This window comes from Thalia democratica, chromosome 4, assembly GCF_965202585.1.
Source record: "Thalia democratica chromosome 4, ktThaDemo2.hap1.1, whole genome shotgun sequence".
NCBI classification, from domain to species: Eukaryota; Metazoa; Chordata; class Thaliacea; order Salpida; family Salpidae; genus Thalia; species Thalia democratica.
The window spans coordinates 7,647,554-7,719,642 of NC_139168.1; the positions used below are offsets into that span (position 1 = coordinate 7,647,554).

The 72,089-nt window shown below is 26.4% G+C and overlaps 7 protein-coding genes across 7 annotated transcripts; 4 read left to right on the forward strand and 3 right to left on the reverse strand.

Annotated features, from left to right (window-relative positions):
- The first annotated feature begins 14,680 nt into the window (after window positions 1-14,680).
- On the forward strand, window positions 14,681-15,903 carry LOC145832976 (uncharacterized). Its single transcript, XM_082940180.1, has 2 exons — window positions 14,681-15,156; window positions 15,375-15,903. The coding sequence occupies exons 1-2, from the start codon at window positions 14,681-14,683 to the stop codon at window positions 15,901-15,903; spliced, it is 1,005 nt and encodes a 334-aa protein (XP_082796306.1).
- A 4,953-nt stretch (window positions 15,904-20,856) lies between these two features.
- LOC145832977 (dual specificity protein kinase CLK1-like) lies at window positions 20,857-24,973 on the forward strand. Its single transcript, XM_082940181.1, has 5 exons — window positions 20,857-21,305; window positions 21,501-21,651; window positions 21,841-22,029; window positions 24,037-24,088; window positions 24,819-24,973. The coding sequence occupies exons 1-5, from the start codon at window positions 20,857-20,859 to the stop codon at window positions 24,971-24,973; spliced, it is 996 nt and encodes a 331-aa protein (XP_082796307.1).
- A 2,171-nt stretch (window positions 24,974-27,144) lies between these two features.
- On the reverse strand, window positions 27,145-27,834 carry LOC145832978 (dual specificity protein kinase CLK4-like). Its single transcript, XM_082940182.1, has 2 exons — window positions 27,718-27,834; window positions 27,145-27,534 (listed from the first exon to the last, which is right to left on the reverse strand). The coding sequence occupies exons 1-2, from the start codon at window positions 27,832-27,834 to the stop codon at window positions 27,145-27,147; spliced, it is 507 nt and encodes a 168-aa protein (XP_082796308.1).
- Window positions 27,835-48,952: 21,118 nt separating this feature from the next.
- LOC145832980 (dual specificity protein kinase CLK4-like) lies at window positions 48,953-52,633 on the reverse strand. Its single transcript, XM_082940183.1, has 3 exons — window positions 52,548-52,633; window positions 49,532-49,682; window positions 48,953-49,342 (listed from the first exon to the last, which is right to left on the reverse strand). The coding sequence occupies exons 1-3, from the start codon at window positions 52,631-52,633 to the stop codon at window positions 48,953-48,955; spliced, it is 627 nt and encodes a 208-aa protein (XP_082796309.1).
- A 5,496-nt stretch (window positions 52,634-58,129) lies between these two features.
- Window positions 58,130-59,351, forward strand: LOC145832981 (uncharacterized). The gene is made up of 2 exons (XM_082940184.1): window positions 58,130-58,605; window positions 58,823-59,351. Exons 1-2 carry the CDS (start codon window positions 58,130-58,132, stop codon window positions 59,349-59,351), a joined length of 1,005 nt encoding a protein of 334 aa, XP_082796310.1.
- A 4,946-nt stretch (window positions 59,352-64,297) lies between these two features.
- Window positions 64,298-68,457, forward strand: LOC145832982 (dual specificity protein kinase CLK1-like). Its single transcript, XM_082940185.1, has 5 exons — window positions 64,298-64,746; window positions 64,940-65,090; window positions 65,291-65,671; window positions 67,529-67,580; window positions 68,303-68,457. Exons 1-5 carry the CDS (start codon window positions 64,298-64,300, stop codon window positions 68,455-68,457), a joined length of 1,188 nt encoding a protein of 395 aa, XP_082796311.1.
- A 2,175-nt stretch (window positions 68,458-70,632) lies between these two features.
- On the reverse strand, window positions 70,633-71,972 carry LOC145832983 (dual specificity protein kinase CLK4-like). Its single transcript, XM_082940187.1, has 3 exons — window positions 71,524-71,972; window positions 71,179-71,329; window positions 70,633-71,022 (listed from the first exon to the last, which is right to left on the reverse strand). Exons 1-3 carry the CDS (start codon window positions 71,970-71,972, stop codon window positions 70,633-70,635), a joined length of 990 nt encoding a protein of 329 aa, XP_082796313.1.
- Window positions 71,973-72,089: the final 117 nt, after the last annotated feature.

A 72,089-nucleotide genomic window follows, 5' to 3' on the forward strand; every position in this document is an offset into this window, starting at 1 on the left:
TTTGTATACGTTCTACAAACAAACAAAATGTTTCAAGAATAACATTTATATCTTAAACACTACACTCTAAATTGCTGGGGACATATGGCACTAACTAAGTCTAATTAATAAACATTGAAAAAGGACCGTTCGAAGCCCTTTGTTCATCAGAAGGTGTTATACTGTAGGTTGATCCGGGAAACTTGGTCAGTGTCGAATAGTTGGCACTATGGATTTCAGGATTTTGATTAGTTGTAGAACTGTTAGATACTGGAACATACTGGTAAATGGATTGAAATACTTTCTCACTGTTTTTCTTCGGCTCTGAATGCATGACAGGTGTTTGTTTTTCAATCATGTACAAAAGCTGTAGAAATAATCATCGTTATAAAATAATTAAAAAAAATGTTCTTACAATTGTTATAATTCTTTATTATGTTTTTTATCTTCTCATCACCACAGTATATACTCAATGTACCGCTTAAAAAAACCAGACATTAAAAAGTATACAGTAATATCTTTGAATAATTTACAACCTTAAAACAGTTTTAAAAAGTATGGCGTGGTTATCAAGAAAAACAAAACTACTTATTGAGATTTAATACAAAATAGTACTGTAGAACAAATTAAAAATATCTGAATTAATATTTGAATATTGACTACTTATTTAACAAATGTCTTTCAGAAAAAATTATAAAGCTGTGTTACTTAGATTTGTTTTGTATATGTTACGTTAATACTAAATTTGGAAAAAAAAACTTTTATTTACTTTATATCCAAGCTTCATTTATTTATATATTTAATAATTTTTATTACACTTACAGTTAAAAAAAATTATACGTAAATTTTATCTTAAAAACTATAATAATTAAGTTGTCAGTATTTTCAGTATGGTAATAATAAACACCTTTATTTAAATTGAGTTTTTTATTTTTGATTTATGCTAGTATTTATGTCTACTGGTGATATCTACAGCTTTTAACTGTCTTACTACTGATTACATAATACAATTCAAAATAACTTAATCATTGATTAAAATTACAACTTAGCAGTATATTTTTTATTTAAGAGACCATTAATACCATTAATGTAATTCTGTTATTACTTTTCTAAACTTAACTTAAAAACTTTAAAGATGCTCATAAATATTAGAAAATAAAACTAAATTTTTCATTAAATTATTAAAACCACCGTTGATAAAGAAACTAAAGTTTTAGCTAAATTTAAACTAAACCAGAAAATATTCTTAACATTTAAACTAGTTTGTAATTTTTTTTAAATTTAAACCGAACTTATGCCTTTAAAACTTAGTTCTGTTTCGTAAAGCAGCAATGGAACCAGTTTATAATTAGAAATCTTTTACGTACAACGATTAATTACAATTTAATAACCTCTACAACAACATGTTTAAACAATTTTATTTCAAAGTTAAAAATTACGTAAAGTGTGTAATGAATTAAAACTCAAAAACGGAAGCAATTTACACACAGGCAAAAAGATAATAAGTTGAAATTTTTGTAAACAGAAAACAGTTTTTATCTTGCTCCTACTGCGTTAGCTGTTTTTTTAATTAATAAAAACCAGTCTAACCATAAACGCTTCTTTGAGTTGAAGTTTGCCGACTTCAAGGTAGTATATATAATTTATTGTTAGTCAAAGTTAATATAACTTTGAAAAATTTTTGTATTAGAAAAAAAAATACTGTTAGTCTGTGATAATTTTTTTTAGCTTATTTTTTGATTTAATCTTGATTAAAAAAATTAAAAATAAATATTTTAGTACAAAAATGAATTGAATTAATTAAATGATAATAGAATGTATGGAAAAACATGCCTGTATATTTTTTTTTGGTGAAAATACTGAATACAGCGAATTTATAAATTAAAGTTGTTTGTATAATCGGTTTTTTAATACTATTGCTTAATGTGCCTACAATGTTGTACTTACTTTATCACTTGTGTTTAGCTGGGGATTTTCATATAAACAAATAAAAAAATTGGTTTAAATTATTCTTTTTAAATTAAAATAATTCGTTTAAACCCTAATTAAAGGTTATTAAATTGTAGACTTTGTTTACATCAAGTTATAACTAGTGATGTACCGGACCAACAATTTCGGGTCCGGCCGGACCCGGATCCGGACTTTTTTTTCAAATTAGAATCCGGCCGGAACCGGATCCGGACTTTTTTTTCAAATTAAAATCCGGCCGGAACCGGACCCGGACTTTTTTTTCAAATTAGAGTCCGGCCGGAACCGGATCCGGACTTTTTTTTCAAATTAGAATCCGGCCGGATCCGGTTATCAGACAAAAATTGCAATATCCGGCCGGACCCGGATAGTGAGTCCGGTACATCACTAGAATAAACTAGCCTAAGTCAGAATGAGGTTTTTAAAAACTGAAAAAAAAAGAACTTTAATATAATAACAAGTAGAACAGCTAGCCACAAGGTTTACAAATTTAGGTGTTATTTACAATAAAAAATCTGAAATCAAGTTCTTGAACAAAATACACTAGAAAATTACAAAATATTGAAAACTGGATGAGCTCAAACTCATTCAAAATCTAAAAGAAAACTAGCCTGAGTTTTTATAAAAAACTAAACTAGCCTGAGGCAGTCCAAGATTTTCTAAAATTCCCAAAATTTTTTAAACTAGCAGGGTTGCCACTGTTTAAGTCAATAAAACTAGCTAGAGTGAGTATAAACAAGCCTGAGTCAGAATGAGGTTTTTAAAAACTGAAAAATTACTTTAATCTAATCAGTAGAACAGCTAGCAAAGGTTGACAATTTGGTAGTAAAGTTGTGGACTGATTGTGGTACACTTAACTTATTAGTACTACCCATCATAATTAAATCCTACCTTATTTAATTAATATCTTACAAATACTAAAATCTAACTGAGACTACTTTCTATAATCAGACACGACAGTTTTGAGTGATGAATCTTTTACATAAAACACAACAAGATATACTAGCATATACAAAATTATTAATTACTTTGGTAACACTTTTAAAACTGGAAGCTATTTAAATCTATACCAAAGACTTAAAACAGAAACTAAAAATTAAATAAAACTTTAAGTAAACAAAAAACTGTAAAATTTTTAATAAACTATTAACCTGGCTTAAATATTTAAACAATTAAACACCAGTTGAAATATTCACTTTTAAGACAAAACACTACTTACAATAAGCATTCACAAAAACGTTCAAGATAATTTGTTGCTTCAAGCTTAACACCAAACTAACTAACTGCTTACATATAAACTGCCTGTCATGTTCTGATGTTTTGTTGCATCAGCATTTAGTTTGAAACATTTCGTCATATGATTCTCATTGGCTCGTACATTAAACCGTATTAACTCTAAATATTCTCTGAGCTCAACTTTAAACAATAAATAATGCAAGTATTCATTCCAAAGTTTTCAATTTTACAACATATGTAAAGAGTTGCATTTCATGAAATGTTTATTTATAGTTTAAATGTAAACAAATGTAAATTAGTCACGTGTACAAAATGAGCCAATCGGGATAGGGGTTTAATTTTAACTGACGAAAATGACTCTTATTAATATTCACAGGGTTTGTTTTTGAAAAAATACTTTTCAGTATGCTCTTTTTTACTAACTAGATCCGGGTCCGGCCGGATCTCTGTTAGGATCCGGCCGGACCCGGATCCGGACTTTTTTTTGAAATTAGAATCCGGCCGGAACCGGACCCGGACTTTTTTTTCAAATTAGAATCCGGCCGGAACCGGATCCGGACTTTTTTTTCAAATTAGAGTCCGGCCGGATCCGGATATCAGACAAAAATGGCAATATCCGGCCGGACCCGGATAGTGAGTCCGGTACATCACTAGTTATAACATAACTTGTTTTATATTCTTTTTTTTGTTAATTGAAACTTTATTTAACAATATATTATGAAGTTATGTAAATATTTTATGCATCACTTATTCTATGAATAGTAATCATCGCTATTAAAAACTAATAAATTTTAAGCTTCTTCACACGATTATTTTGGACATCATTAGTTATTATTGTTTGCAAAAAACCTAGTTGATTACATTAACAATTAATATTACTTAGTTTAAACTACGAAAAGTTTTGTTAGATTAAAGTTTTAGTGAAAATGAATAGGAATTTTTTTGTAATACTTTTATTTTATTTACTTTTATATGACTTTTATAGTTATTACGGATCTTACAGATATTGTGAACTATAATTTAAGTTTAATGTATAAGTTCATAATAACTTAAAGTTGAAACACATCATAAAATGCAAAACTGTTGTCGTTTATTACTTCTGTAAAGACAATAGCTTAATTTTTATATGTTAAATACATAACTACTTTTATGCAAATATCTCTAATTCAAGTAATACAGTATAATTTTTTATATTTTTTTTACTTTTTACTAACACAATAAATTTTTATTCGTTTTCTTATTAGTCATAGACATACTACTCGTTTTTTTTTATATTTTATATTTTTATTTTTTTTTATACTCTTGTGATTTATTGTTAATTTTTACCGCCTTAGCTGTTAATTCAGTTATTCGTTTTTAATAAATATTTATAAAATTAACTTTGTTATATTATTTAATGTTATTAGTTTAAAAGATAAATAGTATCAGCATTACATATACTAACTATAAAACAAGAAAATAATTCACAAAAAAAATAGAAATGAAGAAAAGTAACCTACCTTTTATGAGCTGTAACATAGATGCTAATTAAAGTAAAAATTCTTAGTTATTGAAAATAGTTAAACTAAAAAAATAAGATTAAAAAAGTCAACGAAATTTTGTTAGTTAAAAAGTTTTGCAGTGCGGACTCGAACTCGGGTCTCTGGATTGGAAGGCACCGGTGGTGACCTCTCCGCCATGATTCCACTTGGATACTATTACATTTTCGAGTATACATAACAAAATTATTTTCATAATCGATGTTTTGGCAACTATCAATGAAACTCGAACCCAAAATATTTTATTGGAATAAGCACAATGGAGTTAATTTGAAGCTGTATCAAAAAGTAGTGTATAAATACAACATTAAACAATTTTTGATGATTTTTATACCTTTCAAAGACAGTTCACTTGTTAACACACTATTGCACAGTCAGTTAGTTTTACTATTAATCTAATCGCAACCCTTACCGTTGGTCAGTAATTTTTTTTCTTAACATATTCAAAGAAAGCTTTTTGGTATCATTGCTCATTTTCCGAAAAAAAACTGGAAAACTTACAAAAAGTCATAAAAATAACATAAAATCAAAAATTCCTCAACAAAACTTCATTTGAGTCGTTTCAAAATGTTCACAATCGGTTTGTGTGTAGCCACATTTAAAATAAATCAGCTTAAAACTCCAAGGTCGCTTTTTTTTGATCCCATTTTGCATTGGCGTGGAAATTAGAAAATCGGTTAGAGGTAAGGTGAAAGTTTCTTCAAATCATTTAAGTCAACACAGAAAAATTAACACCAAAGCATAACTTTTTTAACAACTTTTCTAACCATATTTTAGTTCTTTGTGTTTGTTTTTAATGAAATTAGAACTATTCTATTCAGTTTATGTTTTTTGAACTAAGTTTATTCTATTCGTTGATATTTGTAAATACCTTCTGTTACGGAATTATTGTTTTGAAAACGGAATACTTTTGTACATAGTAAAGTTAAAGAATAATTTAAGATGCTGACTAATTAAACCTAAAATATTGATAAAATTTTATCAACAAAACTGATTACCACCGGACTCGATCTCGCAACCTTCTGCTCACGCATCGGGTCGGCGATCGCTGAACCACACAACCACTTGCTTGTTGACTTCAATGCTGGTATATAAAGTTTAAAAACTTTAGATTTAAATAAGTTCATTTAGTACTTATTAGTTTACCTTTCTGTAAATTGCTATTATTTTTTTATTTTAAACATATTTACAAAGATAAGACTGTTTTTTTTTACACATAACGTTTACGTGAATTTAATACTTGAAAGTTTTCCATTCAAAAGCTGCATAAGCAGAGCAAGTGTACTTATTAAAGGCAGTTTTGATTTTTGTTGCTTAAATCTAATTTAAAAGAACAAAACTGATTAAATGCTTTGATAATAAGAAAACAGCGTGCAAAAACTTTTTTTTGTACATTTAAAGTATTAAAACTTTATAAATTAAACAAACTTATCCAGCTTTAATTAGCTATTATGGCAAAACAGATGCAAATATAACCTAACAGTTTATATATTATCGAAAATCAGAACTAAAGCAAAGGAGATATATTTCAAAATTAAAATCAACATTATAACAGCATTTATATCACAAAGCAAAGTTTTAGAAACATCACAAGCATTTACGTTGTCGTTTTGATATTTTGTTGAACCAGCCAGTAATGAAAATTATATGGGTATGAATAAAATGTGGTAGAATATCTAAATTTTTAAATCATCAATGCCAGGAATTCTAATTTACCTGCCTGGACTTTTATGTCAAATAAATTCACGTGGTTGCTTATAATGCTGATAAATTTAAGATTATTGATTGTAATGTCTAATTAAGCAGAAGTATAATAAAGAATGTAAGGCTGAACTACATTAATCCCAGGCGTTTCTACAGTTAAAAGACCAAGTTTACCCTTCATTTTACACAGACGAAATGATTTGATTTTTTAAAATAATGAAAAGTGTTAAGGTTAACCGAGAAAAAAAAGATACTTTAAAAAACTTAAACTTAGTAGATGTACTTCAAAACATAGGTAAGTAAGGATATTAATGTCTTTCAAACTAATTAACAGCAAATTTATGCTTAGATATAAGACATTAGAAAGCATTGTATATGATACACATAAAAAACCCTGTAGACCGAAACCTTGGCTTAGATGGCACTAAATAATTGTTATTAAAATATAACTAAAAATAAAAACTTAAAATTATAAAGGTACTTAGTCGGTGTAACGGTATTTGATTTATTTTATTTTACCTACCATTGTTTATTTATTTTAACACATACGGTGGTAAATAAAGTTATATATAATGGTTAAATCTAATAGAGACCTTTAAACTCATAAAGGCTCTAAATGGAATTTTATTTGAACTGTAATTATTACTTAAAAGAAACAGTTTAATGTTTTAAATTTATAGCTAAATAAATATGTTGTTTGTGATATAAAACTAGAAACGATCATGTAAATCATATAAAAATTAGATTCATTTATATACAGCAGTAAAATATTTAAGAGCTAATTGCCATATATATTTGTATCTGTTAGTTTAATTAAGATGCACATTATCCAATACATGGACATATAGTTAGTGTTATTCATTACTATATAAGTTGCTTTATTCAACTTAAAAATATAGAGCAATTAAATAATTTATAAAACATACCATACACATACAACTAAAGTGTAAGTGAAATTTATGCTAAACTAAGTTTAAACTGTATAAGACTACAAAGTGATGACGTAATAATAGTAAAAAGGTAAAAATGAAAAATATCACATAATTACTTGAAAAATCGTGGACAAAAACAGTCTGATTTATTAGAGTCTAATTTAAAAAATGCCTAAACTGTTTTATACAAGTTAAGACGTAAATACTTACTTGTGTAAATGGAAAACTTTAGCGTAGATTTTCCAAAATTTAAGTTGTTGTGGAGTGACAACGATACTAATTAAAACGAGAAGTTAATGTACTCACTTACTTTGTATAGTTTATCAAGTAACCAACAAAAGATGTTATCAGACCTGCTGATCAACAAAGTAATAATAAATATAATCAAAACAGTGGTCAAACTTGAAATAGACATATACCAAATGTTAAATGTAATATAAATTAATTCAATGTACCTACTACAGAATGTTACTTAACATATAAGTTTTAGTAGATAATTATAAATGCCATAACAACTAAACAAATGATTAGCTTTGATGTATTACAAACTTGCCATAACTAACTTTCAATTGACCTTTATAATTAAACAAACTAAGATGTAATTTATTTACTAGACATACTAGGTATTTAATACTGTGTAACAATGTAATTAGCTAAATGACGACAATAAAATGATCCTGATAAATAAAATTACAAAGTAAGTTGAAGTGTTTATTATAGAATAATACCAGGCTGTCTACTACAAATCTGTAGCGTTTGTAGTACGACACCAAAGATACATACTATAAAACATAAAACTTTACTTGTAATTTATATGTGTTAATATTGAGTTTAAAAGAAAAATAACATACCAAAAAATTGTGCGTAACTACTCGTACATCAAACAAAAAACTAATTAGGTGCCGACCAGCATAAGGACGCGGCCTAAAGGACGGCTTTCGTTATTTGTGCAAAAGTCCCGGGAGCAAGAGCTGCTCCGATAGGAGCAGCTCGCAGCGGGAAGGACTTTTGCACAAATAACGAAAGCTGTCCGCTACCACTTTAACCCAAAACCGAACTACTTCTTAGAGCTCAGTACCACACTTTTATCTGGTTTGGCTGTCAGGCTTACTAACTGGGCTCAAAGCGTAATTAGGTTTTTAAGAAAAAATGGTTGGGAGAAAAAGTGAAAAATTTTTCGCCGGCAGAGCCGGCGAAATGACTAAAAAATGATTTTTTAAATAATCTACCCAAAAATTTTCCAAAAAAAGTTTTGATTTGGGGAAATCCCCATTTTGAAAAAATTTGTGCGGCTTGGCTTAAAAATTAAGTGACTACCTTATAGCGTACTCCTTAAACATAACCCTAACTTACTACCATATAGTTGTTAACTAAAAAATGAATGTCTTTCTAGGTGGTAATAGTAGGATTAATCTTAATTTGGAATATTATTAATTTTTCGAAGGTGTTATCATTGTAATAATAAATACCTATAACCATAAAATTCGTGTGAGACATGTTAAATAGTCTTTTCTTTTTGGAATGTTTGTTGTGACACAGTCTAATAACAGTATCCAAAACTTATAACTTAAATTTGAGTACTGCTAACATTTTGATTTGATGTTATGTTAACACAATATCAATCGAAAACTTTAATAAAACAAATGCTTACTGTTGTTATTAGGCTGATTTACAACAAATATTCAAAAAAAAAAGCCATTTTCACATGTCATTCTATAAAGCCACTGCAAATCATACTTGATCTAGTCAGATAAGAGTCTGGCTTTTGTCAGCTAGTCACAGTTGCTTATAATAACTCTATAAAACATTAAATGGTTATCAAAGATTTGCTAGCTTTTAAATACACTTCATAAACACTACAAGTAACAAACAACCAGACTCTTATCTAATTTAGTTATATTAGCATTATCAATTATTACACTATGCTACATAATTCTAAAATATTTAACAGGAAAAACAGTGGTTAATCATTTCTTGTTATGTTTTGAACAGTTCAGAGACATAGACATGCTTGTATATTTTTTCAAAGACTAACTATTACTAAATGTTCAAATACTCTTTGATAAGAATTTCTATGGTGACACTGTCTAATAGTATATCTTAAGTTTTTGTTCTACATCATCAAACAGCATTGGTATAATGAAACCAACAAAATAATATCTGATTTAATGCTACACATAGTATCAAGCTGAAGATTAAACAAATACTTATTTTATAATATCACTATTAAAATTCCAAACAAAGACTGTTTTTTAGTACTATTAATACTCCAAAAATTAAGTTTAACACATCAGTACAACATAGTCTTTTTATAAAGATCATACATAGTCAGATAAAGGTCTGGTTTTTGTCAGCTAGTTACATTTAACTTATCATAACTCCATCAACTATAATAACCACTAAATGGTAATCAAAGTAATAATACACTTAAACTTTGAATTTTACTGTTAACTATAAACACTAAAAGTGACTGAAACAAACCAGACTCTTATCTAAATTAGTAATATGAACATACAAAAACACTCAACATAAGTCAGTTGATCAAGCTGCCTTAATGTTGCTTGTGTTCCTACATGTTCACATGTAATAAAGTATATCACTTATACACAAACATTTTACACTATAGTTTTAATTGCTTAGTGGATAAAAATATAATAATAAAACATTTACTTTAACCGTTAATAACAATGTGTCTCTAAAAGTGTGCAAAGATTTAAAATTAACTGCTTAATTTTAAAGCTTGTAGCATTCAGAGTTACAACAAACAAAAGAACAGCTTGATTTTTAGCTCTAAAATTGTAATTGAACATTTTACATTGTAATCTTATTACAGAGATTCATAACACATAAGTTTTGACATATAGAAAAGCTAATGAAGTTTAATAGTAACAGCTTTTAGTTAATTTTGCACACTTTAGAAACTCTGTAGGATATTTTATAATCTAAAATTTTCATTGTAATTAATTCATAATTTTATGACTAGCATTTATGAATACCAGGGCTGCCACTCTTCAATTCGAAAACTGTACTCTTTTAACCAAATTTCAGCTTAACTTGAATAAAATTAGAAACTAAGCAGCAAAAGCTGTTAATGTACTTTACTTGATATCAATTGAGTTTGAGCACTAATTTACACTAATGATATTCTATATTTACAAATAAATGACAATATTTAATGAAACAATTAATTTTCAAGTATTTAAAATTGAGAAAGCACTACTAAAAAAATAAGTTTTGGCAGCCCTGAAAAATAATCATTTATTATCTCAACATTAACTATTTTGTATATAAAGCACTTACCTCAGTAAGAGCAGTAAACCAAGAACAGACCTGATATTCAAATTGCCACAAGAAGGGTTGATATAGATGACTGCTGTAGAAAAAGAGATGCCCAATTTGTTTGTGCTTAATAAAAACTTTTCAGTGCAACTATGATTAAATAGAAACACATGATAACTCATGTAGCAGACTGCTGATTTGAGACACTTTTTCACCATAAAGGTAAAGAATTTTCTCTGAAACCATGAAATAAAAAGATAATCAATCATATGGTTAGAGTAGAAGACTGTTGGTTGAGATACTTTTTCAACATAAAGAAAAAGACTTTCCTCTGAAATCATGAAAAAATAGATAATTAATCATATGGTTAGAGTAAAAGACTGTTGATTCAAGATACTTTCAAAACATACAGACATTATGTTTATTTACATTTTTTACTTGCATAAACAGTTTAAGTTTCAACTGTTAAAGACAATGCTGATTTTTTTTTCAAACCAAGTAATTGATTTTATGTGTCTGCTTTTAGTACCTTTTATTACTTACAAAAACATACAACAAGGTAAACTCTAAAATGATTTATGAAAGTAAAGTTAAAAATGACAAGAGCTGCTACCAGTAACAAAACATTTTACTAATGAATGCAATTTCATAAAAATTTCTGCAAACAGAATTGAACATGATTATCACAATAAAGTAGAAGTCTGTTGATTTAAGACAATTTTTCAACATACAGGTAACGACTTTTCTGTGAAGTTGTCAACAAAAAGAAAGTAAAACACAAGGTTATCACAACAAAGTAGAAGTCTGCTGATTTAAGACAGTTTTTCAACATACAGGTAAAGACTTTTCTGTGAAATTGTCAACAAAAAGAAAGTAAAACACAAGATCATCACTATAAAGTAGAAATCTGTTAACTTAAGACAATTTTTTAACATACAGGTAAAGACTTTTCTTTGAAGTTGTAAACAAAAAGATAATTAAACACAAGATCATCACTATAAAGTAGAAGTCTGTTGATTTAAATCACTTTGGCAACATGCAGATGATGTAGATTTGTTTTGTGTTCTTTTTTTTCAACCATAAACAGTTCAAGTTTCAACTTTTTAAGACAACTTTGATTTTTTTCATACTAAGTGATTCATACTAAGTGATTGGTTTTGAATTGTATGTGCTTGTAATTAAGTACCTTTTATTACTTATAAAAACTTATAAAAGGAAAACTCTAAAAATACTTATGTAAAGAAAGTTTAAGTAAAAATTTGATGACCTACCACTCCTATGAAAACTTTCCTAATATGAATTGCAATTTCTTAAAAAATTTCTGCAAACAGAATTTTTGTATAATTACGTAACAAATAAAACTTGTGCAAAAAATTCACTTGGTGACATTCACGAGTTCTCTCTTCTCTCGCTTTGATAATTTTAAGCTAATTTTAAACTTATAGCTATACTTTTTTTAAACCTTGGTTTTTTCAAAAATAAATTTTACCATCATGTCGAGCACCGAATTCTGCTTCAAAAAACACCAAACACTTTATAAAAAAGATGAAAAATAAGCAAAATAGAACTTAAAAACTTCAAAGCTTTAAATTTAAATTTAAAGTTTTGTCAAACTTGTATCTCTTGTATGAAAAGATTTAGAAACAATTAGCAGATACTAGTATTCAAACTATGTTCGTAACAAATATCTCTTCTATGTTTTTAAAATTCATTTTTAAACTTTTGTTTTACTTAAAGATTTACACTTGTATGTATTCATTAACTGCTTAAACAAAACATTACTTACATGTGTAAATATAAATGATTAAAATAGAGGTGCGATTTTAATACAGTTACAGTAAACTTTTGATTGATTAGTAAATTTTTTTCTAAACTACTTTTTATAGAAACTTGTTGGTTTTTGTACTTATTTATCAACGTTTACTTCAATCTAGTAGATACTCTCAGTTGTGATAAGTATGTGGTTAAAAATTTATGCACACATTAAAGCTTAGCTTAATCTCAAAAACTCTGTACTTTTAATTTTGTCGTTTTTATTTGTACAACAGTTTATTTTTACATGACTTAAGTTTAGCATTATTTCTTAATTAAAATGTAAATGTAATGTTAGTATAATGTAAGTTACAATAAAAAAAATTTCATCAAGTTTATAGACAACTGTTGAGTCTTTATTTGATGTGTACACTGACAAACTTATCTATATGATTTGACTGTATTTCTATGTATAGTCAAATAAATTGATAATGTAAACTTTTGGTACTTGTAAATATTGTTGTTTACTTAATTGACCTTTTCAAAATATTATTACATTCAAGTTGTTTGAATAAATACTTGTGAGCTGCAGAACAGTTGAACTAATTTAGCTCCAATAGAATCTTAAAATTGTAACACAAGTATTCACAGTATTGTGTTTTTAAACTACATACTGTTCCTGATGGAAAAACCAGCAAATTTTACCTATCATGTAACTTACATATAAACTGAGCTAAAACTTATCATGATACTTGAACAGGTATCATTCAAAAGTAAATACATGTGCACTTATTGCTAAATATAGTTTTTAACAAAAGGTGTTTCACTTTATCATAAATATTTCAGTATTATCAAGTTTCACTAAAGTAAAGATTTAACTTTTTTTATACTAAAACTATTTTATGTTTTTCATTTAAAACATAGTGATAAAAATGACCAATAATCTAACACTTAAACTAACAGCTACCACTTACATTGAAAGTTACTGAAATGTAGTTGATGAAACTTATTATAAAAACTTATTGATTAGTGTAATGCTTATTTATAAATTAATGCTTAACTCTAGAATTAAAGAGAACATTTAGTTGCAATAAGTATGAGAATTAACACTTATACAAACACCAATGTTTAGCTTAACTTTACAAACTATATTAATACGTATCAAAACACTAACAATACTGTTAAGCGAAGTAAAAAATCTTTAATAAACTGTTAAAGAACAAATTACATTAATTAACTCTATAAAAAAGTGATACAAACAAGCTAAAGTACTTTTTTATCTGAAAACTAGACAGAACTGTAAATATGAAAATTTATGCAAATTTTTGAGCAACAAAATTCAATGAAAATGAACAAGTAAGTTTTATTTTTGAAATTTTATTTAATTTTTTTTTAAACCTTGTTTTTCTCAAAAATAAACTTTACCATCATGTCGAGCACCAAATTCTGCTTAAAAAAACACCAAACACTTTACAAAAAAGATGAAAAATAAGCATAATAGAGCTAAAAAACTTCAAAGCTTTGAATTTAGACTATTTTGTAGCTTTGAGTATCTTTCAAACTTGCATGATATGAGTTAGAAACAATTAGCAGGTGTTAGTACTCGAACTATGTTCATAGCCAATACCTCTGCTATGTTTTTAATTTCAGCTTTGAATATTTGTTATATTTGTAATTTTTCATTAACTGCTTAAAAAATCGTTATAAGTAAATTTAAATGTTTCAATTCAAACTTTAATTTAATATTATAACCATAAATTTGAGATTAATAGTTTAGTTGGTGTAACTTACTATACAAACTTATTGATTAGTTTATTTATTTTTAAAGAGTGCTTCACTCTTATTTTTATGAGTTCATTAGTATTAAACACCTTAATAAAGACGTTGAGGCTTAGCTTAACTTTACAAACTATGTTTAACACATAACAAATAACTAATGGATATATTAGATTAAAAAAACTGTTAAAGAACAAATTATATCAATATACTCACACAAACTAAAGTAGCTTTTATCTAAAATCAATCCAATAACATTAGATGAGTTTATAAAACAAACTAAATTTTAATAACAAAACGTTAAAAAGAACTTTTATAAAATAGCAATTACAATTTAACAGCTAAATTAAACTTTAAATATTTTTAAGCTGCTTCAGACTTTTTAATTAGTAAAATGATGTCTTTATAATATTACCTAACTTTTTTTAATTAATAAGATCCTTTTATTTTGAAAAATAAGTAACTAACAAAAAAAAACATGTACACAGCAATACTACTATTTAAAATACAATTATAATGTCCAATTCAAGTCCAGTGAACTCACTGAAAAAATTGAAAGACATACTTACTGTCGTTGGAAACTTGCATGGAAATGGTTTTACGTACGAAGTTCTCAAGGAAATCGGCAGGGGAGCCTACGGTGTCGTCTATGAATGCCGGGACGTTTCAACGAACCGGAACGTTGCTATTAAAGCCGTCGAACACAAGTATGGAAATAATGAGCGGGAAGCTTTCGACAGTCTGCACGACGCTGATGGGAAGTGTAACCACTTAGTCGAGGTTCTCAATGGTTTTACTAATCACACTTTGGCTTGCCTGGTGTACCCGGTTTACGGCCCCAATCTGAGCAAGGCAATGGAGATTAATAAACATCCGTTTAAAGCGCAAGAGGTTAGAATAATGGCGAAACAGCTGATTGAAGCGGTGAACTTTCTTCATAAAAACGGAATGTTGCATTGCGATATTAACCAAGAAAATATTTTATTAAACAGGTTAATAGGACATAAAGACTTTACTTAATTATAATTTTTACTAATTAGGTGCATTTTTTACTGATCTTTATGATGTTTGTTTAAAACAACTTATAGCCGAGTTAAATGACTTTTTTTTCTTTTTTTTAACAATTTATTATACTAAAAATTTATATATATAATAATAAATTTTAAAATAATATCTAAAGTGTAACATTAAAAAAACTTTTACTAAACAGTTTCTACTACGACCAGACTAAAATGTTTTCTTACTTTATGCCCGATATCAAACTCTGCGACCTTGGTTCTGTACGTTGGGAAAGAGATTTCAACTATGACGTCATAACAACACTTCAGTACCGCGCTCCTGACGTCATAATGGGCCATAAAATTGGGTATCCATGTGACGTTTGGTCGATCGGCTGCACTTTATACGAACTCTTCATAGGAGAAGTTCTCTTCGATGCATCGACGGTTCAGGAACTGCTCCGGATGATCCATTTTATGATAGAGAATTTTACTGGCGATGAAGTTGAAACGATAAACAGAAAACTCTCTGAAGACGGTGAAATTGTTGATGTTTTGAATGAGCAAGAGTTGGGACCCATAAAGGGCAAAACCTTGCTTTACGAATCAAAGAAGATGCGTTCTTACACTAATAACCAAAATAGAGTTAAGTTATTGTGGAAACTAATAAATAGGATGATTGACCGAAATCCAGTATCAAGAGTTAAACTGAAAAACTTAAATGAAGAAGAAGAAAATTAAATGGTATTTTTTCTGTGTGACCGTAATATCAACAAAAGAAACTTAACTTTTTGTGTTTGTTTTATGGACTACTTTTTTTTTTACTTTGTTGCACTTATTTTGACTTTAACTCAGTAGCTTTTTGTTTTCGTTACTGAGATGGAAAACCTTGTGTTATTTATAAAATAAAAAAAGTGGTTTTGTACGACTTGAAAACAAACTTTAGAAAGTTTATGTTTTTATCCTGCTTTTATATTTTTGTTTTCAGTAGTTTAACCCTTATAGACAAAATTTGGTAATTAAATTTGCTCGATTTGTAAAAATGTGTAGCCTACATTTATAAATCGTGTTCTTTAGATATTAAACGTAAATTTTTAACTTCTTAAAAATTGATAAATAATTTTATATAGGACCTCAAAACAAAACAAAGCTACAAAACAGTGGAATTAAATTATAAATAAATTTTGTTTAAACCGTTTTCCGGAGTTTAATGAAGTAAGACAAAAATTATTTTAAATATTAGTATTTTAAAGTATGTCGCATCATAACTTTTTTGAAGGTCTTTTTGTTTTTAAATGTGCATTTATGGCAACTTCTAAAATTACTTGTAGACCATAAGTTGCAAACTTGTTTTTCCTAGACGCTAAAATGTAAATGTTTTTCATAACTTCGAACAAGAAATAAAAACAGACAATTATCTGATATAAATTTAAAAAAGAGATATAGTATTAGAGCTAACGTTTAAAAAAAGTAAAATTCAGTAGTACACTGGTGAGTTAAAAATAGAAACATATGCTATATATAATATAAAGTATATATATAAACATATTAACATATTTTTAACGGTCTATATTTCTTTTACTCCTTGGTTTCAGACGAGCGGTCGTTTATCAAAACAAAGTTATACAAACAAAGTTAAAAAAAAACAAGTTAGTGAAGAATAAAATAAATTGGCAATTGGTGTTTTTATAGCTAAAAAAACTAATTAGAGCTTTTGTTTTACTTTGTACAATTTTTGTATACGTTCTACAAACAAACAAAATGTTTCAAGAATAACATTTATATCTTAAACACTACACTCTAAATTGCTGGGGACATATGGCACTAACTAAGTCTAATTAATAAACATTGAAAAAGGACCGTTCGAAGCCCTTTGTTCATCAGAAGGTGTTATACTGTAGGTTGATCCGGGAAACTTGGTCAGTGTCGAATAGTTGGCACTATGGATTTCAGGATTTTGATTAGTTGTAGAACTGGTAGATACTGGAACATACTGGTAAATGGATTGAAAACCTTTCTCACTGTTTTTCTTCGGCTCTGAATGCATGACAGGTGTTTGTTTTTCAATCAAGTACAAAAGCTGTAGAAATAATCATCGTTATAAAATAATTAAAAAAAATGTTCTTACAATTGTTATAATTCTTTATTATGTTTTTTATCTTCTCATCACCACAGTATATACTCAATGTACCGCTTAAAAAAACCAGACATTAAAAAGTATACAGTAATATCTTTGAATAATTTACAACCTTAAAACAGTTTTAAAAAGTATGGCGTGGTTATCAAGAAAAACAAAACTACTTATTGAGATTTAATACAAAATAGTACTGTAGAACAAATTAAAAATATCTGAATTAATATTTGAATATTGACTACTTATTTAACAAATGTCTTTCAGAAAAAATTATAAAGCTGTGTTACTTAGATTTGTTTTGTATATGTTACGTTAATACTAAATTTGGAAAAAAAAATTTTATTTACTTTATATCCAAGCTTCATTTAATAATATATTTAATAATTTTCATTACACTTACAGTTAAACAAATAAATTATACGTAAATTTTATCTTAAAAACTATAATAATTAAGATGTCAGTATTTTCAGTATTGTAATAATAAACACCTTTATTTAAATTGAGTATTTTATTTTTGATTTATGCTAGTATTTATGTCTACTGGTGATATCTACAGCTTTTAACTGTCTTACAACTGATTACATAATACAATTCAAAATAACTTAATCATTGATTAAAAATACAACTTAGCAGTATATTTTTTATTTAAAAGACCATTAATACCATTAATGTAATTCTGTTATTACTTTTCTAAACTTAACTTAAAAACTTTAAAGATGCTCATAAATATTAGAAAATAAAACTAAATTTTTCATTAAATTATTAAAACCACCGCTGATAAAGAAACTAAAGTTTTAGCTAAACTTAAACTAAACCAGAAAATATTCTTAACATTTAAACTAGTTTGTAATTTTTTTTAAATTTAAACCGAACTTATGCCTTTAAAACTTAGTTCTGTTTCGTAAAGCAGCAATGGAACCAGTTTATAATTAGAAATCTTTTACGTACAACGATTAATTACAATTTAATAACCTCTACAACAACATGTTTAAACAATTTTATTTCAAAGTTAAAAATTACGTAAAGTGTGTAATGAATTAAAACTCAAAAACGGAAGCAATTTACACACAGGCAAAAAGATAATAAGTTGAAATTTTTGTAAACAGAAAACAGTTTTTATCTTGCTCCTACTGCGTTAGCTGTTTTTTTAATTAATAAAAACCAGTCTAACCATAAACGCTTCTTTGAGTTGAAGTTTGCCGACTTCAAGGTAGTATATATAATTTATTGTTAGTCAAAGTTAATATAACTTTGAAAAATTTTTGTATTAGAAAAAAAAATACTGTTAGTCTGTGATAATTTTTTTAGCTTATTTTTTGATTTAATCTTGATTAAAAAAATTAAAAATAAATATTTTAGTACAAAAATGAATTGAATTAATTAAATGATAATAGAATGTATGGAAAAAACATGCCTGTATTTTTTTTTGGTGAAAATACTGAATACAGCGAATTTATAAATTAAAGTTGTTTGTATAATCGGTTTTTTAATACTATTGCTTAATGTGCCTACAATGTTGTACTTACTTTATCACTTGTGTTTAGCTGGGGATTTTCATATAAATAAATAAAATAATTGGTATAAATTATTCTTTTTAAATTAAAATAATTCGTTTAAACCCTAACTAAAGGTTATTAAATTTTAGACTTTGTTTATATCAAGTTATAACATAACTTGTTTTATATTCTTTTTTTTGTTAATTTAAACTTTATTTAACAATATATTATGAAGTTATGTAAATATTTTATGCATCACTTATTCTATGAGTAGTAATCATCGCTATTAAAAACTAATAAATTTTAAATTTCTTCAAACGATTATTTTGGACATCATTAGTTATTATTGTTGGCAGAAAACCTAGTTAATTATATTAACAATTAATATTACTTAGTTTAAACTACGAAAAGTTTTGTTAGTTTAAAGTTTTAGTGAAAATGAATAGGAATTTTTTTGTAATACTATTATTATATTTACTTTTATAGTACTTTTATAGTTATTACGGATCTTACAGATATTGTGAACTATAATTTAAGTTTAATGTATAAGTTAATAATAACTACAAGTTGAAACACATCATAAAATGCAAAACTGTTGTCTTTTATTACTTCTGTAAAGACAATAGCTTAATTTTTATATGTTAAATACATAACTACTTTTATGCAAATATATCTAATCCAAGTAATACAGTATAATTTTATATTTTTTTTTTTACTTTTTACTAACACAATAAATTTTTATTCGTTTTCTCATTTGTTATAGACATACTACTCGTTTTTAACAAAAATTAAACAACCAATTTATTCTAAATATTTAAACAAATTTCTTAGTTATACAATCATTGTATAATTATGATATAGATAGGAAGAACAAAAGTTTTATTCTTCAACCATATTTGAACAAACTTAAAAATAATTGCATTACCTTATATTGCTTAGTTCAAATTAAATTATTTATTCACTACATGATAAAATGGCAAAAGAATTAAAATTAATTTGAAAATTTTTAAACTACTCTGTCAATTATACTTTTTTAGGATTTTCTAAAGTTAACCAAACTTTTTTTAAATGAATAAAACTAACTAAGTATTTGTTTTTTTTAAAAGTTTTATGATAAATCAAGCTGTGCGTATTAAATACTAATAGCGTAACCAATTAAACATTTTACTACTACATACTTTGACATTAACACTCGTAAAAATGTTGTGTTTAGTTTTTATTACAGTGTTTTCTTAGGTTTCATTGACAATTATTTTTTTAACAAAATTTGAAATTCCTTTTTAACTCTTGTTATTAAACATAATTATCTTTTTTTTTCTGTTTAATGACTACTATAAATTTGTCTACAAAAATACATAATGCTATTGTAAAAAGAAACATTATCTAGCTTCATTTTGTAATTGATTTGAAAACTTTTTTACTTTCAAGTACGGCTTTTGTAATTAACAAGTTTTGAAAAGAAAAAAGTGATTAAATCAAAGGCTTTAAACGCTTTCAGGAAACATATTTAAAAAAAAAATTAAAAACGACTATTGTATATCAGTATATTTCTATATTTTATGCCAACAAATTATATGAGAAAAAAGTTTTAGAGGCTAATGAATGTTAAGTGTGGAACAAATTTATTTGTAGCATTATCTAAGGAAGCTTGAAAATGTATCTGCAGTTGTATCTTGTAAGCAACTAAATGCCAAAGTATGTTAACAAGCATGTCAAAAAAAAAAAAACATTTTAAGACAGCCTATTGTTTTAATTTTATTACTTTCGTTAGTCAAAAACAAATTTTTAGCATAAAATCTGTAATATAACTTAATTGAAATACTTTTTAGTACTACGTATAACTGTTATACACAGCAATGCTACAACACTTCGTTATTTTATAACAAGTAAATTAAATTCTAATAAGTTGCAGTAATTATGGAATTTTTTATTACCAACAGTTATTAATTTTCACTACTAAACATTGGCTATATTATAACTTAAAACTTTTCAAAAATACTTATTAGCTTGTATGAAGTGGGTGTAACATAATAATAAAAAATTAGAACTTTACATAAAAAAAAGATGTCTAAATCAAGTCAAGTAAATAAAAACAATTTAATTGGAAACTATCTGGGATCCCAATACAATGTTCTCAGCAAACTTGGAAAGGGAACTTTTGGAACTGTATATAAGTGCCTTAATATCACAACAAATCAATACATTGCTATCAAGGCAATGAATCCAAAACATGCAAAAGACGAGTTGGATGCTTTAAAGAGTCTGAAAGACGCTGATGGAAAGTGTAACTACTTGATTGAATTACTTGAATGGTTTAAGGAAGACAGTTTAGCTTTCCTCGTTTACCAAGTCTACGGACCTAATACAGAAGTAGCAATAAGAATGCATAATCAACCGTTTAAATTGCAAGATGTACAAATCATGGCTAAACAGCTGATTGAAGCAACTAATTTTCTTCACAAAAATAAAATGTTGCATACCGATATCAAGACAGCAAATAGTTTACTAAACAGGTTAATTGTTTTATGCAGTTTTTTTACTATTAAAATTACCTTTGTATAACACAGATAACAACTTATTTTTTTTTTGCAATTATACGTCTTACTAAAAAATATTTCTTTTTCTTTTATACATTATACAGTTATTTATTAATAATTAAATATTATTAATTAAAAGATATGTGACTAATTTATGTTTTTATTAAACAGATATTACTACGAAAAGTCGAAAAATGATTTTTACATGAAGCCTGACATCATATTGTGCGACCTTGGCTCTGTTTACTTTGAGGAAGAATTCGACTATGACGTCATAACAACATTTCAGTACCACGCTCCTGACGTCATAATGGATCACAAGGTTGTTTGAGTATATTACTAAGTAAGTAAACCACTTTATTTTAATAGGGAAATAATTATAACTAAATATCTTTAACAGAGTAAACCATTATCTTAAAAAGAATTATAATTTTAAAAACAAAGTACTTGTATATTTTGCCTTGTAATTAAACTATACTTTACACACTTAACATAAATTTTATTTCAACAGATCGGGTATCCATGCGACGTTTGGTCGATCGGTTGCACTTTGTTCGAAATTTTCACAGGAGAAACGCTTTTCAAGGTGGATACTGTTCAGGAACTTTTCAGGATGATCCACTTGATGATTGATCCTTTTACTGAACAAGAAGTTCAAAGGATTAACTTGAAATTGACCGAAGATGATAAAAAGAAGAGGGTTAGTCTGTTGTCAAAGGACGAGAAAATGTAGATTTTTTGAAAGAGCCAGAGTTTGTATACATAAAAGGCGAAGTTAAGAAAATGGAGTCTTATTTTGATAAGAACAACAGTGGAGAAAAGAAATTGTTGGAATTGATTTCGCATGCTAAATACGGATCCAGTAACAAGAATAAAACTGTAAGACATTGTCTAAACAATTGTTAATTAATTAATCTATTTTAGATATTAAATATGGTAAAATAGTAGAATGTTTAGAATTTTTATTAGTTTAAAAACTACTTTAAAAAAAAACTAACTTGTATGTTTTATTTTTCAATATCATAACAGTACGATTTATTTTCAATTAAACATCTTATAATTTTTTAATTTATACTTAGATATAAAACATTTAAGTGATAATAATAAGTACAATTTAGTGAGTTGAAGTATTTTGCGGTAAACTTCAAATTGTCAACTAATAAACCAGGTGTTTAGTTGTAACAAGTTATGACTTTCGATATAAGTCATGATTTTTGCTGATATTGTAATAAAGTCCAAGTTTTTAAAAATTCTAAATTTGTTTTATTTCATTTCTATCTTGTAACATTTTGTTGATCATAAAAGTTTTAAAATAATCATTTTAATAAAATTGTTGCTTCAGCAATTTCATTAATAAATTAATAAATTTTGTAATAGAAATACTATCTGTTGTTTAAAGCTTGTAAGCAATTTATTTCATTGCAAAAACATTTTGTTGTTTATACATTTGATTTGCTAATACAAGATTAATACTTTAAAATACTAACCTTCTAAAGTTTATACTTTCCTTATTTTAATTTTATATTTTTTTTTTCACAGTTCCAAACACTTCATCGAAATTACAATAAATCTTCCATAGAAAGTAGTTTTTAGAGTTTAATTACACTTATAAATAATTACAACTATTACTTTTTTTTTACTTTATTCTCAGTAAAATCTATCAATAACTTTGGGTATAATGAAACACTCTTTTCAAAGATGCTGTGAAAAAGTGACTAATTACGCAAAATGTACCCTGGACAAAAGTTACCTGTTCTTGTTTAAGAAATAATTAAAAATGTCACCATGAAAAGCAAAAAGTATTTTCTATATAAAAAACTATTTGTATTATAAGTTTTAGCATATACAAATACAACCAACACTATGTAACTAACGCTATAATGTACTATCTTTACTACTGTATATAAAAATATTCATAATAGTAAAACGGTTGACTTACTTTTTACTGATCATAGACTTAAGATTTTCTAAATATATTTCCTATTGTTATAAGTATCTAAAATATACATATTTTTTGGAAGCGATTTTTTAATTTATAACCTGTCTATTTTCAAAGCTACTTTATAAACTTCAATCAATAATAAATATTACAACTTTAATCATTTTTACAACTTAGCTTAAGTTTTTATAAAATTCAAAATATATACTTAATAAACAGATTATTCTACCTTTAATTACGTATTAAAGTTGTATAAAGTATGTAAGAATACCCTTTTGCTTTACAATTAAGAATAACTTTTTAATCTAAAAGAGTTAATATTATTTCAATGATTTCTAACTATATAAGAAGTTAGTTTTGATAGCTCTATCTACATATATTGAATGATAATAAAGACTAATATTCTTTTGCTAATACATTTATTAATTTAACTGCTGATAACAGCAAACAGACCGAAAATCAGCTACTTCAACACCCGTACTTAACCCTAAATTATTAAATTAACTTTAATAAAAACATAAATTTATTGTGGTTTATAGTCTTAGAAGGATTTTAAAATTTTAAGTTTGAATCAACTCAAAAACTAACGCTGTCGAATGCTATATAAACAAAGTTTTAATGCTAATCTATCAAAACCATCTTTAACTATCTGTTTGTTTTCCAATTATTTTTTAACTCTATAGTGTACACAATTTCGTTAAACAAAACTGTAAATAAAAAATGAAAACAAATTTTATTTTAAAAACCATTTATCCGTTTTAAATACAGTGTCACAGCCAGTTGACGAAGTTGATCTACTTGCCCAGGAGACTTGGTGAGAGTTGGTAAAGGAGAATTGTCTTGTTTGACTTGAAAAATCACTAAAATTGACGTCACAATGCTGCAAAGTCACCTAGAGTTTAAGGTTAGCCAACATTAGCTTGTAAACTCAAAAAAATATTAAAATAAAGTATATTTCGTCAAACTTTCATAAGTTAAGAGAAAATTTTAAGTTCATTAACTTTATCAAACAATAAGTTTTATATATAGTAATTGTAAACTAAGCTAACTAGTTGAAAACTGAAATAAGATTTGTTTTTGTCCGAGGAGTCTCTGGAATTTTAAGCGCAACGAGGTCAGGAAACAATTTAATGTTGGTAACCATGTTAAATTTATCAATGGAAAGCATATGGTTCATACAGGTAACAATAAACGCTAATGTAAACTTTCAGCGATTATTATTATGTACTTGTTCAGCTAAAGTTTTAGATAATGTTCAAGCTAATATGGATTTTACCTCGTTATAGTTTTAAGTTAATTATATAAGTAGCTTCAAAGTTATATTTTTATAAAATTATTTTGAACTTTTGTTATACTTTTCTGTGTTTTAGAATTAGTGAATGTTGTTATTATAATAACTTAAACTTTTTAATCAACTTTACGGTTACTGTGTATATAAAAATAGTAGTAAAAAAATACAATACGTTTTTTTCGTACTATGAATAATAAATACAAATATTTTTTTTATCTTAAAGCTGAAACACATATACTTATTATATTTATTTAAACAGGTCTAGTATTGACAGTTAAACCGAATAATGTTGTCATCATAGCACACCTGACACTAGGAAAGCTGGAAGTCTTGCCTCGAGACCTGCACCTATTCGATGGGAGGTTTCAAATACAGCAACTGTTAGAATGTTGTCTAATGCAAAGTGATGCATGATTGAATAAAAAAAAATCAATTATAAAAATATGTTGTAGTGCGAAGTAGATATAAACAAGTCTAGCGAAAATTAAATGTTATATTGATTGTTTGTATTGACAATCAGTTGTTAAAATTTTAATTTTATCATCAATTAATTTTCAATTTTTAAGTGACAAAATAAGTCTTTACCACTTTGTTTACAAAATGTCTAGAAATCAGCACTATTGACTTTAAATGATTAGGCCTTTCTTGAAATAACATTGAGAAAAACTACATATAAATTAAAATGAAATAACATCAAGTATATTTGTGAAGACTTTAAACTTATTTATAAAGGGCTGCCAACCTCTACCGTAGATTTTTGAAAAACTTTTATGTAGTTATAAAATAATTTCAAGTATAAAACAATCGAAAGTTACTTTATTTAATATAGCAATTTACTTTATTTTTAAGTATTTTTAATAATTTAAGTAAACTTAGCAGGGTTATATTTTTCTGGGCAGTTATATTACCTCTATTATGTACAGTTTGGTTTGACAGGTGCTAAAGCAGAATGCGTGTTTTAAATACAAGTGTTTTGTATCTTACATGAATTATTGAACTAAGTAATTTGTACTGAAAACAATAGTATAAAGCTTGTTTAAAAGTTAAACAAGTACAGCTGGTTTTCGCTTAAGTACGTATTTAATACGTAACTAATTACAAGTAATTTTGAATACAGACCTTAACGTTAACTCTACCAATATGATGTTAGAAATTTGCAGTTTTTTATGTTTGCTTTTTTTGAAATAGAATATCTTAAATAAAAATTCTTTAGAGCAAGTCTTCTACTTTATTGGGTGTTGTGAATATAAAACTAGTGCACTGCTGAGGTTTAAAACTTTTGTACGCTAGCTATTACATTATACATATAATTTATATTTTTGTTGAAGAGTATTAATAAATTGTCTAATATTGTTTCATTACGTAAATTAAGAGAAAACATTTAAGAATTGATGTTAATGAAAAATACGCAAGAAATAAACAATTTAACAGCGGTCATAAAGTTTTCGGAAAAATTTATTACGGCACAGAATCTGAAGTAATACGAGATAGATTTTGTATTACTTCTTTCAGATTATAAAACATTACTAAACTTAGTTCAAAATATTTATTATTATATGATAATATATCATAAAGAACTTATTATTTATTTTTGAGTGAATAATAAAACATGTTAGCAAAAGGTGTTTTATTAACTGATAAGCTTTAAAAGCTAACAATACAATGAACCTTTTCATATTAAAAGCAAATAAAAAAATAAATGATAACTATTGAAAAGTATATTTTTTAATATGTTTCTGACTAATATGACATTATACTAATTCAATAATGCTGTGAATTCGGACTGTTGACGTGTTTTGAACTAAACTCTTTTGAAAACCTTTATGTGAGTTGACGTTTGTTTATCAGGTTCACAAATAGTATGTATCGGGTATGATGATGCAATTTCTTATAATTAAAGTTTTGACATTTATTCTCGTAATATAAACAAACTACTGAGTTAATTTTTTTAGTTTGTTATAGAGTTGTTTTTTATTAAAGATAGTTTATTGAAATAGATTAACAATATTATAATGCTACTAGCTGTTAAAAACTATTTATTTATAAAATAAGTTTAACTTTATTTTTAACATTCTGTTAAGTTAACAATATTTTTATAAAAAGATTTTTTTAATAGACAATTTATGTTTCAATCCTTTTTGACAAGTATCATAAAAAGGAAATAACTAGGATACTTTTTTTTAAATATGATTTTATACTGTTTGTCAGTTCAGACCCTTCAATTAATTTTTGAATAACTTGAACTTTATTACAATATCAGCAAAAGTTATGACTTTTTTAAAAGTCTTAATTAGTTACTACAAACCATCTGTTTTATTAGTTAAAAAATTGAAGTTTACCGTAAAATATTACAACTAACTTTATTGTTCTTATTATTATTATGTCAAGGTTTTATATATAAGTAAATGATAAAAATTTTAGGAATTCAAAGTGCAAAAGAAATAGTGGTGTTAAGATATTGAAAAAAAAAATGCAAATGAATTACTATTTTTATTGAGGTTATTTTTGAAGTAATAAAAAATTTAAACATTCTACTTTTTTAACAGCTTTAAAAATTTAGATCAGATAAAATAACTAATAATTATTTAAATAAGTTCTTCCAGTTTCACTCTTGTTACTGGATCCGGATTTAGCATGCGAACAATCAATTCAAACAAATCCTTTTCTCCAGCGTCGTTCTTATCAAAATAAGACTCCATCTTCTTAACTTCGCCTTTTATGTATACAAACTCTGGCTCTTTCAAAAAATCTACATTTTTCTCATCCTTTGACAGCTTTTGCACAACGGTCTTCTTTTTATCACCTTCGGACAATTTCAAGTTTATCCTCTTAATTTCATGTTGAGTAAATGGACCAATCATCAAGTGGATCATCCTGAAAAGTTCCTGAACAGTATCCACCTTGAAAAGCGTTTCTCCTGTGAAAAGTTCGAACAAAGTGCAGCCGATCGACCAAACATCGAATGGATACCCGATCTGTTTAAATAAAACTAATGTTAAATTTATAAGTTTAATTACAAGGCAAAACATACAAGTACTTGGTTTATAAGAATATACTTCTTTTGAAGATAATGGCTTACTCTTTTAAAGATATTTACTTATACTAAGTTGCTTGTTTAAGTAAAGTAGTTTACTTACTGAGTAATCTACTTAAACAACCTTGTGGCCCATTATGACGTCAGGAGCGCGGTACTGAAGTGTTGTTATGACGTCAAAGTTGAATTCTTCCTCCCAGTACACAGAGCCAAGGTCGCACAATTTGATGTCAGGCTTCATGTAAAAATCATTTTTCCACTGGTGGTAGTAATACCTGTTTAACAAAAATGTAAATAAACTACATATTATTTAATCATTAACATTTGAATATTAATAAATATCTGTATAGTTTAAAATAGAATAACAAATATTTCTTTAGTAAGACGTATAATGGCATTGAAATTTAAGTTAAATTACAAACGATATTAATTAAAACTGCTTAAAGCACGTTTTTTAATAAAATTATACTGTTCATTATAAATATAAAGTTTAATTTAGACCTTAAGTTAAACGAACTATGAGTTACCCCATAATTGAGTATCACAAAATATACTTGAAATTTAAGTTAAATGACAAACGATATTAATTAAAACTGCTTAAAGCACGTTTTTTAATAAAAATATATTATTCATTAAAAATATAAAGTTTCATTTAGACCTCAAGTTAAACGAACTATGAGTTACCCCATAACCGAGTATCACAAAATATACTTGAAATTTAAATTAAATTACAAACGATATTAATTAAAACTGCTTAAAGCACGTTTTTTAATAAAAATATACTATTCGTTATAAATATAAAGTTTCATTTAGACCTCAAATTAAACGAACTATGAGTTACCCCATAATCGAGTATCACAAAATATACTTGAAATTTAAGTTAAACTACAAACGATATTAATTAAAACTGCTTAAAGCACGTTTTTTAATAAAATTATACTGTTCATTATAAATATAAAGTTTAATTTAGACCTAAAGTTAAACGAACTATGAGTTACCCCATAATCGAGTATCAGAAAATATACTTGAAATTTGAGTTAAATTACAAACGATATTAATTAAAACTGCTTAAAGCACGTTTTTTAATAAAATTATACTGTTCATTATAAATATAAAGTTTAATTTAGACCTTAAGTTAAACGAACTATGAGTTACCCCATAATCGAGTATCACAAAATATACTTGAAATTTAAGTTAAATTACAAACGAGATTAATTAAAACTGCTTAAAGCACGTTTTTTAATAAAATTATACTGTTCATTATAAATATAAAGTTTCATTTAGACCTCAAGTTAAACGAACTATGAGTTACCCCATAATTGAGTTTCACAAAATATACTTGAAACTTAAGTTAAATGACAAACGATATTAATTAAAACTGCTTAAAGCACGTTTTTTAATAAAATTATACTGTTCATTATAAATATAAAGTTTAATTTAGACCTTAAGTTAAACGAACTATGAGTTACCCCATAATCGAGTATCACAAAATATACTTGAAATTTAAGTTAAATTACAAACGAGATTAATTAAAACTGCTTAAAGCACGTTTTTTAATAAAATTATACTGTTCATTATAAATATAAAGTTTCATTTAGACCTCAAGTTAAACGAACTATGAGTTACCCCATAATTGAGTTTCACAAAATATACTTGAAACTTAAGTTAAATGACAAACGATGTTAATTAAAACTGCTTAAAGCACGTTTTTTAATAAAATTATACTGTTCATTATAAATATAAAGTTTAATTTAGACCTTAAGTTAAACGAACTATGAGTTACCCCATAATCGAGTATCACAAAATATACTTGAAATTTAAGTTAAATTACAAACGATATTAATTAAAACTGCTTAAAGCACGTTTTTTAATAAAATTATACTGTTCATTATAAATATAAAGTTTCATTTAGACCTCAAGTTAAACGAACTATGAGTTACCCCATAATTGAGTTTCACAAAATATACTTGAAACTTAAGTTAAATGACAAACGATATTAATTAAAACTGCTTAAAGCACGTTTTTTAATAAAATTATACTGTTCATTATAAATATAAAGTTTAATTTAGACCTTAAGTTAAACGAACTATGAGTTTCCCCATAATCGAGTATCACAAAATATACTTGAAATTTAAGTTAAATTACAAACGAGATTAATTAAAACTGCTTAAAGCACGTTTTTTAATAAAATACAAATAGAGACCTTATAAGACCAACCAAGCACCTTCTACGACAAATATCGCTCTTACAAAGTACTTGGCTAGTACTGATTTAACTGCTTCTAGAAAAAATAGTACTTCAAACGTTTTTGGTCCTACACGCAGTTATGATCCACCTGTATCGAGATTTTTCGGAAGTTACCTTCAAAAAGAACCTAACACCAGTAATTTCAACTTGCTTATGCTCGATTTCAATCGTGTAAACTCCACATTAAGCAGGGTCATAAGAAACCAGCAGTCAGATCACACGCTGTTGGAAGGACTCGAGCAGCAAGTAGACGGTAACCACAAAACGTATGAAAGTCGCTTCGATTCGCTTGATCATATTGCAGCTGATAGTCAAAACCGTTTTGATAAAATTGTAAAGCGCTTTGACTATTTTGATAAACTTCATGATGACGCAAAAGGCGAAAGAACGCAAAGGTGCGCAACCATTGCAAATGTGTTACAAGTCGTTTTTCTAATTGCAATAATTGTGTTATTGTCTGTACAGTTGTACTACATTAATCAGCTCTTCTCAAGCTTCTCTGAATAACTTCTACAAATTAATTTCAGACTTCAGACTTGTGATCCCCCTCTTTTTCAGTGTCACTTTTATCAGATCTTTTTTTTTATACTCTTGTGATTTATTGTTAATTTTTACCGCCTTAGCTGTTAATTCAGTTATTCGTTTTTAATATATATTTATGAAATTAACTTTGTTACATTATTTAATATTATTAGTTAAAAAGATAAATAGTATCAGCATTATATATACTAACTATAAAACAAGAAAATAATTCACAAAAAAAATAGAAATGAAGAAAAGCAACCTACCTTTAAGGAGCTGTAACATAGATGCTAATTAAAGTAAAAATTCTTAGTTATTGAAAATAGTTAAACTAAAAAAATAAGATTAAAAAAGTCAACGAAATTTTGTTAGTTAAAAAGATTTGCAGTGCGGACTCGAACTCGGGTCTCTAGATTGGAAGGCACCGGTGGTGACCTCTCCGCCATGATTCCACTTGGATGCTATTACATTTTCGAGTATACATAACAAAATTATTTTCATAATCGATCTTTTGGCAACTATCAATGAAACTCGAACCCAAAATATTTTATTGGAATAAGCACAATGGAGTTAATTTGAAGCTGTATCAAAAAGTAGTGTATAAATACAACATTAAACAATTTTTGATGATTTTTATACCTTTCAAAGACAGTTCACTTGTTAACACACTATTGCACAGTCAGTTTTACTATTAATCTAATCGCAACCCTTACCGTTGGTCAGTAATTTTTTTTTCTTAACATATTCAAAGAAAGCTTTTTGGTATCATTGCTCATTTTTCGAAAAAAAAACTGGAAAACTTACAAAAAGTCATAAAAATAACATAAAATCAAAAATTCCACAACAAAACTTCATTTGAGTCGTTTCAACATGTTCACAATCTGTTTGTGTGTAGCCACATTTAAAATAAATCAGCTTAAAACTCCAAGGTCGCTTTTTTTTTGATCCCATTTTGCATTGGCGTGGAAATTAGAAAATCGGTTAGAGGTAAGGTGAAAGTTTCTTCAAATCATTTAAGTCAACACAGAAAAATTAACACCAAAGCATAACTTTTTTAACAACTTTTCTAACCATATTTTAGTTCTTTGTGTTTGTTTTTAATGAAATTAGAACTATTCTATTCAATTTATGTTTTTTGAATTAAGTTTATTCTATTCGTTGATATTTGTAAATACCTTCTGTTACGGAATTATTGTTTTGAAAACGAAATACTTTTGTACATAGTAAAGTTAAAGAATAATTTAAGATGCTGACTAGTTAAACCTAAAATATAGATAAAATTTTATCAATAAAAGTGTGTACCACCGGACTCGATCTCGCGACCTTCTACTCACGCATCGGGTGGGCGATCGCTGAACCACACAACCACTTGCTTGTTGGCTTCAATGCTGGTATATAAAGTTTAAAAACTTTAGATTTAAATAAGTTCATTTAGTACTTATTAGTTTACCTTTCTGTAAATTGCTATTATTTTTTTATTTGAAACATATTTACAAAGATAAGACTGTTTTTTTTTTACACATAACGTTTACGTGAATTTTAATACTTGAAAGTTTTCCATTCAAAAGCTGCATAAGCAGAGCAAGTGTACTTATTAAAGGCAGTTTTGATTTTTGTTGCTTAAATCTAATTTAAAAGAACAAAACTGATTAAATGCTTTGATAATAAGAAAAATTCAGCGTGCAAAAACTTTTTTTTGTACATTTAAAGTATTAAAACTTTATAAATTAAACAAACTTATCCAGCTTTAATTAGCTATTATGGCAAAACAGATGCAAATATAACCTAACAGTTTATATATTATCGAAAATCAGAACTAAAGCAAAGGAGATATATTTCAAAATTAAAATCAACATTATAACAGCATTTATATCACAAAGCAAAGTTTTAGAAACATCACAAGCATTTACGTTGTCGTTTTGATATTTTGTTGAACCAGCCAGTAATGAAAATTATATGGGTATGAATAAAATGTGGTAGAATATCTAAACTTTTAAATCATCAATGCCAGGAATTCTAATTTACCTGCCTGGACTTTTATGTCAAATAAATTCACGTGGTTGCTTATAATGCTGATAAATTTAAGATTATTGATTGTAATGTCTAATTAAGCAGAAGTATAATAAAGAATGTAAGGCTGAACTACATTAATCCCAGGCGTTTCTACAATTAAAAGACCAAGTTTACCCTTCATTTTACATATGATTTGATTTTTTAAAATAATGAAAAGTGTTAAGGTTAACCGAGAAAAAAAAGATACTTTAAAAAACTTAAACTTAGTAGATGTACTTCAAAACATAGGTAAGTAAGGATATCAATGTCTTTCAAACTAATTAACAGCAAATTTATGCTTAGATATAAGACATTAGAAAGCATTGTATATGATACACATAAAAAACCCTGTAGACCAAAACCTTGGCTTAGATGGCACTAAATAATTGTTATTAAAAAATAACTAAAAATAAAAACTTAAAGTTATAATGGTACTTAGTCGGTGTAACGGTATTTGATTTATTTTATCAAAAGTACAGAGCTTGTACCTACCATTGTTTATTTATTTTAACACATACGGTGGTAAATAAAGTTATATATAATGGTTAAATCTAATAGAGACCTTTAAACTCATAAAGGCTCTAAATGGAATTTTATTTGAACTGTAATTATTACTTAAAAGAAACAGTTTAATGTTTTAAATTTATAGCTAAATACATATGTTGTTTGTGATATAAAACTAGAAACGATCATGTAAATCATATAAAAATTAGATTCATTTATATACAGCAGTAAAATATTTAAGAGCTAATTGCCATATATATTTGTATCTGTTAGTTTAATTAAGATGCACATTATCCAATACATGGACATATAGTTAGTGTTATTCATTACTATATAAGTTGCTTTATTCAACTTAAAAATATAGAGCAATTAAATAATTTATAAAACATACCATACACATACAACTTAAGTGTAAGTGAAATTTATGCTAAACTAAGTTTAAACTGTATAAGACTACAAAGTGATGACGTAATAATAGTAAAAAGGTAAAAATGAAAAATATTACATAATTACTTGAAAAATCGTGGACAAAAACAGTCTGATTTATTAAAGTCTAACTTAAAAGACGCCCAAACTGTTTTATACAAGTTAAGACGTAAATACTTACTTGTGTAAATGGAAAACTTTAGCGTAGATTTTCCAAAATTTAAGTTGTTGTGGAGTGACAACGATACTAATTAAAACGAGAAGTTAATGTACTCACTTACTTTGTATAGTTTATCAAGTAACCAACAAAAGATGTTATCAGACCTGCTGATCAACAAAGTAATAATACATATAATCAAAACAGTGGTCAAACTTGAAATAGACATATACCAAATGTTAAATGTAATATAAATTAATTCAATGTACCTACTACAGAATGTTACTTAACATATAAGTTTTAGTAGATAATTATAAATGCCATAACAACTAAACAAATGATTAGCTTTGGTGTATTACAAACTTGCCATAACTAACTTTCAATAGACCTTTATACACAAACAAACTAAGATGTAATTTATTTACTAGACATACTAGGTATTTAATACTGTGTAACAATGTAATTAGTTAAATGACGACAATAAAATGATCCTGATAAATAAAATTACAAAGTAAGTTGAAGTGTTTATTATAGAATAATACCAGGCTGTCTACTACAAATCTGTAGCGTTTGTAGTACGACACCAAAGATACATACTATAAAACATAAAACTTTACTTGTAATTTATATATGTTAATATTGAGTTTAAAAGAAAAATAACATACCAAAAAATTGTGCGTAACTACTCGTACATCAAACAAAAAACTAATTAGGTGCCGACCAGCATAAGGACGCGGCCTAAAGGACGGCTTTCGTTATTTGTGCAAAAGTCCCGGGAGCAAGAGCTGCTCCGATAGGAGCAGCTCGCAGCGGGAGGGACTTATGCACAAATAACGAAAGTTGTCCGCTACCACTTTAACTCAAAACCGAACTACTTCTTAGAGCTCAGTACCACACTTTTATCTGGTTTGGCTGTCAGGCTTACTAACTGGGCTCCAAGCGTAATTAGGTTTTCAAGAAGTTTTTAATTTAGACCTAAAGTTAAACGAACTATGAGTTACCCCATAATCGAGTATCACAAAATATACTTGAAATTTAAGTTAAATTACAAACGAGATTAATTAAAACTGCTTAAAGCACGTTTTTTAATAAAATTATACTGTTCATTATAAATATAAAGTTTCATTTAGACCTCAAGTTAAACGAACTATGAGTTACCCCATAATTGAGTTTCACAAAATATACTTGAAACTTAAGTTAAATGACAAACGATGTTAATTAAAACTGCTTAAAGCACGTTTTTTAATAAAATTATACTGTTCATTATAAATATAAAGTTTAATTTAGACCTTAAGTTAAACGAACTATGAGTTACCCCATAATCGAGTATCACAAAATATACTTGAAATTTAAGTTAAACTACAAACGATATTAATTAAAACTGCTTAAAGCACGTTTTTTAATAAAATTATACTGTTCATTATAAATATAAAGTTTAATTTAGACCTAAAGTTAAACGAACTATGAGTTACCCCATAATCGAGTATCAGAAAATATACTTGAAATTTGAGTTAAATTACAAACGATATTAATTAAAACTGCTTAAAGCACGTTTTTTAATAAAATTATACTGTTCATTATAAATATAAAGTTTAATTTAGACCTTAAGTTAAACGAACTATGAGTTACCCCATAATCGAGTATCACAAAATATACTTGAAATTTAAGTTAAATTACAAACGAGATTAATTAAAACTGCTTAAAGCACGTTTTTTAATAAAATTATACTGTTCATTATAAATATAAAGTTTCATTTAGACCTCAAGTTAAACGAACTATGAGTTACCCCATAATTGAGTTTCACAAAATATACTTGAAACTTAAGTTAAATGACAAACGATATTAATTAAAACTGCTTAAAGCACGTTTTTTAATAAAATTATACTGTTCATTATAAATATAAAGTTTAATTTAGACCTTAAGTTAAACGAACTATGAGTTACCCCATAATCGAGTATCACAAAATATACTTGAAATTTAAGTTAAATTACAAACGAGATTAATTAAAACTGCTTAAAGCACGTTTTTTAATAAAATTATACTGTTCATTATAAATATAAAGTTTCATTTAGACCTCAAGTTAAACGAACTATGAGTTACCCCATAATTGAGTTTCACAAAATATACTTGAAACTTAAGTTAAATGACAAACGATGTTAATTAAAACTGCTTAAAGCACGTTTTTTAATAAAATTATACTGTTCATTATAAATATAAAGTTTAATTTAGACCTTAAGTTAAACGAACTATGAGTTACCCCATAATCGAGTATCACAAAATATACTTGAAATTTAAGTTAAATTACAAACGATATTAATTAAAACTGCTTAAAGCACGTTTTTTAATAAAATTATACTGTTCATTATAAATATAAAGTTTCATTTAGACCTCAAGTTAAACGAACTATGAGTTACCCCATAATTGAGTTTCACAAAATATACTTGAAACTTAAGTTAAATGACAAACGATATTAATTAAAACTGCTTAAAGCACGTTTTTTAATAAAATTATACTGTTCATTATAAATATAAAGTTTAATTTAGACCTTAAGTTAAACGAACTATGAGTTTCCCCATAATCGAGTATCACAAAATATACTTGAAATTTAAGTTAAATTACAAACGAGATTAATTAAAACTGCTTAAAGCACGTTTTTTAATAAAATACAAATAGAGACCTTATAAGACCAACCAAGCACCTTCTACGACAAATATCGCTCTTACAAAGTACTTGGCTAGTACTGATTTAACTGCTTCTAGAAAAAATAGTACTTCAAACGTTTTTGGTCCTACACGCAGTTATGATCCACCTGTATCGAGATTTTTCGGAAGTTACCTTCAAAAAGAACCTAACACCAGTAATTTCAACTTGCTTATGCTCGATTTCAATCGTGTAAACTCCACATTAAGCAGGGTCATAAGAAACCAGCAGTCAGATCACACGCTGTTGGAAGGACTCGAGCAGCAAGTAGACGGTAACCACAAAACGTATGAAAGTCGCTTCGATTCGCTTGATCATATTGCAGCTGATAGTCAAAACCGTTTTGATAAAATTGTAAAGCGCTTTGACTATTTTGATAAACTTCATGATGACGCAAAAGGCGAAAGAACGCAAAGGTGCGCAACCATTGCAAATGTGTTACAAGTCGTTTTTCTAATTGCAATAATTGTGTTATTGTCTGTACAGTTGTACTACATTAATCAGCTCTTCTCAAGCTTCTCTGAATAACTTCTACAAATTAATTTCAGACTTCAGACTTGTGATCCCCCTCTTTTTCAGTGTCACTTTTATCAGATCTTTTTTTTTATACTCTTGTGATTTATTGTTAATTTTTACCGCCTTAGCTGTTAATTCAGTTATTCGTTTTTAATATATATTTATGAAATTAACTTTGTTACATTATTTAATATTATTAGTTAAAAAGATAAATAGTATCAGCATTATATATACTAACTATAAAACAAGAAAATAATTCACAAAAAAAATAGAAATGAAGAAAAGCAACCTACCTTTAAGGAGCTGTAACATAGATGCTAATTAAAGTAAAAATTCTTAGTTATTGAAAATAGTTAAACTAAAAAAATAAGATTAAAAAAGTCAACGAAATTTTGTTAGTTAAAAAGATTTGCAGTGCGGACTCGAACTCGGGTCTCTAGATTGGAAGGCACCGGTGGTGACCTCTCCGCCATGATTCCACTTGGATGCTATTACATTTTCGAGTATACATAACAAAATTATTTTCATAATCGATCTTTTGGCAACTATCAATGAAACTCGAACCCAAAATATTTTATTGGAATAAGCACAATGGAGTTAATTTGAAGCTGTATCAAAAAGTAGTGTATAAATACAACATTAAACAATTTTTGATGATTTTTATACCTTTCAAAGACAGTTCACTTGTTAACACACTATTGCACAGTCAGTTTTACTATTAATCTAATCGCAACCCTTACCGTTGGTCAGTAATTTTTTTTTCTTAACATATTCAAAGAAAGCTTTTTGGTATCATTGCTCATTTTTCGAAAAAAAAACTGGAAAACTTACAAAAAGTCATAAAAATAACATAAAATCAAAAATTCCACAACAAAACTTCATTTGAGTCGTTTCAACATGTTCACAATCTGTTTGTGTGTAGCCACATTTAAAATAAATCAGCTTAAAACTCCAAGGTCGCTTTTTTTTTGATCCCATTTTGCATTGGCGTGGAAATTAGAAAATCGGTTAGAGGTAAGGTGAAAGTTTCTTCAAATCATTTAAGTCAACACAGAAAAATTAACACCAAAGCATAACTTTTTTAACAACTTTTCTAACCATATTTTAGTTCTTTGTGTTTGTTTTTAATGAAATTAGAACTATTCTATTCAATTTATGTTTTTTGAATTAAGTTTATTCTATTCGTTGATATTTGTAAATACCTTCTGTTACGGAATTATTGTTTTGAAAACGAAATACTTTTGTACATAGTAAAGTTAAAGAATAATTTAAGATGCTGACTAGTTAAACCTAAAATATAGATAAAATTTTATCAATAAAAGTGTGTACCACCGGACTCGATCTCGCGACCTTCTACTCACGCATCGGGTGGGCGATCGCTGAACCACACAACCACTTGCTTGTTGGCTTCAATGCTGGTATATAAAGTTTAAAAACTTTAGATTTAAATAAGTTCATTTAGTACTTATTAGTTTACCTTTCTGTAAATTGCTATTATTTTTTTATTTGAAACATATTTACAAAGATAAGACTGTTTTTTTTTTACACATAACGTTTACGTGAATTTTAATACTTGAAAGTTTTCCATTCAAAAGCTGCATAAGCAGAGCAAGTGTACTTATTAAAGGCAGTTTTGATTTTTGTTGCTTAAATCTAATTTAAAAGAACAAAACTGATTAAATGCTTTGATAATAAGAAAAATTCAGCGTGCAAAAACTTTTTTTTGTACATTTAAAGTATTAAAACTTTATAAATTAAACAAACTTATCCAGCTTTAATTAGCTATTATGGCAAAACAGATGCAAATATAACCTAACAGTTTATATATTATCGAAAATCAGAACTAAAGCAAAGGAGATATATTTCAAAATTAAAATCAACATTATAACAGCATTTATATCACAAAGCAAAGTTTTAGAAACATCACAAGCATTTACGTTGTCGTTTTGATATTTTGTTGAACCAGCCAGTAATGAAAATTATATGGGTATGAATAAAATGTGGTAGAATATCTAAACTTTTAAATCATCAATGCCAGGAATTCTAATTTACCTGCCTGGACTTTTATGTCAAATAAATTCACGTGGTTGCTTATAATGCTGATAAATTTAAGATTATTGATTGTAATGTCTAATTAAGCAGAAGTATAATAAAGAATGTAAGGCTGAACTACATTAATCCCAGGCGTTTCTACAATTAAAAGACCAAGTTTACCCTTCATTTTACATATGATTTGATTTTTTAAAATAATGAAAAGTGTTAAGGTTAACCGAGAAAAAAAAGATACTTTAAAAAACTTAAACTTAGTAGATGTACTTCAAAACATAGGTAAGTAAGGATATCAATGTCTTTCAAACTAATTAACAGCAAATTTATGCTTAGATATAAGACATTAGAAAGCATTGTATATGATACACATAAAAAACCCTGTAGACCAAAACCTTGGCTTAGATGGCACTAAATAATTGTTATTAAAAAATAACTAAAAATAAAAACTTAAAGTTATAATGGTACTTAGTCGGTGTAACGGTATTTGATTTATTTTATCAAAAGTACAGAGCTTGTACCTACCATTGTTTATTTATTTTAACACATACGGTGGTAAATAAAGTTATATATAATGGTTAAATCTAATAGAGACCTTTAAACTCATAAAGGCTCTAAATGGAATTTTATTTGAACTGTAATTATTACTTAAAAGAAACAGTTTAATGTTTTAAATTTATAGCTAAATACATATGTTGTTTGTGATATAAAACTAGAAACGATCATGTAAATCATATAAAAATTAGATTCATTTATATACAGCAGTAAAATATTTAAGAGCTAATTGCCATATATATTTGTATCTGTTAGTTTAATTAAGATGCACATTATCCAATACATGGACATATAGTTAGTGTTATTCATTACTATATAAGTTGCTTTATTCAACTTAAAAATATAGAGCAATTAAATAATTTATAAAACATACCATACACATACAACTTAAGTGTAAGTGAAATTTATGCTAAACTAAGTTTAAACTGTATAAGACTACAAAGTGATGACGTAATAATAGTAAAAAGGTAAAAATGAAAAATATTACATAATTACTTGAAAAATCGTGGACAAAAACAGTCTGATTTATTAAAGTCTAACTTAAAAGACGCCCAAACTGTTTTATACAAGTTAAGACGTAAATACTTACTTGTGTAAATGGAAAACTTTAGCGTAGATTTTCCAAAATTTAAGTTGTTGTGGAGTGACAACGATACTAATTAAAACGAGAAGTTAATGTACTCACTTACTTTGTATAGTTTATCAAGTAACCAACAAAAGATGTTATCAGACCTGCTGATCAACAAAGTAATAATACATATAATCAAAACAGTGGTCAAACTTGAAATAGACATATACCAAATGTTAAATGTAATATAAATTAATTCAATGTACCTACTACAGAATGTTACTTAACATATAAGTTTTAGTAGATAATTATAAATGCCATAACAACTAAACAAATGATTAGCTTTGGTGTATTACAAACTTGCCATAACTAACTTTCAATAGACCTTTATACACAAACAAACTAAGATGTAATTTATTTACTAGACATACTAGGTATTTAATACTGTGTAACAATGTAATTAGTTAAATGACGACAATAAAATGATCCTGATAAATAAAATTACAAAGTAAGTTGAAGTGTTTATTATAGAATAATACCAGGCTGTCTACTACAAATCTGTAGCGTTTGTAGTACGACACCAAAGATACATACTATAAAACATAAAACTTTACTTGTAATTTATATATGTTAATATTGAGTTTAAAAGAAAAATAACATACCAAAAAATTGTGCGTAACTACTCGTACATCAAACAAAAAACTAATTAGGTGCCGACCAGCATAAGGACGCGGCCTAAAGGACGGCTTTCGTTATTTGTGCAAAAGTCCCGGGAGCAAGAGCTGCTCCGATAGGAGCAGCTCGCAGCGGGAGGGACTTATGCACAAATAACGAAAGTTGTCCGCTACCACTTTAACTCAAAACCGAACTACTTCTTAGAGCTCAGTACCACACTTTTATCTGGTTTGGCTGTCAGGCTTACTAACTGGGCTCCAAGCGTAATTAGGTTTTCAAGAAAAAATGGTTGGGAGTAAAAGTGAAAAATTTTTCGCCGGCTCCGCCGGCGAAATGACTAAAAAATGATTTTTTAATAATCTACCCAAAAATTTTCCAAAAAAGTTTTGATTTGGGGAAATCCCCATTTTGAAAAAAACTTGTGCGGCTTGGCTTAAAAATTAAGTGACTACCTTATAGCGTACTCCTTAAACATAACCCTAACTTACTACCATATAGTTGTTAACTAAAAAATGAATGTCTTTTTAGGTGGTAATAGTAGGATTAATCTTAATTTGGAATATTATTAATTTTTCGAAGGTGTTATCATTGTAATAATAAATACCTATAACCATAAAATTCGTGTGAGACATGTTAAATAGTCTTTTCTTTTTTGTTTGTTGTGACACAGTCTAATAACAGTATCCAAAACTTATAACTTAAATTTGAGTACTGCTAACTTAAACATTTTGATTTGATGTTATGTTAACACAATATCAATCAAAAACTTTTAATAAAATAAATGCTTACTGTTGTTATTAGGCTGATTTACAACATATATTCAAAAAAAAAAAGCCATTTTCACATGTCATTCTATAAAGCCACTGCAAATCATACTTGATCTAGTCAGATAAGAGTCTGGCTTTTGTCAGCTAGTCACAGTTGCTTATAATAACTCTATAAAACATTAAATGGTTATCAAAGATTTGCTAGCTTTTAAATACACTTCATAAACACTACAAGTAACAAACAACCAGACTCTTATCTAATTTAGTTATATTAGCATTATCAATTATTACACTATGCTACATAATTCTAAAAAATTTAACAGGAAAAACAGTGGTTAATCATTTCTTGTTATGTTTTGAACAGTTCAGAGACATAGACATGCTTGTATATTTTTTCAAAGACTAACTATTACTAAATGTTCAAATACTCTTTGATAAGAATTTCTATGGTGACACTGTCTAATAGTATATCATAAGTTTTTGTTCTACATCATCAAACAGCATTGGTATAATGAAACCAACAAAATAATATTTGATTTAATGCTACACATAGTATCAAGCTGAAGATTAAACAAATACTTATTTTATAATATCACTATTAAAATTCCAAACAAAGACTATTTTTGAGTACTATTAATACTCCGAAAATTAAGTTTAACACATCAGTACAACATAGCCTTTTTATAAAGATCATACATAGTCAGATAAAGGTCTGGTTTTTGTCAGCTAGTTACATTTAACTTATCATAACTCCATCAACTATAATAACCACTAAATGGTAATCAAAGTAATATTACACTTAAACTTTGAATTTTACTGTTAACTATAAACACTAAAAATGACTGAAACAAACCAGACTCTTATCTAAATTAGTAATATGAACATACAAAAACACTCAACATAAGTCAGTTGATCAAGCTGCCTTAATGTTGCTTGTGTTCCTACATGTTCACATGTAATAAAGTATATCACTTATACACAAACATTTTACACTATAGTTTTAATTGCTTAGTGGATAAAAACATAATAATAAAACATTTACTTTAACCGTTAATAACAATGTGTCTCTAAAAGTGTGCAAAGATTTAAAATTAACTGCTTAATTTTAAAGCTTGTAGCATTCAGAGTTACAACAAACAAAAGAACAGCTTGATTTTTAGCTCTAAAATTGTAATTGAACATTTTACATTGTAATCTTATTACAGAGATTCATAACACATAAGTTTTGACATATAGAAAAGCTAATGAAGTTTAATAGTAACAGCTTTTAGTTAATTTTGCACACTTTAGAAACTCTATAGGATATTTTATAATCTAAAATTTTCATTGTAATTAATTCATAATTTTATGACTAGCATTTATGAATACCAGGGCTGCCACTCTTCAATTCGAAAACTGTACTCTTTTAACCAAATTTCAGCTTAATTTGAATAAAATTAGAAGCAGCAAAAGCTGTTAATGTACTTTACTTGATATCAATTGAGTTTGAGCACTAATTTACACTAATGATATTCTATATTTACAAAAAAATGACAATATTTAATGAAACAATTATTTTTCAAGTATTTAAAATTGAGAAAGCACTACTAAAAAAATAAGTTTTGGCAGCCCTGAAAAATAATCTTATATGAAATTTATTATCTTAACATTAACTATTTTGTATAACATATAAAGCACTTACCTCAGTAAGAGCAGTAAACCAAGAACAGACCTGATATTCAAATTGCCACAAGAAGGTTAGTGGCTACAAGGGTTGATATAGATGACTTCTGTAGAAATAGAAATGTCCAATTTGTTTGTGCTTAATAAAAACTTTTCAGTGCAACTATGATTAAATAGAAACACATGATAACTCATGTAGCAGACTGCTGATTTGAGACACTTTTTCACCATAAAGGTAAAGAATTTTCTCTGAAATCATGAAAAAAAAAAGATAATTAATCATATGGTAAGAGTAGGAGACTGTTGGTTTGAGATACTTTTTCAACATAAAGAAAAAACTTTCCTCTGAAATCATAAAATATTAGATAATTAATCATATGATCAGAGTAGAATACTGTTGATTCAAGATACTTTCAAAACATACAGACATTATTTACATTTCTTTTCTAGCATAAACAGTTTAAGTTTCAACTGTTAAAGACAATGCTAATATTTTTTTCAAACCAAGTAATTTATTTTATGTGTCTGCTTTTAGTACCTTTTATTACTTACAAAAAGGTAAACTCTAAAATGATTTATGAAAGTAAAGTAAAAAATGACAAGAGCTGCTACCAGTAACACAACATTTTACTAATGAATGCAATTTCATAAATATTTCTGCAAACAGAATTGAACATGATTATCACAATAAAGTAGAAGTCTGTTGATTTAAGACAATTTTTTAACATACAGGTAAAGACTTTTCTGTGAAGTTGTCAACAAAAAGAAAGTAAAACACAAGATTGTTACTATAAAGTAGAAATCTGCTGATTTAAGACAGTTTTTCAACATACAGGTAAAGACTTTTCTTTGAAGTTGTAAACAAAAAGATAATTAAACACAAGATCATCACTATAAAGTAGAAGTCTGTTGATTTAAATCACTTTGGCAACATGCAGATGATGTAGATTTGTTTTGTGTTCTTTTTTTTCAACCATAAACAGTTCAAGTTTCAACTTTTAAAGACAACTTTGATTTTTTTCATACTAAGTGATGTATACTAAGTGATTGGTTTTGAATTGTATGTGCTTGTACTTAAAGTACCTTTTATAACTTACAAAAACTTATAAAAGGAAAACTCTAAAAATACTTATGTAAAGAAAGTTTAAGTAAAAATTTGATGACCTACCACTCCTATGAAAACTTTCCTAAAATGAATTGCAATTTCTTAAAAAATTTCTGCAAACAGAATTTTTGTATAATTACGTAACAAATAAATCTTGTGCAAAAAATTCACTTGGTGACATTCACGAGTTCTCTCTTCTCTCGCTTTGATAATTTTAAGCTAATTTTAAACTTTTAGCTATACTTTTTTTAAACCTTGGTTTTTTCAAAAAAAAAATTTACCATCATGTCGAGCGCCGAATTCTGCTTCAAAAAACACCAAACACTTTATAAAAAGGATGAAAAATAAGCAAAATAGAACTTAAAAAATTCAAAGCTTTGAATTTAAATTTTAAGTTTTGTCAAACTTGTAAAAGGTGTTTCACTTTATCATAATTATTTCAGTATTATTTGTCAAGTTTCACTAAAGTAAAGATTTAACTTTTTTTTATACTAAAACTTTTTTATGTTTTTCATTTAAAACATAGTGATAAAAATGACCAATAATCTAACACTTTAAGCTAACAGCTAACATTTACATTGAAAGCTACTGAAATCTAGTTGATAAAACTTATTGATTAGTGTAGTACTTATTTATAAATTAATGCTTAACTCTAGAATTAAAGAGAACATTTAGTTGCAATAAGTATGAGAATACACACTTATACAAACACCAATGTTTAGCTTAACTTTACAAACTTTAATGGGACGTATCAAAACACTAACAATGCTGTTAAGCAAAGTAAAAAAACGTTAACCTGTTTTTAAACTTTTGTCTATGTTTTTTTAAAACCTTGTTTTACTTTTAAATAAATTTTACCACCATGTCGAGCACCAAATCCTGCTTAAAAAAACACCAAACAGTTTAAAAAAAGGATGCATATAAAAATATTTATAATAGTAAAACGGTTGACTTACTTTTTACTGATCATAGACTTAAGATTTTCTAAATATATTTCCTATTGTTATAAGTATCTAAAATATACATATCTATAAATTATATTTTTTGTAAGCGATTTTTTTTGTTTATAACCTGTCTATTTTCAAAGCTACTTTATAAACTTCAATCAATAATAAATATTAAAACTTTTTTATACATATTTCGCGTCATTTTTACAACTTAGCTTAAGTTTTTATAAACTTCTAAATATATACTTAATAAACAGATTATTCTACTTTTAATTACGTATTAAAGTTGTATAAAGTATGTAAGAATACCCTTTTGCTTTAAAATTAAGAATAACTTTTTTATCTAAAAGAGTTAATATTATTTTAATGATTTCTAGCTATATAAGAAGTTAGTTTTGATAGCTCTATCTACATACATTGAATGATAATAAAGACTAATATTCTTTTGCTAATACACTTATTAATTTAACTGCTGATAACAGCTAACAGACCGAAAATCAGCTACTCAACACCCGTACTTAACCCTAAATTATTAAATTAACTTTAATAAAAACATAAATTAATTGTGGTTTATAGTCTTAGAAGGATTTTAAAATTTTAAGTTTGAATCAACTCAAAAACTAACGCTGTCGAATGCTATATAAATAAAGTTTTAATGCTAATCTATCAAAACCATCTTCAACTATCTGTTTGTTTTCCAATTATTTTTAAACTCTATAGTGTACACAATTTCGTTAAACAAAACTGTAAATAAAAATGCAAACAAATTTTATTTTAAAAAGCATTTATCCGTTTAAAATAAAGTGTCACAGCCAGTTGACGAAGTTGATCTACTTGCCCAGGAGACTTGGTGAGAGTTGGTAAAGGAGAATTGTCTGGTTTGACTTGAAAAATCACTAAAATTGACGTCACAATGCTGCCAAGTCACCTAGAGTTTAAGGTTAGCCAACATTAGCTCGTAAACTCAAAAAACTATTAAAATAAAGTATATTTCGTCAAACTTTCATAAGTTAAGAGAAAATTATAAGTTTATTAACTTTATCAAACAATAAGTTTTATATACAGTAATTGTAAACTAAGTCAACTAGTTGAAAGCTGAAATAAAATTTATTTTTGTCCGAGGAGTCTCTGGAATTTTAAGCGCAACGAGGTCAGGAAACAATTTAATGTTGGTAACCATGTTAAATTTATCAATGGAAAGCATATGGTTCATACAGGTAACAATAAACGCTAATGTAAACTTTCAGCGATTATTATTACTTGTTCAGCTAAAGTTTTAGATAATGTTCAAGCTAATATGGATTTTACCTCGTTATAGTTTTAAGTTAATAGTATAAGTAGCTTTAAAGTTATATTTTTATAAAATTATTTTGAACTTTTGTTATAGTTTTCTGTGTTTTAGAATTAGTGAATGTTGTTATTATAATAACTTAAATTTTTTAATCAACTTTACGGTTACTGTGTATATAATAATAGTAGTAAAAAAGTACAATACGTTTTTTTCGTACTATGAATAATAAATACAAATATTTTTTTATTTTAAAGCTGAAACACATATACTTGTTATATTTATTTAAACAGGTCTAGTATTGACAGTTAAACCGAATAATGTTGTCATCATAGCATACCTGACACTAGGAAAGCTGGAAGTCTTGCCTCGAGACCTGCACCTATTCGATAGGAGGTTTCAAATACAACAACTGTTAAAATGTTGTCTAATACAATGTGATGCATGATTGAATAAAAATAAATCAATTATAAAAATATGTTGTAGTGCGAAGTACATATAAACAAGTCGAACGAAAATTAAATATTATATTGATTGTTTGTATAGACAAACAGTTGTTAAAATTTTAATTTTATCATCAATTAATTTTCAATTTTTAAGTGACAAAATAAGTCTTTACCACTTTGTCTACAAAATGTCTAGAAATCAGCCCTATCGACTTTAAATGATTAGGCCTTTCTTGAAATTAACATTGAGAAAAACTACAAAAAAATTAAAATGAAATAACATTAAGTATATTTGTGAAGACTTTGAAGTATATTTGTGAAGACTTTAAACTTATTTATAAAGGGCTGCCAACCTCTACCTTAGATTTTGAAAAACTTTTATGTAGCTATAAAATAATTTCAAGTATGAAACAATCGAAATTTACTTTATTTAATATAGCAATTTACTTTATTTTTAAGTATTTTTAATAATTTAAGTAATCTTAAGAGGGTTATATTTTTCTGGGCAGTTATATTACCTTTATTGTGTACAGTTTGGTTTGACAGGTGCTAAGGCAGAATGTGTGTTTTAAATAGAAGTGTTTTGTATCTTACATGATTTACCGATTTAAGTAATTTGAACTGAAAACAATAATATAAAACTTTTTTAAAAGTTAACCAAGTACAGTAGGTTTTCGCTTAAGTACGTATCTAGTACGTATCTAATTACAACTAATTTTGAATACTGACCTTAAAGTAAACTCTACCAATATGAAATTATAAATTTACAGCTTTTTATGTTTGCTTTTTTTGAACTAGAATATCTTAAATAAAAATTCTTTAGAGCAAGTCTTCTACTTTATTGGGTGTTGTGAATATAAAACTAGTGCACTGCTAAGCTTTAAAACTTTTGTACGCTAGCTATTACATTATGCATATAATTCATATTTTTGTTGAAAAGTATTAATAAATTGTCTAATATTGTTTCATTTTGTAAATTTAGAGAAAACATTTAAGAATTGATGTTAATGAAAAATACGCAAGAAATAAACAATTTAACAGCGGTCATAAAGTTTTCGGAAAAAATTATTACGGCACAGAATCTGAAGTAATACGAGATTTTGTATTACTTCATTCAAATTATAAAACATTACTAAACTTAGTCCAAAATATTTATTATTATATGATAATATATCATAAAGAACTTATTATTTATTTTTGAGTGAATAACAAAATATGTTAGCAAAAGGTGTTTTATAAACTGAAAAGCTTTAAAAGCTATCAATACAATGAACCTTTTCATATTAAAAGCAAATGAAAAAATAAATGATAACTATTGAAAAGTATATTTTTTAACATGTTTCTGACTAATATGACATTATACTAATTCAATAATGCTGTGAATTCGGACTTATGTTGACGTGTTTTGAACTAAACTCTTTTGAAAACCTTTATGTGAGTTGACGTTTGTTTATCAGGTTCACTAATAGTATGTATTGGGTATGATGATGCAATTTCTTATAATTAAAGTTTTGACATTTATTCTCGTAATACAAACAAACTACTGAGTTAATTTTTTTAGTTTGTTATAGAGTTGTTTTTTTATTAAATATAGTTTATTGAGATAGATTAACAATATTATAATGCTATTAGCTGTTAAAAATTATTTATTTAGTTGTATAAATTCTGTTAAGTTAACAATATTTTTATAAAAAGATTTTTTTAACAGACAATTTATGTTTCAATCCTTTTTGACAAGTATCATAAAAAGGAAATAAATAGGATATTTTTTTTAAATATGATTTTATACTGTTTGTCAGTTCAGACCCTTCAATTAATTTTTGAATAACTTGAACTTTATTACAATATCAGCAAAAATTATGACTTTTTCAAAAGTCTTAATTAGTTACTACAAACCATCTGTTTTATTAGTTGAAAAATTGAAGTTTACCGTAAAATATTACAACTCACTTTATTGTTCTTATTATTATTATGTCAAGGTTTTATATATAAGTAAATGATAAAAATTTTAGGAAGTCAAAGTGCAAAATAAATAGTGGTGTTAAGATATTGAAAAAAAATATGCAAATAAATTACTGTTCTTATTGAGGTTATTTTTAAGGTAATTAAAAATCTAAACATTCTACTTTTTTAACAGCTTTAAAAATTTAGATCAGATAAAATAACTAATAATTATTTAAATAAGTTCTTCCAGTTTCACTCTTGTTACTGGATCCGGATTTAGCATGCGAACAATCAATTTCAACAAATTCTTTTCTCCAGCGTCGTTCTTATCAAAATAAGACTCCATCTTCTTAACTTCGCCTTTTATGTATGCAAACTCTGGCTCTTTCAAAAAATCTATTTCATTTTCATCCTTTGACAATTTTTGACCAACTTTCTTCTTTTTATCACCTTCGGACAATTTCAAGTTTATCCTCTTAATTTCATGTTGAGTAAAAGGATCAATCATCAAGTGGATCATCCTGAAAAGTTCCTGAACAGTATCCACCTTGAAAAGTAATTTTCCTGTGAAAAGTTCGAACAAAGTGCAGCCGATCGACCAAACGTCGCATGGATACCCGATCTGTTTAAATAAAACTAATGTTAAATTTATAGATCCTAGTTTAATTACAAGGCAAAACATACAAGTACTTGGTTTATAAGAATATACTTCTTTTGAAGATAATGGCTTACTCTTTTAAAGATATTTATTTATAATAAGTTGCTTGTTTAAGTAAAGTAGTTTACTTACTGAGTAATCTACTTAAACAACCTTGTGGCCAATTATGACGTCAGGAGCGCGGTACTGAAGTGTTGTTATGACGTCATAGTCGAATTCTTCCTCCCAGTACACAGAGCCAAGGTCGCACAATTTGATGTCAGGCTTCATGTAAAAATCATTTTTCCACTGGTGGTAGTAATACCTGTTTAACAAAAATGTAAATAAACTACTTATTATTTAATCATTAACATTTGAATATTAATAAATATCTGTATAGTTTAAAATAGAATAACAAATATTTCTTTAGTAAGACGTATAATGGCATTGAAATTTGAGTTAAATTACAAACGATATTAATTAAAACTGCTTAAAGCACGTTTTTTAATAAAATTATACTGTTCATTTAGACCTCAAGTTAAACGAACTATGAGTTACCCCATAATTGAGTATCACAAAATATACTTGAAATTTAAGTTAAATGACAAACGATATTAATTAAAACTGCTTAAAGCACGTTTTTTAATAAAAATATATTATTCATTAAAAATATAAAGTTTCATTTAGACCTCAAGTTAAACGAACTATGAGTTACCCCATAATCGAGTATCACAAAATATACTTGAAATTTAAGTTAAATTACAAACGATATTAATTAAAACTGCTTAAAGCACGTTTTTTAATAAAATTATACTGTTCATTATAAATATAAAGTTTCATTTAGACCTCAAGTTAAACGAACTATGAGTTACCCCATAATTGAGTATCACAAAATATACTTGAAATTTAAGTTAAATGACAAACGATATTAATTAAAACTGCTTAAAGCACGTTTTTTAATAAAAATATATTATTCATTAAAAATATAAAGTTTCATTTAGACCTCAAGTTAAACGAACTATGAGTTACCCCATAACCGAGTATCACAAAATATACTTGAAATTTAAATTAAATTACAAACGAGATTAAATCAAACTGCTTAAAGCACGTTTTTTAATAAAAATATACTATTCATTACAAATATAAAGTTTCATTTAGACCTCAAATTAAACGAACTATGAGTTACCCCATAATCGAGTATCACAAAATATACTTAAAATTTAAGTTAAATTACAAACGATATTAAATCAAACTGCTTAAAGCACGTTTTTTAATAAAAATATACTATTCATTACAAATATAAAGTTTCATTTAGACCTCAAGTTAAACGAACTATGAGTTACCCCATAATCGAGTATCACAAAATATACTTGAAATTTAAGTTAAATTACAAACGATATTAATTAAAACTGCTTAAAGCACGTTTTTTAATAAAATTATACTGTTCATTATAAATATAAAGTTTAAATTAGACCTCAAATTAAACGAACTATGAGTTACCCCATAATCGAGTATCACAAAATATACTTGAAATTTAAGTTAAATTACAAACGATATTAATTAAAACTGCTTAAAGCACGTTTTTTAATAAAATTATACTGTTCATTATAAATATAAAGTTTAAATTAGACCTCAAATTAAACGAACTATGAGTTACCCCATAACCGAGTATCACAAAATATACTTGAAATTTAAGTTAAATTACAAACGAGATTAATTAAAACTGCTTAAAGCACGTTTTTTAATAAAAATATACTATTCATTACAAATATAAAGTTTCATTTAGACCTCAAATTAAACGAACTATGAGTTACCCCATAATCGAGTATCACAAAATATACTTGAAATTTAAGTTAAATTACAAACGATATTAATTAAAACTGCTTAAAGCACGTTTTTTAATAAAATTATACTGTTCATTATAAATATAAAGTTTCATTTAGACCTCAAGTTAAACGAATTATGAGTTACCCCATAATCGAGTATCACAAAATATACTTGAAATTTAAGTTAAATTACAAACGATATTAATTAAAACTGCTTAAAGCACGTTTTTTAATAAAATTATACTGTTCATTATAAATATAAAGTTTAAATTAGACCTCAAATTAAACGAACTATGAGTTACCCCATAATTGAGTTTCACAAAATATACTTGAAACTTAAGTTAAATGACAAACGATATTAATTAAAACTGCTTAAAGCACGTTTTTTAATAAAAATATATTATTCATTAAAAATATAAAGTTTCATTTAGACCTCAAGTTAAACGAACTATGAGTTACCCCATAATTGAGTATCACAAAATATACTTGAAATTTAAGTTAAATGACAAACGATATTAATTAAAACTGCTTAAAGCACGTTTTTTAATAAAAATATATTATTCATTAAAAATATAAAGTTTCATTTAGACCTCAAGTTAAACGAACTATGAGTTACCCCATAACCGAGTATCACAAAATATACTTGAAATTTAAATTAAATTACAAACGAGATTAAATCAAACTGCTTAAAGCACGTTTTTTAATAAAAATATACTATTCATTACAAATATAAAGTTTCATTTAGACCTCAAATTAAACGAACTATGAGTTACCCCATAATCGAGTATCACAAAATATACTTAAAATTTAAGTTAAATTACAAACGATATTAATTAAAACTGCTTAAAGCACGTTTTTTAATAAAATTATACTGTTCATTATAAATATAAAGTTTCATTTAGACCTCAAGTTAAACGAACTATGAGTTACCCCATAATCGAGTATCACAAAATATACTTGAAATTTAAGTTAAATTACAAACGATATTAATTAAAACTGCTTAAAGCACGTTTTTTAATAAAATTATACTGTTCATTATAAATATAAAGTTTAAATTAGACCTCAAATTAAACGAACTATGAGTTACCCCATAATCGAGTATCACAAAATATACTTGATATTTAAGTTAAATTACAAACGATATTAATTAAAACTGCTTAAAGCACGTTTTTTAATAAAATTATACTGTTCATTATAAATATAAAGTTTAAATTAGACCTCAAATTAAACGAACTATGAGTTACCCCATAATCGAGTATCACAAAATATACTTGAAATTTAAGTTAAATTACAAACGAGATTAATTAAAACTGCTTAAAGCACGTTTTTTAATAAAATACAAATAGAGACCTTATAAGACCAACCAAGCACCTTCTACGACAAATATCGCTCCTACAAAGTACTTGGCTAGTACTGATTTAACTGCTTCTAGAAAAAATAGTACTTCCATCGTTTTTGGTCCTACACGTGGTTATGATCCACCTGGTTCGAGATTTCTCGGAAGTCACCTTCAAAAAGAACCCACACCAGTAATTACAACTTGCTTATGCTCGATTTCAATCGCGTAAACTCCACATTAAGCAGGGTCATAAGAAATCAGCAGTCAGATCACACGCTGTTGGAAGAACTTAAGCAGCAAATAGACCGTAACCTCAAAACGTATGAAAGTCGCTTTGATTCGCTTGATCAAAGTGCAGCTGATAATCAAAACCGTTTTGATAACATTGTCAAGCGCTTTGACTATTTTGATAAACTTCATGATGATGCAAAAGGCGAAAGAAGGCAAAGGTGCGCAACCATTGCAAGTGTGTTACAAGTCGTTTTTCTAATTGCAATAATTGTGTTATTGTCTGTACAGTTGTACTACATTAATCAGCTCTTCTCAAGTTTCTCTGAATAACTTTTATAAATTAATTTCAGACTTCAGACTTGTGATCACCTTCTTTTTCAGTGTCACTTTTATCAGATCTTTTTTTTTATACTCTTTTGATTTATTGTCAATTTTTACCGCCTTAGCTGTTAATTCAGTTATTCGTTTTTAATAAATATTTATAAAATTAACTTTGTTATATTATTTATTATAATTAGTTTAAAAGATAAATAGTATAGGCATTATATATACTAACTATAAAACAAGAAAATAGTTCACAAAAAAAATAGAAATGAAGAAAAGTAACCTACCTTTTAGGAGCTGTAACATAGATGCTAATTAAAGTAAAAATTCTTAGTTATTGAAAATAGTTAAACTAAAAAAATAAGATTAAAAAAGTCAACGAAATTTTGTTAGTTAAAAAGTTTTCCAGTGCGGACTCGAACTCGGGTCTCTGGATTGGAAGGCACCGGTGGTGACCTCTCCGCCATGATTCCACTTGGATACTATTACATTTTCGAGTATACATAACAAAATTATTTTCATAATCGATGTTTTGGCAACTATCAATGAAACTCGAACCCAAAATATTTTATTGGAATAAGCACAATGGAGTTAATTTGAAGCTGTATCAAAAAGTAGTGTATAAATACAACATTAAACAATTTTTGATGATTTTTATACCTTTCAAAGACAGTTCACTTGTTAACACACTATTGCACAGTCAGTTAGTTTTACTATTAATCTAATCGCAACCCTTACCGTTGGTCAGTAATTTTTTTTCTTAACATATTCAAAGAAAGCTTTTTGGTATCATTGCTCATTTTCCGAAAAAAAAACTGGAAAACTTACAAAAAGTCATAAAAATAACATAAAATCAAAAATTCCTCAACAAAACTTCATTTGAGTCGTTTCAAAATGTTCACAATCTGTTTGTGTGTAGCCACATTTAAAATAAATCAGCTTAAAACTCCAAGGTCGCTTTTTTTTGATCCCATTTTGCATTGGCGTGGAAATTAGAAAATCGGTTTGAGGTAAGGTGAAAGTTTCTTCAAATCATTTAAGTCAACACAGAAAAATTAACACCAAAGCATAACTTTTTTAACAACTTTTCTAACCATATTTTAGTTCTTTGTGTTTGTTTTTAATGAAATTAGAACTATTCTATTCAGTTTATGTTTTTTGAACTAAGTTTATTCTATTCGTTGATATTTGTAAATACCTTCTGTTACGGAATTATTGTTTTGAAAACGGAATACTTTTGTACATAGTAAAGTTAAAGAATAATTTAAGATGCTGACTAATTAAACCTAAAATATTGATAAAATTTTATCAACAAAACTGATTACCACCGGACTCGATCTCGCGACCTTCTGCTCACGCATCGGGTCGGCGATCGCTGAACCACACAACCACTTGCTTGTTGACTTCAATGCTGGTATATAAAGTTTAAAAACTTTAGATTTAAATAAGTTCATTTAGTACTTATTAGTTTACCTTTCTGTAAATTGCTATTATTTTTTTATTTGAAACATATTTACAAAGATAAGACTGTTTTTTTTTACACATAACGTTTACGTGAATTTTAATACTTGAAAGTTTTCCATTCAAAAGCTGCATAAGCAGAGCAAGTGTACTTATTAAAGGCAGTTTTGATTTTTGTTGCTTAAATCTAATTTAAAAGAACAAAACTGATTAAATGCTTTGATAATAAGAAAACAGCGTGCAAAAACTTTTTTTTGTACATTTAAAGTATTAAAACTTTATAAATTAAACAAACTTATCCAGCTTTAATTAGCTATTATGGCAAAACAGATGCAAATATAACCTAACAGTTTATATATTATCGAAAATCAGAACTAAAGCAAAGGAGATATATTTCAAAATTAAAATCAACATTATAACAGCATTTATATCACAAAGCAAAGTTTTAGAAACATCACAAGCATTTACGTTGTCGTTTTGATATTTTGTTGAACCAGCCAGTAATGAAAATTATATGGGTATGAATAAAATGTGGTAGAATATCTAAATTTTTAAATCATCAATGCCAGGAATTCTAATTTACCTGCCTGGACTTTTATGTCAAATAAATTCACGTGGTTGCTTATAATGCTGATAAATTTAAGATTATTGATTGTAATGTCTAATTAAGCAGAAGTATAATAAAGAATGTAAGGTGATTGGTTTTGAATTGTATGTGCTTGTAATTAAGTACCTTTTATTACTTATAAAAACTTATAAAAGGAAAACTCTAAAAATACTTATGTAAAGAAAGTTTAAGTAAAAATTTGATGACCTACCACTCCTATGAAAACTTTCCTAATATGAATTGCAATTTCTTAAAAAATTTCTGCAAACAGAATTTTTGTATAATTACGTAACAAATAAAACTTGTGCAAAAAATTCACTTGGTGACATTCACGAGTTCTCTCTTCTCTCGCTTTGATAATTTTAAGCTAATTTTAAACTTATAGCTATACTTTTTTTAAACCTTGGTTTTTTCAAAAATAAATTTTACCATCATGTCGAGCACCGAATTCTGCTTCAAAAAACACCAAACACTTTATAAAAAGGATGAAAAATAAGCAAAATAGAACTTAAAAACTTCAAAGCTTTAAATTTAAATTTAAAGTTTTGTCAAACTTGTATCTCTTGTATGAAAAGATTTAGAAACAATTAGCAGATACTAGTATTCAAACTATGTTCGTAACAAATATCTCTTCTATGTTTTTAAAATTCATTTTTAAACTTTTGTTTTACTTAAAGATTTACACTTGTATGTATTCATTAACTGCTTAAACAAAACATTACTTACATGTGTAAATATAAATGATTAAAATAGAGGTGCGATTTTAATACAGTTACAGTAAACTTTTGATTGATTAGTAAATTTTTTTCTAAACTACTTTTTATAGAAACTTGTTGGTTTTTGTACTTATTTATCAACGTTTACTTCAATCTAGTAGATACTCTCAGTTGTGATAAGTATGTGGTTAAAAATTTATGCACACATTAAAGCTTAGCTTAATCTCAAAAACTCTGTACTTTTAATTTTGTCGTTTTTATTTGTACAACAGTTTATTTTTACATGACTTAAGTTTAGCATTATTTCTTAATTAAAATGTAAATGTAATGTTAGTATAATGTAAGTTACAATAAAAAAAATTTCATCAAGTTTATAGACAACTGTTGAGTCTTTATTTGATGTGTACACTGACAAACTTATCTATATGATTTGACTGTATTTCTATGTATAGTCAAATAAATTGATAATGTAAACTTTTGGTACTTGTAAATACTGTTGTTTACTTAATTGACCTTTTCAAAATATTATTACATTCAAGTTGTTTGAATAAATACTTGTGAGCTGCAGAACAGTTGAACTAATTTAGCTCCAATAGAATCTTAAAATTGTAACACAAGTATTCACAGTATTGTGTTTTTAAACTACATACTGTTCCTGATGGAAAAACCAGCAAATTTTACCTATCATGTAACTTACATATAAACTGAGCTAAAACTTATCATGATACTTGAACAGGTATCATTCAAAAGTAAATACATGTGCACTTATTGCTAAATATAGTTTTTAACAAAAGGTGTTTCACTTTATCATAAATATTTCAGTATTATCAAGTTTCACTAAAGTAAAGATTTAACTTTTTTTATACTAAAACTATTTTATGTTTTTCATTTAAAACATAGTGATAAAAATGACCAATAATCTAACACTTAAACTAACAGCTACCACTTACATTGAAAGTTACTGAAATGTAGTTGATGAAACTTATTATAAAAACTTATTGATTAGTGTAATGCTTATTTATAAGTTAATGCTTAACTCTAGAATTAAAGAGAACATTTAGTTGCAATAAGTATGAGAATAAACACTTATACAAACACCAATGTTTAGCTTAACTTTACAAACTATATTAATACGTATCAAAACACTAACAATACTGTTAAGCGAAGTAAAAAATCTTTAATAAACTGTTAAAGAACAAATTACATTAATTAACTCTATAAAAAAGTGATACAAACAAGCTAAAGTACTTTTTTATCTGAAAACTAGACAGAACTGTAAATATGAAAATTTATGCAAATTTTTGAGCAACAAAATTCAATGAAAATGAACAAGTAAGTTTTATTTTTGAAATTTTATTTAATTTTTTTTTAAACCTTGTTTTTCTCAAAAATAAACTTTACCATCATGTCGAGCACCAAATTCTGCTTAAAAAAACACCAAACACTTTACAAAAAAGATGAAAAATAAGCATAATAGAGCTAAAAAACTTCAAAGCTTTGAATTTAGACTATTTTGTAGCTTTGAGTATCTTTCAAACTTGCATGATATGAGTTAGAAACAATTAGCAGGTGTTAGTACTCGAACTATGTTCATAGCCAATACCTCTGCTATGTTTTTAATTTCAGCTTTGAATATTTGTTATATTTGTAATTTTTCATTAACTGCTTAAAAAATCGTTATAAGTAAATTTAAATGTTTCAATTCAAACTTTAATTTAATATTATAACCATAAATTTGAGATTAATAGTTTAGTTGGTGTAACTTACTATACAAACTTATTGATTAGTTTATTTATTTTTAAAGAGTGCTTCACTCTTATTTTTATGAGTTCATTAGTATTAAACACCTTAATAAAGACGTTGAGGCTTAGCTTAACTTTACAAACTATGTTTAACACATAACAAATAACTAATGGATATATTAGATTAAAAAAACTGTTAAAGAACAAATTATATCAATATACTCACACAAACTAAAGTAGCTTTTATCTAAAATCAATCCAATAACATTAGATGAGTTTATAAAACAAACTAAATTTTAATAACAAAACGTTAAAAAGAACTTTTATAAAATAGCAATTACAATTTAACAGCTAAATTAATCTTTAAATATTTTTAAGCTGCTTCAGACTTTTTAATTAGTAAAATGATGTCTTTATAATATTACCTAACTTTTTTTAATTAATAAGATCCTTTTATTTTGAAAAATAAGTAACTAACAAAAAAAAACATGTACACAGCAATACTACTATTTAAAATACAATTATAATGTCCAATTCAAGTCCAGTGAACTCATTGAAAAAATTGAAAGACATACTTACTGTCGTTGGAAATTTGCATGGAAATGGTTTCACATACGAAGTTTTCAAGGAAATCGGCAGGGGAGCCTACGGTGTCGTCTATGAATGCCTTGACGTTTCAACATACCGGAACGTTGCTATTAAAGCCGTCGAACACAAGTATGGAAATAATGAGCGGGAAGCTTTCGACAGTCTGCACGACGCTGATGGGAAGTGTAACCACTTAGTCGAGGTTCTCAATGGTTTTACTAATCACACTTTGGCTTGCCTGGTGTACCCGGTTTACGGCCCCAATCTGAGCAAGGCAATGGAGATTAATAAACATCCGTTTAAAGCGCAAGAGGTTAGAATAATGGCGAAACAGCTGATTGAAGCGGTGAACTTTCTTCATAAAAACGGAATGTTGCATTGCGATATTAACCAAGAAAATATTTTATTAAACAGGTTAATAGGACATAAAGACTTTAATTAATTATAATTTTTACTAATTAGGTGCATTTTTTACTGATCTTTATGATGTTTGTTTAAAACAACTTATAGCCGAGTTAAATGACTTTTTTTTGTTTTTTTAACAATTTATTATACTAAAAATTTATATATATAATAATAAATTTTAAAATAATATCTAAAGTGTAACATTAAAAAAACTTTTACTAAACAGTTTCTACTACGACCAGACTAAAATGTTTTCTTACTTTATGCCCGATATCAAACTCTGCGACCTTCGTTCTGTGCGTTGGGAAAGAGATTTCAACTATGACGTCATAACAACACTTCAGTACCGCGCTCCTGACGTCATAATGGGCCATAAAATTGGGTATCCATGTGACGTTTGGTCGATCGGCTGCACTTTATACGAACTCTTCATAGGAGAAGTTCTCTTCGATGCATCGACGGTTCAGGAACTGCTCCGGATGATCCATTTTATGATAGAGAATTTTACTGGCGATGAAGTTGAAACGATAAACAGAAAACTCTCTGAAGACGGTGAAATTGTTGATGTTTTGAATGAGCAAGAGTTGGGACCCATAAAGGGCAAAACCTTGCTTTACGAATCAAAGAAGATGCGTTCTTACACTAATAACCAAAATAGAGTTAAGTTATTGTGGAAACTAATAAATAGGATGATTGACCGAAATCCAGTATCAAGAGTTAAACTGAAAAACTTAAATGAAGAAGAAGAAAATTAAATGGTATTTTTTCTGTGTGACCGTAATATCAACAAAAGAAACTTAAATTTTTGTGTTTGTTTTATGGACTACTTTTTTTTTACTTTGTTGCACTTATTTTGACTTTAACTCAGTAGCTTTTTGTTTTCGTTACTGAGATGGAAAACCTTGTGTTATTTATAAAATAAAAAAAGTGGTTTTGTACGACTTGAAAACAAACTTTAGAAAGTTTATGTTTTTATCCTGCTTTTATATTTTTGTTTTCAGTAGTTTAACCCTTATAGACAAAATTTGGTAATTAAATTTGCTCGATTTGTAAAAATGTGTAGCCTACATTTATAAATCGTGTTCTTTAGATATTAAACGTAAATTTTTAACTTCTTAAAAATTGATAAATAATTTTATATAGGACCTCAAAACAAAACAAAGCTACAAAACAGTGGAATTAAATTATAAATAAATTTTGTTTAAACCGTTTTCCGGAGTTTAATGAAGTAAGACAAAAATTATTTTAAATATTAGTATTTTAAAGTATGTCGCATCATAACTTTTTTGAAGGTCTTTTTGTTTTTAAATGTGCATTTATGGCAACTTCTAAAATTACTTGTAGACCATAAGTTGCAAACTTGTTTTTCCTAGACGCTAAAATGTAAATGTTTTTCATAACTTCGAACAAGAAATAAAAACAGACAAATATCTGATATAAATTTAAAAAAGAGATATAGTATTAGAGCTAACGTTTAAAAAAAGTAAAATTCAGTAGTACACTGGTGAGTTAAAAATAGAAACATATGCTATATATAATATAAAGTATATATATAAACATATTAACATATTTTTAACGGTCTATATTTCTTTTACTCCTTGGTTTCAGACGAGCGGTCGTTTATCAAAACAAAGTTATACAAACAAAGTTAAAAAAAAACAAGTTAGTGAAGAATAAAATAAATTGGCAATTGGTGTTTTTATAGTTAAAAAAACTAATTAGAGCTTTTGTTTTACTTTGTACAATTTTTGTATACGTTCTACAAACAAACAAAATGTTTCAAGAATAACATTTATATCTTAAACACTACACTCTAAATTGCTGGGGACATATGGCACTAACTAAGTCTAATTAATAAACATTGAAAAAGGACCGTTCGAAGCCCTTTGTTCATCAGAAGGTGTTATACTGTAGGTTGATCCGGGAAACTTGGTCAGTGTCGAATAGTTGGCACTATGGATTTCAGGATTTTGATTAGTTGTAGAACTGTTAGATACTGGAACATACTGGTAAATGGATTGAAATACTTTCTCATTGTTTTTCTTCGGCTCTGAATGCATGACAGGTGTTTGTTTTTCAATCAAGTACAAAAGCTGTAGAAATAATCATCGTTATAAAATAATTAAAAAAAATGTTCTTACAATTGTTATAATTCTTTATTATGTTTTTTATCTTCTCATCACCACAGTATATACTCAATGTACCGCTTAAAAAAACCAGACATTAAAAAGTATACAGTAATATCTTGAATAATTTACAATCTTAAAACAGTTTTAAAAAGTATGGCGTGGTTATCAAGAAAAACAAAACTACTTATTGAGATTTAATACAAAATAGTACTGTAGAACAAATTAAAAATATCTGAATTAATATTTGAATATTGACTACTCATTTAATAAATGTCTTTCAGAAAAAAATATAAAGCTGTGTTACTTAGATTTGTTTTGTATATGTTACGTTAATATTAAATTTTGAAAAAAAAACTTTTATTTACTTTATATCCAAGCTTCATTTAATTATATATTTGATAATTTTCATTACACTTACAGTTAAAAAAAAAATTATACGTAAATTTTATCTTAAAAACTATAATAATTAGGATGTCAGTATTTTCAGTATGGTAATAATAAACACCTTTATTTAAATTGAGTTTTTTATTTTTGATTTATGCTAGTATTTATGTCTACTGGTGATATCTACAGCTTTTAACTGTCTTACAACTGATTACATATTACAATTCAAAATAACTTAATCATTGATTAAAATTACAACTTAGCAGTATATTTTTTATTTAAGAGACCATTAATACCATTAATGTAATTCTGTTATTACTTTTCTAAACTTAACTTAAAATCTTTAAAGATGCTCATAAATATTAGAAAATAAAACTAAATTTTTCATTAAATTATTAAAACCACCGTTGATAAAGAAACTAAAGTTTTAGCTAAATTTAAACTAAACCAGAAAATATTCTTAACATTTAAACTAGTTTGTAATTTTCTTTTAATTTAAACCGAACTTATGCCTTTAAAACTTAGTTCTGTTTCGTAAAGCAGCAATGGAACCAGTTTATAATTAGAAATCTTTTACGTACAACGATTAACTACAATTTAATAACCTCTACAACAACATGTTTAAACAATTTTATTTCAAAGTTAAAAATTACGTAAAGTGTGTAATGAATTAAAACTCAAAAACGGAAGCAATTTACACACAGGCAAAAAGATAATAAGTTGAAATTTTTGTAAACAGAAAACAGTTTTTATCTTGCTCCTACTGCGTTAGCTGTTTTTTTAATTAATAAAAACCAGTCTAACCATAAACGCTTCTTTGAGTTGAAGTTTGCCGACTTCAAGGTAGTATATATAATTTATTGTTAGTCAAAGTTAATATAACTTTGAAAAATTTTTGTATTAGAAAAAAAATACTGTTAGTCTGTGATAATTTTTTTTTGCTTATTTTTTGATTTAATCTTGATTAAAAAAATTAAAAATAAATATTTTAGTACAAAAATGAATTGAATTAATTAAATGATAATAGAATGTATGGAAAAAACATGCCTGTATATTTTTTTTTGGTGAAAATACTGAATACAGCGAATTTATAATTTAAAGTTGTTTGTATAATCGGTTTTTTAATACTATTGCTTAATGTGCCTACAATGTTGTACTTACTTTATCACTTGTGTTTAGCTGGGGATTTTCATATAAACAAATAAAAAATTGGTTTAAATTATTCTTTTTAAATTAAAATAATTCGTTTAAACCCTGATTAAAGGTTATTAAATTGTAGACTTTGTTTATATCAAGTTATAACATAACTTGTTTTATTATTTTTTTTTGTTAATTGAAACTTTATTTAACAATATATTATGAAATTATGTAAATATTTTATGCATCACTTATTCTATGAATAGTAATCATCGCTATTAAAAACTAATAAATTTTAAACTTCTTCACACGATTATTTTGGACATCATTAGTTATTATTGTTGGCAGAAAACCTAGTTGATTATATTAACAATTAATATTACTTAGTTTAAACTACGAAAAGTTTTGTTAGTTTAAAGTTTTAGTGAAAATGAATAGAAATTTTTTTGTAATACTTTTATTTTATTTACTTTTATAGTACTTTTATAGTTATTACGGATCTTACAGATATTGTGAACTGTAATTTAAGTTTAATGTATAAGTTAATAATAAATAAAAGTTGAAACACATCATAAAATGCAAAACTGTTGTCGTTTATTACTTCTGTAAAGACAATAGCTTAATTTTTATATGTCAAATACATAACTACTTTTATGCAAATATCTCTAATCCAAGTAATAAAGTATACTTTTTTATATTTTTTTTACTTTTTGCTAACGTAATAAATTTTTATTCGTTTTCATATTTGTTATAGACATACTACTCGTTTTAAACAAAAATTAAACAACTAATGTATTCTAAATATTTAAACAAATTTCTTAGTTATACAATCATTGTATAATTATGATATAGATAGTAAAGAAAAAAGGTTTTATTCTTCAACCATATTTGAACAAACTTAAAAATAATTGCATTACCTTATATTGCTTAAGTGCAAATTAAATTATTTATTCACTACAAGATAAAATGGCAAAAGAATAAAATTAATTTGAAAATTTTTAAACTACTCTGTCAATTATACTTTTTTAGGATTTTCTAAAGTTAACCAAACTTTTTTAAAATGAATAAAACTAACTAAGTATTTGTTTTTTTTTAAATCAACCTGTGCGTATTAAATATTAACAGCGTAACCAATTAAACATTTTTCTACTACATACTTTGACATTAACACTCGTAAAAATGTTGTGTTTAGTTTTTATTACAGTGTTTTCTTAGTTTTCATTGACAATTATTTCTTTAACAAAATTTGAAATTCCTTTTTTACTGTTGTTATTAAACATAATTATCTTTTTTTTTCTGTTTAATGACTATTATAAATTTGTCTACAAAAATACATATAGCTATTGTAAAAAGAAAAACTATCTAGCTTTATTTTAGAATTGATTTGAAAACTTTTTTACTTTCAAGTACGGCTTTTGTAATAAACAAGTTTTGAAAAGAAAAAAGTGATTAAATTAAAGGCTTTAAACGCTTTCAGGAAAACTTATTTAAAAATAAATTTAAAACGACTATAGTATATTAGTATATTTGTATATTTTATGCCAACAAACTATATGAGAAAAAAAGTTTTAGAGGGTAATGAATGTTAAGTTTGGAACAAATTTATTTGTAGCATTATTTAAGGAAGCTTGAAAATGTATCTGCAATTGTATCTAGTAAGCAACTAAATGTCAAAGTATGTTAACAAGCATATCAAAAAAGAGTTTAATTATATTTTAAGATAGCTTACTGTTTAAATTTAATTACTTTCGTTAGTCAAAAACAAATACTTTTAGCATAAAATCTGTAATATAACTTAAGTAAAATACTTTTTATCACTACATATAACTGTTATACACAGCAATACTACAACACTTCGTTATCTTAATAACAAGTAAATTAAATTCTAATAAGTTGCAGTAATTAAAGAATTTTTTATTACCAACAATTATTAATTTTCACTACTAAACATTAGCTATATTATAACTTAAAACTTTTTAAAAATACTTATTAGCTTGTATGAAGTAAGTGTAACAAAGTAATAAAATATTAGAACTTTACATAAAAAAAAGATGTCTAAATCAAGTCAAGTAAACAAAAACAATTTAATTGGAAGCAATCTGGGATCCCAATACAATGTTCTCAGCAAACTTGGAGAGGGAACTTTCGGAAGTGTATATAAGTGCCTTAATACCACAACAAATCAATACGTTGCTATCAAGGCAATGAACCCAAAACATGCAAAAGACGAGTTGGATGCTTTAAAGAGTCTGAAAGACGCTGATGGAAAGTGTAACTACTTGATTGAAATACTTAAATGGTTTGAGGAAGACAGTTTGGCTTTCCTCGTTCACCCAGTCTACGGACCTAATACAAAGGTAGCTATGGAAAAAAATAAACAACCGTTTAAGATGCAAGATGTACAAATCATGGCTAAACAGCTGATTGAAGCAACTAATTTTCTTCACAAAAATAAAATGTTGCATACCGATATCAAGACAGCAAATATTTTATTAAACAGGTTAATTGTTTCATGTTATATTTTTTACTCTTTAAATTACATTTGTATAACACAGATAACAACTTCTTTTTTTTGCCATTATACGCCTTACTAAATAATATTTGTTTTTGTACTATACACTATACAAATATTTATTAATAATTAAATATTATTGATTAAATATATGTAGTTAACTTACATTTTTATTATACAGGTATTACTACGACAAGTCGAAAAATGATTTTTACATGAAGCCTGACATCAAGTTGTGCGACCTTGGCTCTGTGTACTGGGAGGAAGAATTTAACTTTGACGTCATAACAACACTTCAGTACCGCGCTCCTGACGTCATAATGGGCCACAAGGTTGTTTAAGTAGATTACTCAGTAAGTAAACTACTTTACACAAACAAGCAACTTATTATAACTAAATATCTTTAACAGAGTAAGCTAATATAATAAGTTAATTTTCAAAAGAAATATAACCTTATAAACAAAGTACTTGTATTTTTTGCCTTGTAATTAAACTATACTTCATACATTCAACATTAATTTTATTTCAACAGATCGGGTATCCATGCGACGTTTGGTCGATCGGCTGCACTTTGTTTGAACTTTTCACAGGAGAAACGCTTTTCAAGGTGGATACTGTTCAGGAACTTTTCAGGATGATCCACTTGATGATTGGTCCATTTACTGAACAAGAAGTTCAAAGGATTAACTTGAAATTGACCGAAGATGATAAAAAGAAGAAGGTTGGTCAAAAGTTGTCAAAGGATGAAAATGAAATAGATTTTTTGAAAGAGCCAGAGTTTGCATACATAAAAGGCGAAGTTAAGAAGATAGAGTCTTATTTTGATAAGAACAACGCTGGAGAAAAGAATTTGTTGAAATTGATTGTTCACATGCTAAATACGAATCCAGTAACAAGAATAAAACTGAAAGACGTTATATAAATAGTTGTTAATTAATCAATCTATTTTAGATATTTAATATGGTAAAATAGTAGAATGTTTAGAATATTTATTAGTTTTAAAACTACCTTAAAAAAAACTATCTTGTATGTTTTTTTTTCAATATCATAACAGTACGATTTATTTTCAATTAAACATCTCATAATTTTTTAATTTAAACTTAGATATAAAACATTGAAGTGATAATAATAAGTACAATTTAGTGAGTTGTAGTATTTTACGGTAAACTTCAAATTGTCAACTAATAAACCAGGTGTTTAGTTGTAACAAGTTATGACTTTCGATATAAGTCATGATTTTTGCTGATATTGTAATAAAGTTCAAGTTTTTAAAAATTCTAAATTTGTTTTATTTCATTTCTATCTTGTAACATTTTGTTGATCAAAAAGGTTTTAAAATAATCGTTTTAATAAAATTGTTGTTTCAGCAATTTCATTAATAAATTAATAAATTTTCTAAATTTTCTAATAGAAATACTATCTATTGTTTAAAGCTTGTAAGCAATTTATTTCATTGCAAAGACGTTTTGTTGTTAACACATTTGATTTGCTAATACAAGATTAATACTTAAAAATACCAACATTCTAAAGTTTATACTATCCTTATTTTAATTTTATATTTTTTTTTTCACAGTCCCAAACACTTCATCGAAATTACAATAAATCTTCATAGAAAGTAGTTTTAGGAGTTTAATTACACTTATAAATAATTACAACTATTACTTTTTTTTTGACTTTATTCTCAGTAAAATCTATCAATAACTTTGGGTATAATGAAACACTCTTTTCAAAGATTCTGTGAAAAAGTGACTAATTACGCAAAATGTACCCTGGACAATAGTTACCTGTTCTTGTTTAAGAAATAATTACAAATGTCACCATGAAAAGCAAAAAGTATTTTCTATATAAAAAACTATTTGTATTATAAGTTTTAGCATATACAAATACACCCAACACTATGTAACTAACGCTATAATGTACTATCTTTATTACTGTATATAAAAATATTCATAATAGTAAAACGGTTGACTTACTTTTTACTGATCATAGACTTAAGATTTTCTAAATATATTTCCTATTGTTATAAGTATCTAAAATATACATATCTATAAATTATATTTTTTGTAAGCGATTTTTTTAATTTATAACCTGTCTATTTTCAAAGCTACTTTACAAACTTCAATCAATAGTAAATATTAAAATTTTTTTATACATATTTTGCGCCATTTTTACAACTTAGCTTAAGTTTTTATAAACTTCAAAATATATATTTAATAAACAGATTATTCTATCTTTAGTTACGTATTAAAGTTGTATAAAGTATGTAAGAATACCCTTTTGCTTTACAATTAAGAATAACTTTTTAATCTAAAAGAGTTAATATTATTTCAATGATTTCTAACTATATAAGAAGTTAGTTTTGATAGCTCTATCTACATATATAGAATGATAATAAAGACTAATATTCTTTTGCTAATACATTTATTAATTTAACTGCTGATAACAGCTAACAGACCGAAAATCAGCTACTTCAACACCCGTACATAACCCTAAATTATTAAATTAACTTTAATAAAAACATAAATTAATTGTGGTTTATAGTCCTAGAAGGATTTTAAAATTTTAAGTTTGAATCAACTCTAAAACTAACGCTGTCGAATGCTATATAAATAAAGTTTTAATGCTAATCTATCAAAACCATCTTTAACTATCTGTTTGTTTTCCAATTATTTTTAAACTCTATAGTGTACACAATTTCGTTAAACAAAACTGTAAATAAAAAATGAAAACAAATGTTATTTTAAAAACCATTTATCCGTTTTAAATACAGTGTCACAGCCAGTTGACGAAGTTGGTCCACTTGCCCAGGAGACTTGGTGAGAGTTGGTAAAGGAGAATTGTCTGGTTTGACTTGAAAAATCACTAAAATTGACGTCACAATGCTGCCAAGTCACCTAGAGTTTAAGGTTAGCCAACATTAGCTTGTAAACTCAAAAAAATATTAAAATAAAGTATATTTCGTTAAACTTTCATAAGTTAAGAGAAAATTATAAGTTTATTAACTTTATCAAACAATAAGTTTTATATATAGTAATTGTAAACTCAGCTAACTAGTTGAAAGGTGAAATAAGATTTATTTTTGTCCGAGGAGTCTCTGGAATTTTAAGCGCAACGAGGTCAGGAAACAATTTAATGTTGGTAACCATGTTAAATTTATCAATGGAAAGCATATGGTTCATACAGGTAACAATAAACGCTAATGTAAACTTTCAGCGATTATTATTACTTGTTCAGCTAAAGTTTTAGATAATGTTCAAGCTATATGGATTTTACCTCGTTATAGTTTTAAGTTAGTAGTATAACTAGCTTTAAAGTTATATTTTTATAAAATTATTTTGAACTTTTGTTATAGTTTTCTGTGTTTTAGAATTAGTGAACGATGTTATTATAATAACTTAAATTTTTTAATCAACTTTACGGTTACTGTGTATATAAAATTAGTAGTAAAAAAATACAATACGTTTTTTTCGTACTATGAATATAAATACAAATATTTTTTTATTTTAAAGCTGAAACACATATACTTATTATATTTTTTAAACAGGTCTAGTATTGACAGTTAAACAGAATAATGTTGTCATCATAGCAGAACTGACACTAGGAAAGCTGGAAGTCTTGCCTCAAGACCTGCACCTATTCGATAGGAGGTTTCAAATACAGCAACTGTTAAAATGTTGTCTAATACAATGTGATGCATGATTGAATAAAAAAAAATCAATTATAAAAATATGTTGTAGTGCGAAGTAGATATAAACAAGTCGAACGAAAATTAAATATTATATTAATTGTTTGTATTGACAAACAGTTGTTAAAATTTTAATTTTATCGTCAATTAATTTTCAATTTTTAAGTGACAAAATAAGTCTTTACCACTTTGTATACAAAATGTCTAGAAATCAGCCCTATCGACTTTAAATGATTAGGCCTTTCTTGAAATAACATTGAGAAAAACTCATATAAATTAAAATGAAATAACATCAAGTATATTTGTGAAGACTTTAAAGTATATTTGTGAAGACTTTAAACTTATTTATAAAGGGCTGCCAACCTCTACCTTAGATTTTTGAAAAACTTTTATGTAGCTATAAAATAATTTCAAGTTTGAAACAATCGAAATTTACTTTATTTAATATAGCAATTTACTTTATTTTTAAATATTTTTAATAATTTAAGTAAACTTAGTAGGGTTATATTTTTCTGGGCAGTTAAATTACCTTTATTGTGTACAGTTTGGTTTGACAGGTGCTAAAGCAGAATGCGTGTTTTAAATACAAGTGTTTTGTATCTTACATGATTTATTGATTTAAGTAATTTGTACTGAAAACAATAGTATAAATCTTGTTTAAAAGTTAAACAAGTACAGTTGGTTTTCGCTTAAGTACGTATCTAATACGTAACTAATTACAAGTAATTTTGAATACTGACCTTAACGTTAACTCTACCAATATGAAGTTATAAATTTACAGTTTTTTATGTTTGCTTTTTTTGAAATAGAATATCTTAAATAAAAATTCTTTAGAGCAAGTCTTCTACTTTATTGGGTGTTGTGAATATAAAACTAGTGCACTGCTGAGCTTTAAAACTTTTGTACGCTAGCTATTACATTATACATATAATTCATATTTTTGTTGAACAGTATTAATAAATTGTCTAATATTGTTTCATTTCGTAAATTAAGAGAAAACATTTTAGAATTGATGTTAATGAAAAATACGCAAGAAAAAAACAATTTAACAGCGGTCATAAAGTTTTCGGAAAAATTTATTACGGCACAGAATCTGAAGTAATACAAGATTTTGTATTACTTCATTCAGATTATAAAACATTACTAAACTTAGTTCAAAATATTTATTATTATGTGATAATATATCATAAAAAACTTATTATTTATTTTTGAGTGAATAATAAAACATGTTAGCAAAAGGTGTTTTATAAACTGATAAGCTTTAAAAGCTATCAATACAATGAACCTTTTCATATTAAAAGCAAAAGAAAAAATAAATGATAACTATTGAAAAGTATATTTTTTAACATGTTTCTGACTAATATGACATTATACTAATTCAATAATGCTGTGAATTCGGACTTATGTTGACGTGTTTTGAACTAAACTCTTTTGAAAACCTTTATGTGAGTTGACGTGTGTTTATCAGGTTCACTAATAGTATGTATTTGGTATGATGATGCAATTTTTTATAACTAAAGTTTTGACATTTATTCTCGTAATATAAACAAACTACTGAGTTAATTTTTTTAGTTTGTTATAGAGTTGTTTTTTTATTAAAGATAGTTTATTGAGATAGATTAACAATATTATAATGCTTTTAGCTGTTAAAAAATATTTATTTATAAAATAAGTTTAACTTTATCTTTAACATTCTGTTAAGTTAACAATATTTTTATAAAAAGATTTTTTTTAATAGACAATTTATGTTTCAATCCTTTTTGCCAAGTATCATAAAAAGGAAATAACTAGGATATTTTACTGTTTGTCAGTTCAGACCCTTCAATTATTTTTTGAATAACTTGAACTTTACTACAATATCAGCAAAAATTATGACTTTTTCAAAAGTCTTAATTAGTTACTGCAAACCATCTGTTTTATTAGTTTAAAAATTGAAGTTTACCGTAAAATATTACAACTCACTTTATTGTTCTTATTATTATTATATCAAGGTTTTATATATAAGTAAATGATAAAAATTTTAGGAAGTCAAAGTGCAAAATAAATAGTAGTGTTAAGATATTGAAAAAAAAATATGCAAATGAATTACTATTTTTATTGAGGTTATTTTTAAAGTAATTAAAAATCCAAACATTCTACTTTTTTAACAGCTTTAAAAATTTTGATCAGATAAAATAACTAATAATTATTTAGATAAGTTCTTCCAGTTTCACTCTTGTTACTGGATCCGGATTTAGCATGCGAACAATCAATCCAAACAAATCTTTTTCTCCATCGTTGTTCTTATCAAAATAAGACTCTATCTTCTTAACTTCGCCTTTTATGTATACAAACTCTGGCTCTTTCAAAAAATCTATTTCATTTTCATCCTTTGACAACTTTTGACCAACCTTCTTCTCTTTATCACCTTCGGACAATTTCAAGTTAATCCTTTGAACTTCATGTTCAGTAAATGGAGCAATCATCAAGTGGATCATCCTGAAAAGTTCCTGAACAGTATCCACCTTGAAAAGCGTTTCTCCTGTGAAAATTTCGAACAAAGTGCAGCCGATCGACCAAACATCGCATGGATACCCGATCTGTTGAAATAATACTAATGTTAAGTTTATAAGTTATATAAAAGTACTATATTTATAAGATTATACTTTTTTTTGAAAATAATGGCTTAATCTAATTATAATAAGTTACCTATTTAAGTTAAGTGGTTTACTTTCTTAGTAATATACTCAAAAAACCTTGTGACCCATTATGACGTCAGGAGCGCGGTACTGAAGTGTTGTTATGACGTCATAGTCGAATTCTTCTTCAAAGTAAACAGAGCCAAGGTCGCACAATATGATGTCAGGCTTCATGTAAAAATCATTTTTCGACTTTTCGTAGTAATACCTGTTTATTAAAAATTAAATTAACTAATTATCTTTTATTTATTAAAATTAGTTATTAATAAAAATCTCTATAGTGTTTAACAGAAAAAGAAATATTTTTTAGTAAGACGTTTAATGGCAAAAAAAAAAAGAAGTTGTTAGTTGTGTTATACAAAAGTAACTTTAAGAGTAAAAAATGTGCATAAAACAATTAACCTGTTTAATAAAATATTTGCTGTCTTGATATCGGTATGTAACATTTTATTTTTGTGAAGAAAATTTGTTGCTTTAATCAGCTGTTTAGCCATGATTTGTACATCTTGCAACTTAAACGGTTGATTATTTTTTTCCATAGCTACCTCTGTATTAGGTCCGTAGACTGGGTAAACCAAGCAAACTAAACTATCCTCCTTAAACCAACTAAGTAATTCAATCAAGTAGTTGCACTTTCCATCAGCGTCTTTCAGACTCTCTGAAGCTTCCAACTCATTTGTTGCATGCTTGTTGTTCATTGCCTTGATAGCAAAGTTTTGATTGGTTGTAATATCAAGGCATTTATATACAGTTCCGAAAGCTCCCTCTCCAAGTTTGCTGAGAACATTGTATTGGGATCTCAGCTTGTTTCCGATGAGATTGTTTTTATTTACTTGACTTGATTTAGACATTTATCTTTTATGTAAAGTTCTAGTTTTCATTGTAAAATTTTTTTTAAAGTTTTTATCTAAATCTTTTATGTTACACTCACTGCTTACAAGCCAAATAAGTTTTTCTCAATAGTTCTG

Excerpts from the sequence above, each read along its gene's own strand:
- LOC145832976 (XM_082940180.1), top strand. The coding sequence starts at position 14,681 with ATGTCCAATTCAAGTCCAGTGAACTCACTGAAAAAATTGAAAGACATA. Across the intron at positions 15,157-15,374 it reads GAAAATATTTTATTAAACAG|TTTCTACTACGACCAGACTA; the intron begins GTTAATAGGACA and ends TTTACTAAACAG.
- LOC145832977 (XM_082940181.1), top strand. The coding sequence starts at position 20,857 with ATGTCTAAATCAAGTCAAGTAAATAAAAACAATTTAATTGGAAACTAT. Across the intron at positions 21,306-21,500 it reads GCAAATAGTTTACTAAACAG|ATATTACTACGAAAAGTCGA; the intron begins GTTAATTGTTTT and ends TTTATTAAACAG. Across the intron at positions 22,030-24,036 it reads AAGATGATAAAAAGAAGAGG|TGTCACAGCCAGTTGACGAA; the intron begins GTTAGTCTGTTG and ends TTTTAAATACAG.
- LOC145832978 (XM_082940182.1), bottom strand. The coding sequence starts at position 27,834 with ATGAAGCCTGACATCAAATTGTGCGACCTTGGCTCTGTGTACTGGGAG. Across the intron at positions 27,535-27,717 it reads ACGTCATAATGGGCCACAAG|ATCGGGTATCCATTCGATGT; the intron begins GTTGTTTAAGTA and ends TTATTTAAACAG.
- LOC145832980 (XM_082940183.1), bottom strand. The coding sequence starts at position 52,633 with ATGGAAGTACTATTTTTTCTAGAAGCAGTTAAATCAGTACTAGCCAAG. Across the intron at positions 49,683-52,547 it reads TTTGTCGTAGAAGGTGCTTG|GTATTACTACCACCAGTGGA; the intron begins GTTGGTCTTATA and ends TTTGTTAAACAG. Across the intron at positions 49,343-49,531 it reads ACGTCATAATTGGCCACAAG|ATCGGGTATCCATGCGACGT; the intron begins GTTGTTTAAGTA and ends TTATTTAAACAG.
- LOC145832981 (XM_082940184.1), top strand. The coding sequence starts at position 58,130 with ATGTCCAATTCAAGTCCAGTGAACTCATTGAAAAAATTGAAAGACATA. Across the intron at positions 58,606-58,822 it reads GAAAATATTTTATTAAACAG|TTTCTACTACGACCAGACTA; the intron begins GTTAATAGGACA and ends TTTACTAAACAG.
- LOC145832982 (XM_082940185.1), top strand. The coding sequence starts at position 64,298 with ATGTCTAAATCAAGTCAAGTAAACAAAAACAATTTAATTGGAAGCAAT. Across the intron at positions 65,091-65,290 it reads ACGTCATAATGGGCCACAAG|ATCGGGTATCCATGCGACGT; the intron begins GTTGTTTAAGTA and ends TTATTTCAACAG. Across the intron at positions 65,672-67,528 it reads CAAGAATAAAACTGAAAGAC|TGTCACAGCCAGTTGACGAA; the intron begins GTTATATAAATA and ends TTTTAAATACAG.
- LOC145832983 (XM_082940187.1), bottom strand. The coding sequence starts at position 71,972 with ATGTCTAAATCAAGTCAAGTAAATAAAAACAATCTCATCGGAAACAAG. Across the intron at positions 71,330-71,523 it reads GCAAATATTTTATTAAACAG|GTATTACTACGAAAAGTCGA; the intron begins GTTAATTGTTTT and ends TTTAATAAACAG. Across the intron at positions 71,023-71,178 it reads ACGTCATAATGGGTCACAAG|ATCGGGTATCCATGCGATGT; the intron begins GTTTTTTGAGTA and ends TTATTTCAACAG.